A 72,089-nucleotide genomic window follows, 5' to 3' on the forward strand; every position below is an offset into this window, starting at 1 on the left:
TTGATGTAGTTGTATTCCTTTCTAGTTGTAGAGGGAGACTGAGCGTGTCCATTTAAGCCTCCATCTTGGCTAGAAGTCTCTTGATAATTGTTTTTATTGTATGTTCAAACCAAATATATAGTCTAAGTAATGGTTTTGTCTTCTACAAGCATCTGTGTCTTTATCTTTTAAGTTGTTTTTAAGATTCCTCAATAAACTGTTAACTGAAGTGTGTTTGTAGTTTCTAGTCTAGGAGAAATTAATATCACAGAACTTACGTAAAGTCTTTTCCCCATTGGGGAATTGCCAAGAAAAGTTTCAGTAGAGCAATGTGAGCAAAAGCTATTGGAGAGGGATCTAAAGAAATGAGAGAAGAGGTGGTAGAGTCAAGGATTATGCACATCTTTGAAGAGTTTTACATTCAGGAGGAGAAAAAAAAAGTAGAATCAAGGGATTTTGTGGTGTTGATGTTGTTTGTCTTTGCTTTTTAAGATGAAAATATGACAACCTGTTAAGGGACTAAGTGACTACAAGGAACAAAGTCCTTGAATAGATGGGACAGGATGGGTTTCAATGGGCAAGAGGTGGGCTTAATATTCATATAGAAAGTGATATCTCATGAAACAAGACTTTTTAGAACAAGAATTTAATGGACCAGAAATCAGGACAAATTTTAAGAATTAATCAGAAAGTGTAATGTCACTTTTGAAAGATTTAAGTTATAACATAGCTTTTTGGTAATCACAAGTTCCAAATATAATAGTAACAACAATATAACAACAATGGGAGTAGTTGAGAGCAGAAGAAAATGCCTATGAAATGGGGAAATAAAGAAAATGAAAGACCTGGTGCTGGATGGGCCAACCACATGGATGTTGATATTGTTAAGAATGATACTGTCTAAATGCGAAAAGCAGGTTTACAAGACAAAAGCTTATTAATGAATAAAATAACAATGATTATTGGTAGATGACATAAATTGGAAGGTTGAAAGATTAAGAGAGTGGATTAGTATATAAACCTCAATCTAATGAGTATGTTTAAAGATGGGAAAAAATGGAATATTATGGGAGACTCCTCTTGCTCTGAGATGAAGGGTCAATCTTTGAAAAACTAAATCCAGAGCACTGTAGGATAAGACAGTTGTAAACGTGGTGGGCAGATCAGAGTACTTCTGTACCGTAGTCAGAGATCTGAAACAATGGGAGCATATGTTCATAAATGAGACAGAGTCCACAGATCCTTCCAATGCCTGATTTTAATGATTAATATACACAGCAGTAAAAACCAAGTTTTGTGATAGATTGAGCAAAATTGTGGGATTTTTTTTCATTAATGGAAATCTCAAAACAGACACACTTTTTCCCTCTTACTAGAGCAAATAAGATATTTAGTTATTAATCTAAATAAATGAGTAATTCTTTTATATTTCTATAACATGTTAAAACTCTTATGTATAGATATGTACATATAGATTCCCTAAAAACAGCTTCAAGTATCAGTAATCCCTGGCAATTACATGTCTTTGTCAGACAGAAGCATATCGATGCTGTGCCAAGCAAAACTGACAAATATCACCTCATTACCTGTCATGCCATTTATCACCATGTCACTCATTATTTTCATTGTTATCAGTATATCTTAAAGAAATACCCCAATTGATGCTTTTGATTTTATTTCCTCAAGGCTTAGGGATTACTTATTTCAATTTAAGTTATTTGTTACTAAGAATATTTGTCACTTGTACTTTATTATTCATGTTCTCGTGGTACATCTTGGGAAAAATACATTATGCATCTGCTATGAACTGCTGTTCTAATTTCCAGAGAATAACTTTTTTTGCTACATTTTGACACACATATCCCACATACTTTATTTTGGAATATTTTACTATTTTATAATCAGTAACATAGTAGTTCCAAATTGAACATGAGTTTGACATTTACCAAGAATGATATAATTAAATTTAAAATATGACTCCCTCCCCTCCATTAGAGGAACAATGCTATTAATCTTGCTGGCTTCTAATGTGAAAATTTAAAACTGATTTAACAATCTAGTACGGACATCTGTGAAGTATATATAAATTTTCAGCTTTCAAGGAGAATTTTATTTGAGAATTAAAACTTTAGTCAGCATCATCTGATTAGTGGCAAGATAGCAATATAATCAACCAAGAAGACAGAGCTGACAATTTTTAGAGTGCTTTGTTTCATTTATGCAGCAGATTTTGCTTCTGCAAACATATAAAGGTTGGTTTTCATATTTTTAATTTTATTGTTTAAACTCATCTGTCTGATTTTTCTACAGGTCTGGAACAATTTGCACTTTTCAACAAGTTTGTCACTCACTGTAGAAGATGCAGTAAGACACTTCCCCCACCATGTCTTTTTACAATAAATCCTCTTGTTTTGAGTAACTAAAGATTAAGAACCCTACAGAGGGTAGATCAGGATACAGGGACTCAGGAAAGCTGGTGCTCAGCTATTCATATTTTGGAGCCTATTTTCTGACATGCTGCCTTTAACATTTTAAAAGGGCAGAGCCTAGTCTCTGGCCCATGACTCAGAACCCAGATGGGGCTTCTGCTCCTCTCCTGTCAGACAAAATTTATCTCCTATTTTCCTGCTGTTCTATTCCTTAGAATCATGTGTGACATTATCCAGTCTTCCTCTCTGGCTCACCCATTTGGATATAATCTATTGCTCTGACAGTTTAGATCCTCAAATTCTCCCAGTTCCCCTAGAGTTTGCCTTCCTTGGCAATAACTCAGTTGGAACAATACTGACTTCACTCTTGGCCTCTGTGCTTGGCAAACTTGAGTTTCCTGCTTTCTATAGATGGCTTTTCTGAAATGTATTCCTGGCTTGAGGTGCAGACTTTGTGTTTGTAATTGTCTGAAGAGTTTGTTCTCAGTAAGGTACGCTACTGACAAACCATGCAGCAGTCCAGTGCTTTTCTCCAGCTGACATGGTCCTTTCTTCTGGGCCAAACCAATCAGGATATGATCTGATGCCTGCCATCTAGAGGGTGTGAAGAACAACTTTACAAGATTTATTTTGTGTGTGAACTTAATTCAGAATTTATATGCTGCTTGATGGACAAGTCAGAAATTCTTTTTAAACATTTAACATTGTATATGTGCTCACACCAGTTTGTAACATCTATATCCTTCTGTTTTTTTTTTCTTTCTCTCCACTTCACCCTTCCAACTCTGCAGTCCATGCCATTTCAATGAAACTGTTCTACAGGCTAAAAATACTGGCTTCTCAAAAAATATAATTAATTGATGGCTTGTAGTTCATACTTGACTGTTCAGAGGTATTTACTAACACTGGCCACTCTCTGCTATGATCTGAAGTTTGTGTCTCCCCAAATCCATATATTGAAATCTCAATGCCCAATGTGATGGTATTAGGCGGTGGAGGTTTTTGGAAGGTAATAATGGAATAAGGTGGGAACTTTCACTAATGGAATTAGTGCTTTTATAAAAGAAACCCCAGAGACCACCCCAGACCCTTCTGCCACTTGAGATACCACAAGTCTGTAACCAAGATGAGCACTCTCAACGGACCATGCTGACACCCTGCTATCAGATTTTCAGTCTCCAGAATTGTGAAAATGTTTGTCATTTATAAGCCACTCAGTCTGTGGTATTTTGTTATAGTAGCCAAAACAGACTATGATCCCCTTTTTTTTTGTTTTTATTTATTTATTTTTAGAGAGAGGGGAAGGGAGGGAGAAAAAGAGGGAGAGATATATCAATGTGTGATTGCCTCCCACATTCCCCCAACTGGGGACCTGGCCTGCAACCTAGGCATGTGCCCTGACTGGGAAATTGAACTGGTGACCCTTTGGTTCACAGGCTGGTTCTCAATCCATTGAGCCATGCCAGCCAGGGCTGCCCTGTTTTAAAAAAATACTTTTTCTTCCTTTTTTAAAGTTACCACACTCTCTTAGTTTTCTTCAGATTTCTCTGACATCTCTGTAAAGGTACTTTTTTCTTCTTTGTACTCCTCAATTATTGGATTCTTAAGTGTTCCACTTGAGATTCCCTTGTGCTCAAATTTTATACACACTGAGGAATCTCATCTATTCCTATGTCTCAGACATTTTCCATAAGAAATCCGTACATTCGACTGCATTCTAGCCATTACCACTGAATGTATACAAAATCTTGATTAAGCTTCTCTTCACAAAAATGCTTTTCCCCTAGAATTTCTGGAAGTATTATTGGTGAAATCACGGCAATTATCTTTCTTCTTTACTACCCTGTCAACTAATAAATCAACAAGTATTGTAAATTTTGTTTCCTCAATGCCTGAAATCTCTCCACATTTTCTTGGCTTTTGTTCACTGCCAAATCCAGGCCTCCATTACATTTTACCCTAGTTACTCAAAAGATGATAATTTCTTCCACTTTTAACCACTTCTGTAACTAAGTTGATCTTTCAAAATAAAAATTATAAAAAACCTTTTCGGTTTGCTGGTAACATCAGGATACAATTTTTAGGGAAATAAATGCTCTTTCTACACAATTTCAGTTTCGATTTATCACTCTCTACCCTCCTCGAAACTCCAAAACACCCTACCTTGACTTCTTGAATATGTACAGTATCACATGTAAACTTTCCAACATCACACACTCTCTCACTGCCACTCCTCCCTTTACGATCAGATCTCTTAGACACACACACACACACACACGCGCGCGCGCGCACACACACACACACACACACACACACACACACATGGGCTCTCTTCCTCCTTCTCACTGTGCTAACTTCTACTTTCTCATGTCTCAACTTGCATATGACTTCCCTTGAGAAAACATTCCTTGATTCATTAGAGACCCCTCCTATGTGCTAATAAAATAGTCTGTAAAGCCTTCGATCATAGAACATAACTAAATATTTGTGCTTGTTTTAAAGGACTGTTTTCCAACCAGATTGTCAGCTCGGTGAGGGAAGGTTCAGTGTCTTTTTTTCACTCTCACATTTCTGGTTTCTAAACGCTGAATAAAGCGACTTTTTTTTAGTAAATGGAAAAATTATATACTTTCCCAAATAATTAAGATTTATATGAAACCCCATAAAAGTCTTTACTTCTTACTGAAGGAAAAAAAGCCAGAGTCCTTAAATTAGAACACCCTACAAATCTATCTTTCGCTCATTTCCAGAGCATTCTCCTTGCCTTTCTTAAATACACCAGCCATTGTTTTTATGGTGGTCTGATGGTGTTCCCTCTGACTGAAATGCTCTTCCCTTAGATGTCCACATAACTTTCTCCTCAACAACTTCAGGTCTCTATATCTCAGCTTTTCAAGGAGGCATTTTATTACCCAGTATTTAAAATTTCAATTTGTCCCCACCAAAACCCTACACTAATTTATACAATGTGCCTGGTTTATTTTCTTCTCTAATGATTATAAACCTCTAATTTATTATGTATTTGTTTTGTAAACCTTGCTTATTTTATATATTCCCCTACCTCATAAAATATGAGCTCCGTGAGGGCAATGGATTTTGTCTTTTTTGTTTACTGCTGTATCCTTGGTGAACTATCATATGTCTACGTAAAAAGATACTCACCATCACTAATCATCAGGGACATGCAAATCAAAACTACAATAAGATATCACCTCACACCTTTCAGAATGGCTATTATAAAAACAACAGCAAATACAAGTGTTGGCAAGAATATGAAGGAAAGGAAACCCTAATGCACTGTTGGTGGGATTGTAAATTGGTGCACCACCATTGAAAATAGTATACAGATTCTTCAGAAAACTATAAATATAACTACTATATGACCCAGCTATTCTACTTCTGGATATTTATCTGAAGAAAGTGAAAACACTATTCAAAAGATATATACACTTCTACCTTCATTGCAACATTCTTCACAATAGCCAAGATATGGAATGAGTTTAAGGGTTTATGGATAGATAAATGGATAACTAAGATGTGCTATATATAAGATGTGGTAATAATGAAATATTACTTATCCATAACAAAGAATGGAAACTTGCCATTGTGTATCCATGTATAGACCTAGAGGGTAATGTTAAATGAAATATGTCAGACAGAGAAAGACAAATACCATATGATTTCATTTATATGTAGATTCTAAAACTAAACCAAACCAAACAAATCAGAAACAAACTCATAGATATAGACAACAAACTAATGGTTGCCAGAACCAAGGGGAATGGGGTGATGGGCAAAAGAAGTGAAGGGGAATAAGAGGTACTAACTTCCAGTTATAAAATGAAGAAATCATGGGCATATAATGTACAATATAAAGAATATGGTCAATAACTTGCACAGTGATAATTGGTTACGAGATTTATCAGGGTGATCACTTCAAAAGTATATAAATGTTGAATAACTATGTTGTATACCTGAAACACATATAATATTGTAGGTCAACTATACCTTAATAAAAAAAATTTATATCTGTATTGCCTGAAATATGCTTGCCCTTGTTGAATAAATAAGTTAACTATATATATATATATATATATATATATATATATATATATATATATGCTAGTAAAATAAGTAACAAGTTGGTAAAACTTTAGATAAATAATTATAGAGTAGTTTTAGCCTGTATATAAATATGTTCTTTAATGATTCTAATACTGTTATAAATACAATTTGTGCTATTTTTCTGTTTTCTATTATCCATAGGTTACTCTAAGATACAAGAAATAATTTTATTCACTGTTTACTTAACACCACATCAAAATGCATTCTTAGTGAGTATCACCGTCTGAGATTTATTCATGATATTGCTGCTCTTATTTTTGAAAATATGTCTGCTTGATACATGTTCCTCTAATTAAAAGATGTTTTATCAATATGTCTTTCTTAAAAGCAAAAGAAATGATTTATGCAGATACTGTATCATAATTTTTCATTTATCTGAAGGTCATCAACTTCCAATAAATTTGGCCACTCATTAATTTGGTTATTTTTAATATAATTTGACATGCTTAGAATATGTCTGTTAATGCAGTTAACAGAATAAAGACTGATCAGCTTTCTTTTCTTCCTCATAATGAACATATGGAGTCCATCTTTTGCCTAGGACCTGCTATATATATCCACAGAGCATCATGGTGAGGCCAAAGGAGCCCAATATATTTCACTAGTACTAATCTTGCTCTTTACTATGTTCCACAAAAGGTAAGTAAACAAAGCAATGTGGTTTCTCAGTCTTATTGCAACATGATTTAGTTGAGTAATAGCTTGTTTGAATTCATGTTTACAACATATGACACACAGAATTGATAGCAAAATACATCCATATCCCAACTAACACTGATTTCCTTAGAAATAAGAAATAATAATGTAGTGTTTCAAAGATTATGAATGCTCCAGGGCATCTGATTCGGTCTAATGATTTTAATACGCAGTTGCAGTTTGCAACTGTGGATTTCTTGGACTGTTGCAGCGAGTGCCACTCTCCTGCCACATCTGCTTAGCTGTTGTTGCCCTCAGCATTCCATTGGAGTCCATGCAACCTCAGGATGGAATTTTCTGGGTGCAGCACAGCAGGTGTGTTCCACTTGACAGCTACTATAAATTTATCAAGAGATGAATGGTTAATGAGTGAACTCCCAAATGGCTTTATATATGTGTTTTAAGTACATTTGACTCTTATCTTTGGTTCTGGCACCTCACAGACTTAAAATCTGTTTAATTAACATGCATCAAAAGAAGCTTGAACATCCATTGGTCCATATGAAATGTACTTAAGGTCAATATAACTTACTTCCTGTTTAGTATTGAAGCATATAACATATGCATATCCCCTCATTAGCCAAAATCATGCCAACAAATGTTAACGTCTGTAACGCAAGAAGTAACTTTTTAGAATTTCTGTCTACTTGGCAGACTCTACACAGGAATTCATATTTTTCAGAACTATTTAGTTACTTATATTGGAGAAAAATTATGAAATTCAAATTACAGCATTGTACTCTTTTTCTTTAAGTGTGATCCATGGGCCAAGTGCATTAAAATCACACAGTGTACATCATAAAATTTTAGTTTTCTGGAACCTGCTCAATAATTACTGAATCCCTAAGGTTTGAGTTGAAGAATCAACATTTCTACCCATGCCAGATTATTTTAAAGTATACAGCAGTGTGAGGGCCCCTGGCTTAGAAAAGCTTGCTGAAGACTCTCCATCAGTTTTTTCCACCAGGTATATAAGTTTACATTGTAACTTTTATTTTTGCAATCATTTCAAAGTACAGCAAAAGGCCCTCAAACAAATTGCTCTATACTTCAACAAGAAACTATTCAAATATTATCTTGAAGATTCAAAAAACATTTTACCAAGGAAGGAAGGTTATCTCATGGCTCATAAAATGTGATAAATATAATTGTTGATATTTTTTAATAGTCTTCCTTAAGTGTTTCCAATGGCTACAATGAGTCATTTGGTTGCTATTATTAAAACCATAATTTCTCTGGCTCAAGTTCATGTGTACACATCATTTGAAAACATAGACATGCATGTACATCTATACCCTTGTATACCTAAACATGTGCATGCATAAGAAATACAATGTACATGTAGATGTGTTGACACCTTTTACATATACATGTGTGCATATGTATAAACCCATATGCACACACTTGTACAAATGCATGCACACACATAAATTAAAACATGCACAAAGTGCACATGTGTGAACATGCATATATATAACACTTGTAATGCCCATACTATACACTGGAAACACTGTAGAACATTATGAAACCCTGTTTACTTATCATTCACAGTTTCCTATTATCATCTGAGTTCCCTCAAGTCTAAAAGACTTGATAGTGTTAGAAATATGTTTATATCTTCTTCATTCAGCTAAGACCTCTGATGACCAAATAGACTATATATTCTACTTTGAACAGGGTGATAGCTAATACTCTAGCACATGTATCAATAGTAGGAAAAAGAAAGTAAGGCAAAGAACAGAATAAAGAGACTCAGTAAATTGGGGCAATAAACAGAGAAGGAAATAAGGATAAGGAACATCAACATTTACACATTTAAAGCCAAAAGCAACATATTTATGGTGGAGAATTCCTTTAAGAAGAAATTTGAAAAGTGTAGAATTGAACAATTGCACATAAACGTGATTATTCTTGGAATTAGTTTTCTTTACTTGGGATAATAATTTTTTTGAAATCTGACATTTTTACAAAACAATACTTCAAAAAAGATATCATTAATTCTCTTCCTTTAAGCATATCCTTGTTGATTCATTAAAATAAATATTTTATGGGTATATCGCTTTGTGTGAATTTATTTATTTATTTTAAATTTATTTATTTATTTAAAATAAATTTATTGATTGATTTTTGAGAGAGAGGAAGAAGTGGGAGGGAGAAAGATTCATTTGTTGCCCCACTTATTTAGACATTCATTTATTGATTTCTGTATGTGCTCTCACTCTGATGAGGATCAAAGCTGCAACCTTGGTATATTCAGATGATGCTCTAACCAACTGAGCTACCGGGTCAGGGAGTGAATTTATTTTTCTTTCTTTTGATTTTTCTCAACCTAGGGCAGAAATAAATTAACAGCTTTCTATTCCATCTACTCTTGCTTTACTTTGATGAGTTGTTGAAAATATTTAGGTATATTTCTACAAAAATGTTTAAATTCCTAAGATTTGTTATTTTTCTATAATATCATAATATGTAAAATTTGGCCAAAACATTAAGGGAAATTATAAACATTAATAAAACTTCAGTTAATGCAGTGAAAATTGCTGCTGTTTCTAAAAATTAAAATAATCTTTCCTTACTTACATGTAATTTTCTTACTGCAGTATTCTAATATATTGAAAGAAAGCCCATCAACATAAAATATTACAGGAAATTTAAAAATAATTAACAAGAATGAGAAAAACCTGTTGGTATCAAGGATGTTTTCAAATCTACTTCATTGATTAATATAATTTTGACATGTCACTAGTCCTATTTAATTAAATTAAGGTAGTCTAAAATAAACCTATTCTTGCCAGATTTGTGACACTTTTAAAATGAGAAGAGTACTCACTTACAAAATACTGTAAATGTAATTTTCATGCAATTTATTTGTTGACGAACACTCTATTTTCATATTTGGATATTTTAAGACCTTCATACTGGTAATTCCAGAATTAAATTTCACACTTTATTTGCCAAGCTTGGTAGATATATTTTTATCTGTTTCTGTTTTCCTGCCTCAGGTAATTTGTCCAACAAATAGTAACAATAATAGAACCAGATTATAGATTTTCTTCTTTTCATTTTATATTTCTGTTATTGTTTCCTCAAGTATTTAACAGAGTTATTTATTTGTCATGCAGTATACATATTAAGTACCACAGAGTCATATTTTTTTTAATACATTTACATCTAGTAATAAATTCAATCCTCTCAGTAAAGAGAACTCTTTCAATGAGAAATCTGGAACTCAGTTAAGTAACTTTACACAGGTTATATAGCAAATAATTGGAATAGCCAGGATAGATATTACAGCAGTCTGACTTGAGAGACTTCTCTCCTTCTCCTGCTCTATAAGCTATTCACTGTGATTTATAAAATCTACAGTACATGTCATTGTTTTGTTTTAAACTGTAATTTAACATTTTAACTTTATATTTTGAAATACAAAAGAGTTGTACATATAATATGGAGAGTTCTCTTATACCTTTCACCTAGCGTCCCCTAACATTAATATCTTGCCTAATCACTGTACAGTTATTAGAAGTAAGAATGTAACTTTGGTATAATATTATTAACTAAACTACAGATTTTGCTTTTCACATTTCACCAGTTTTTTCACTAATAACCTTTTTCTGAGATCCAATTCAGGATCCAAGAATGCACTTAGTTTTCCTGTTGTCTTAATCTCCTTCAATCAGTGATAGTTCTTCAGTCTTTCTTTATCCCTAATGACCTTACCACTTATAAAGAATAAAGGCCATGTATGGGTATGTTATAGAATATCTTTCAATATGCATTTTTAATATTTTCTCATTATTATACTGAAGTTGTAGATTTTTGAAAATAATACTACAGAGGTGATGTTGCTTCTTAGGCATCAATAGGGGGTACATGATGTGTATATGACTTATTACTGGTTATATTAACATTTACCACTTGGTTAAGGTAGCACCTGCCCATTTCTTCACTTTCAAGTTAGTATTTTTGTAATTAATAAATATTTTGGGTGATATATTTGAATTTTTAAAATTCCTTGTTTAACCTAAGCTTTTGTCCTCTCATTTTAGCATGCATTGGTAGATCTTGCCTACAACAATTACTGTAGAGCTTTGATGATGATATTATAGATACTATATTTTCCATATTCCTTTTATATTTATTAATTGGAATTTTTGGTAAGAGTAGTTTCTTACCTTTCCCTATTATATTTAAATAAATTCAACAATACAAAAATCCCACATAAATTTTTATTGGTATTGGCACTTTTATAGATCCATGTTTCCATTTGGAATAGCTTTCCTTCTGCTTGAAGGAAATCCTTTATCATCTATTACAGTACAGTTCTGTAGAAAACCAAGTATTTTATCTTCATTGTTCTGAAGGAGTTTTTAAAGTTCTAAGCTTTATTTTATGAAAGAGATTTTCACTGTGCAAAGAATTTTTGGTTGACAGATTTATTTATTTTTTTAGCTCTTTTGCTTTTCCCATTATCTTTCTGACTTGCATAATTTCTAAAGAACATAGTCTACAGTAGTACTTATTTTTCTTTCTTCATACCAGGAGTAAATATTTTAGGTTTTGTGGGCCACATACTATTTCTGTTGGATATTCTCGCAATCTCTGTTTTTGAGCTATTCTGCAACTGTTTGAGGCCAGGCAGGTTCACTTGGGATTTGGGCAGATGGAAGAAAATACGCGGAGCTGTAGAGATATCTGACATGCTTTTATTCCATGTTCTGGAGCTATCTGCATGCTGCAACCCGCGTGCCACAATCCATGCTGGCGGAAAGTCCCGACTTCCTTATACTAAGCTACTAAGTGTAGACAAAGCAGGCTGTGTGCCAGAGTATGACATCATTGGTTATATAATAGCGAGTGCTCTGCCCACGTGGGTTTCTAGCTAGTACTGCTGAGCCACTTCTACCCAAACATCCAGGTGAGGGAGCCTGTCTGACTTCATTTTCCCTAAATGAGCCATACAAAAACAGGCCACAGGCCAGGTTTGACACATGGGCCACAGTTTCCTTTGCATTATTTTATATGACTTTTCTCTTGTTGATTTTTTAGGCCTCCTCCTCCTCCTCTCCCTCATCCTCTTCCCCCTCCTCCCATTCCCCCTCCTCTTTCTGCCTCCTTCTCCTTCTCTCTCCCCCTCCTCCCTCTTCCCCTTCTTTTTCTCTTCTTCTTCTTCTTCTTATTATTTTTTAGTAATTTAATTAGGAATTGCCTTGGTATAGTTTCATTCATGTTTTTTTATTGTTGTTTGTTGACCTTCTTGGGTTTGTTGGGTAATATTTATCAAATTTGGAAAAATTTGGTCATAATTTAATTTTTTCTTATCTTACCCCATTTTTGGATCCCAGTTTAATAGATATTAGACTATACACTGCTTAACCTAGCCCCATAAGTCTCTTTCTCCTCTGTATTTTTTTCAGCCATTTATATATTTATGCTTTATTTTGGATAGTATTTGATACTATGTTTTCTAGTGACCTAATATGGTCTTTCTGCATGGTCTAATCTGATACTAATCTTATCCAGTAAAATTTTCATTTCAGATATTTATATTTGTTGTCAGAGATTCCACTTGGTTGTTCCATTTGTCCTCTCCTTATGTTCATATTTTTCTTTAAAATTTCTGTGCATGTTTAAAGTTGACATTAAAGGCCTTATTGACAAATTTTCCCATTCCTATAATTTTTGAGAATGTTTACAATGAAGGTTATATTTCCTTGTTATAAGCCTCATTTTCCCAATTCTTTACATGTATAATTACAGGTTTAATTGCTTGTGCATATTAAGTTCTAACATTAGTTCTTTGTTTTAAAGAGTAATAGACATTGTTTTGGTAGGCATTTAAATTATTTGTTGATTAGTGTAAACTCTTCTAAATTTTTAAACCCTTTTTAAAATTTTATGTTATTTATGTATTTTTTTAGGACAAGTCTAGAACAGCATTAATGCTAACTTAGCCCTAGTATCATCTAACTCTGGGTGATTATTAAGACTTGAGTAATCCAAGTTTTGTGTGATTTTTGAGAGCTACTTGGCATACTACTCTTTTTGTTGTTTGTTTATTATCACTCTATATCTAATGTTTAATTAATTATTATTCTTTACTGTAAGTGTTGGGGATTATTTCTATTAAAATTAAGACAGCAATAGGGCCTTTATTAAGATTCTAATTTTCCAGTACAGAGCTAGCGAGCCATTATGTTATTGTATACAAAACATGTAATGTCCAACACCTATGTACTTCTTCAAGTACCTGGAAAAAAAGGAGTGTGTAATCTCAGAAGATAATACATTTATACAAAAAAAAAAAAGAAAAGAAAAATTAAACTGACAGTAGAACCCAATGCATGAAAAGTTAGTGTGATTGAAGTTTTGTGCAGAACTGATGCAGGCATTGTGAGATTATGATTTAGATGTTTTCAACAGTGCCTAGACAACTTGGAAGAATCCAAAGAAATTAGGTCAAGATATAGGTAATGACTGAATGACTGACTATATCAGGCACAACATGTTTTGGGTGATATGTACAGACCTAGACTTATTTGAGAGAAAGAGAGAAACAAAGAGAAAAAATTAATCTTTATAACAGCCCCATGAGGCATATACTATTTTGTTTGTACTAGTTTGCAAAAATACTTGTTTTGTCATTCTCTTTTTTTTAAAGTATATTTTGTTCATTATATTGTTACGATAGTTCCAATTTTTTCACCTTCGCTCCCCTCTGCCAAGCCCTACTCCTCCCCCAATAATCCCCCCTTCCCCAGACCATGCCCATGGGTCGTACATACAAGTTATCTGGCTTCACCCTTTCCTATATTATTCTTTTAAAAAAATTAATTAATTTTTTTAACAATAAAAAATAACAATCCCTCCCTCTCAGACTTAAGACCCTTTATAGTGTTATAAAGGACAATGGGCAAAGGTCTCAAGCTCCTCTAGCTGCTTCAAGCTGGACATGGTCGTCATCCTACCTACCGTTGGGTACAGAAATCCCTAATAAGAGTGGATGTGTGGAGGGGAGGGTGGCCTTTCCACATGGGGAAGGATCATGCAGACTCCAGGTCAGTCGGCTGTCACTGGACAATGGCGTGCTTGTTTTAACAGGCTGGCACCCTTGTTGTATTTTGGGGCAACAGATTTGGCAACAGGGTTAGAAGTCATCATTCCATCCATAACCAATAGATGATAAAAGGCAGGTATTAATTTTTCAATGTCCCACATTAGGCAAAGGAAGGCTTCTTTGGAGGAAGGTGTTCCAGGCACGTCTCACCTGTCCAAAACCCTTTTGCCCATTATACTTCGTTTGGGCTGAGGGAAATATTTTAAGTTTCCCTCCTCTCAGACCTCTGGGCCCTTTCTGTCCAAGCCATTAGGATAGAAAAGAGAAACCAATTCTAAAGTGAAGCCCACAGACCACCCCATTCTTCACCAACCCAGCCACTTAGTTCAACCACACCATTGAGCCTCGGGAGGCAGTGATGCAGACAGGATTAAGTGAGGCCTATACGTACAGACAATCACTCAGGTAATGAGATCATAGGCTTATGCCCTTTGGAAAGAGAAAACACATGTTAATTTATGCAACATAACCCACAAACAAGTCTCTAAATCTGTAAGACTATCTTATTGGAAAGACATCCAGTTGCAAGGCATTTGACATTCTTCTTGCCTGTAAATTAAACATCTTTGATAATACCACAGACATAGTTTAATTTTTAAATCAAAACAAACTTTAAATGAAGATGAACTCTAAAGATGGTTAGCTGCACTAATTTATAGTCTACCACTGAGCATTGTGATTTTCCTTGAATCACAATTTTTCTCCTTAAGGTTACCCTCCTTGTCATTAAAGGGACTGCATTAAGTCCATTTTTAATTTATCCTGTTCATCTGTATAAACACAACAAGAGCAGCAAATGATCACTTATGATCTTTAGTTCTGCTTTGCTGGAACTTACACAAGGAACATTTAGGGTGACCTTTAGTCTGCCCTTCAGGGCACAGAAGCTGAGCCACATACCTGCCATTCAGCCTTGCCTGTAAACACCTGCCTTTTCCAAGTCCTTCAGGTTTTCCACTGTGCCTTAAGGTCCCTTCTAGCCATCTTTCAGGAAAACAACCTTCATTCCTTTCCTGGAAAGATTGCCGTGGACCACACAACCAACCAAGGTACCAGGACTTTTTTTCTCATGGGCTTTTATTACCTTTGAAAGTCAATCCTAGTTCCTCAGGGCTTTTTGGTAACAACCAGAGCCCAAGCATGTCTCCTTTAGACATGACATTCCAGTCAAAATCTTGGTCAAAAAAAACCTCTATTAACAACTGGTCTTATTAGTTTTATGCAAAGAACCTTATGTTATTACTTACTTCTTCAGAATGGCATACTACTCTTGGTAATTGTTTTTTCTTTAGAAGAAGTTCTTTGCCTGTGCTTTCGGGTTTTATGCTTAATGTATGTACACTGGAATGCCACTAAAAACTCAGAACAACCCTTATTCAGATTACTAGAGCTATTTCTCTGTGTATCTGTCTCATCTTATGTTTTCTACCTTGTACGTCCTAGATATCTCAGCATCCTAAAAGTCCAGTCCTAATATTGTCAGCACAGCAAAGCCACTGATCTCTGTTTGGGCTTCCCTCTCTGTAATGCATTCCAGAAATTTTCTCTAAACAGAAAGTTACTGTGATTTGTTTTTATAATTCCAGGTGTAATAGTCCTGCATGCCTTCTGTCTAACATCTAAAATGTTTGTTTCACATAATCTGTCCCATTTCTAGATGTTTATGGAAGGAGGACAACATCTTATCATAGGCCCTGTTACACTCTTGTATCCTAAACATGGAAAAGTGTTGAGCAGAATAGTGATTCAGTTAATAAAACATGACCCTTATTCTGCAAAAGTGTCCTCCCTCCACTCAAGTCAGTTAAATTCAGCACTGTCTGCTCTGTTTATGTCCAGGTGTTCTCCTGTGACCTTTTTTTCTGTAGTCTCTTCATTGCAACTATCATCCATAATATTACTTTTTGTGTTAAAGAAAGCTGTCAGACACTTTGCTCTATATTTTTTCATCCTCCTGTGGCAAATACATTTGAATATAAAACAAGAACTGTGTATGACTTACTGAGTTTTTATAGCATCCCATATTGATGTATGCATTTCAAGGCTGAGCCTGGTAGAACTTAGCTGAAAAGAATTAACACCATTGTGCAATGGAATTGTTTCTGGCATTCAGTGACTCAGTATTTATCTCTAGGATATATAAGTGAGCAAGTGCCGGTAGTCACTTGCAGGTGTTGAACTACTGCCTATTAGTTACAAACCATAATTCTTCCTGATTTAAAAGTCACCTATATGTTTTTTTCAAGTCACATTCCCTTTCTCAGGTCCGGTTGTAGAATGAACTGGAGCTATAAAACTCTTGGTATATAACCTAGAAGTTATTTGCCCATTAAAGCATTCCATCTTGGTGTAGTGTAGTGTACCTGCTAGCCCAAGTGAATTATAAAACTAGATTGCTAGGAAAAGGAAGAAAAAAGAGGAAGGCAACGAAGAAGGGGAGTGAGGACATAGAACATTCTTTGGTAGATAAAGTTACAAGTTTAGATAAAATATGTAAAACATAAATTGTGTCATACAACCCATCCCTCTTTAAAACTTTCATTTTTCTGAGTTCTGATGAACGTGTTTTTTTTTCCACTTGAAAGCCTCAGGAAGCCATAATCTCTATAGTCTCGGAGTCAAGCTTTTAAATACCAACATCTGTCTTTTTGAGTTGAGGTGTTCATGAAATTGCAGTAAGACTCATAAATGAATAGAGGCACTCACACTTTCCACCCATAAAGATTAAAGGCAACTTGGTATTCATTATACTCCTTTATTTACCTGAAAATCTCAGGACTGTTCCAATTACAAGTTTTAGATCTTAAAATGGTATGCATGCTCAGCAAAACATGATTAACTTCTGATATCAGTTTCTAGTCTTTCTTAATTATTTAACACATGCCACATTTTTGTCCAAAAATATTCTTTTGCCTCTATTGAATCAAAAATCAAAAATTAATGATAAATTTACAGAAAAAGTTTGAGTTTATTCTTTGTTCAGTTGCCAATCGATAAATAATGTCTGCTAATCAATAAAGACAGTTATGAAACAGATTACTTAAAAACATTTTTGAGAGAATTCTGGCCACAAATCCACAAATCTACGCTACTATACTACTTAATTATTTAGCAGGATATTTAATTATTTTGCTATACTATTGACTCTCAAACTTAACAGTAAAATAAATGTCTTACTGTCACAAAAAAGTGAATTTTCATTTTAATAACCTTTAATTTTTGGTTGGTATGAATTTCATATACCACAAACTTAGATGTCAAATAAATGGGTGTAAATGCATATGGAATTATATTTATACATAAACATGCATATATATCTTAATTTATAATACTACCTGGTTGCAGAAACCTGAACTTTTATCAAAAAGTCCCTTTAAAATTTTCCAGTAAATTTAAGGTTCTTTCCTGTCCCTGCTCCAAACCCCAACTGGGTATATGTTCTAAATTACAGAGACTGTAAGAAATCTAAGGCAATGTTGTGAAGTGGGATATAAGAATGTGGTCTCACAGTGCATCTGTCATAGCTGGCATCTGCTGAGAATAACAGTAAAAAATAAAAATAGCTAACATTTATGGAACATTTATATAGCCCTATACTTGACCACATAAACATAACCTTCAGAAAAGCTTTATTGATATTTTATAAATATAAAAATTAATGCATAAACATGAGCTCTGTGTCTTAATTGCTACATAAACTTGACCTATCTTTTTGAATACTTCAAAGTATTTTTCCATCATGATGTCAAAGCTCTAATTTTAAAGCATTTGAGAATAATCTCTATAGTTATCTCCAAACATCTTATAAAAAAGCCACTTAGTAGTCAATTCCTTTTAAAAGAGCTTGGGGCTCCTGGTGTCCTTGGTGGAAATAGAGATCTTGTGGTGTCTAAAGGAAAGGAATTTCCTGAGAACTGCATGGGAGGATGCAGCTCTGTGCTATGGGTATTGTTTGCTGACTAAGGGGGTTCTACTCCTGAATTCCCAATGCCCATCTCTGTTCATCTCACCATGGAAAAAAGTCAATCCTGTCTTCAGTAAGGCCAGGATGAAGGCCACTGCCCAGAGTTTATGCTCCATATTAAAGTACAATCCAGTCCAGCATTGACTAGCTTAGTGTGTGTTTCTAGCTTCAGTCCATCACTGTACTGTGGTATTCAGCCTCTTTTCTGGAGCCTGGACATGGAGTCCCCATGGCAATGGGCCACATGGCTGCTAAGGCCCCATGGCTATAGAAAAAAGATGCACAAATGCACATGGGAGAGAGTGTGGGGCACCCAGGTGGCAGAGAGAGCTTCTTTGTTCCCCCAGGGTTATAACCAAGAGCTTGGGTTTGGGACAGACAAGGCATTTTTCTCAAAATGACCAATCAACTTCCCAAACTTTTAAGGGATTTGGATGGGTCCACACCCCCTGTTAGACTGACAGGCCTTTATGATCAGCACATCCCATTGTGCCCTCCAACAATCCAGTACCAGAGTGTAAGAGGCAAGAGTGTTAATTTCTTGACAGAGTACAGTGCCGTGGTTCCCTGGGATATCAAGTTGTAACCTCTTGACTGAGCATGTGGGCTGCTGCTTCCCAGTTTATCTAGCTCAATGTCTAAGTTCCTTTTGCTCTCCTTTTCACTATCTAGGTAAACACTGACCATAACATAGGTGCGATTTCTAAGAAACCTTAAGAATCTTGTCTGCCTTGTAAACTGTAGGAGTGTAACTATGTAGAAATAGCATCTCTTTACTATGATCTTTTTCCTCTTTCCTTTTGATTCAAACTGGCCTCCTCCAGCACCCTGACTCACCTGCCTCCTTCTCCCTTGCAGGACCACTCCCTTCATCATTAAGCCCTCAGGACAAAGAGGTTCTGATCAGTATTAAATAATCTGAGAAAAAAAGCCTTGGGTATGCTGACCACAATGAAACTAAAGACAACATCTTGGCCTCAGTTGTGTTTCAGCTCTAGACCCAGAAAAGTGACAAAACCACATGAAGTAACTCTGTGCTGACATCAGGACCAGATGCACTGATCAGCTACCCCTACGCTAGCACTGACCAATCACTAGACACCACAACCCTAACTCCCTTAGTCACCATGATTAATTATTTTCCCCTATATAACCTATCCCCTGGAAGCCATCAGGGAGTCAGGTCTTTAGCATTAGCTCATCTGTGTTCAGGCCTGGACCACTTCCTGAAAATAAACCTTTACTTTCCTTGCTGCAAACTCCTGTTTGTGTGTTACTGCACTGTGATGTGCGCAGCAAATGGACCCCTTACTTGTGATAACAAGAGGAAAAGTAAAAATATTTGAAAGGAACCAGAAGCCTATGGTTCTGGTCTCAATTCTGTCAATGGCTAGCTGTGCTGCTAAGGACTAATTACTGAAATCTCAGACTGTGAATTACCCAGCTAACATTTCTGGAGCATCACCTAAGGATTAGAAACTTAATATATGCTATTGGTTAGTTATCACAATTTTAGCACAGTCAGAAAATGTAAATAACTCATCTAAGATCTTAGAGGAATTAACTGTTAAAATTTTTATTGAAGGAAGCTATGCATTATTCCTCTAAGATATTTCCTGATATCTAAAATCTCACCCAAGTCAAAATATTCTATAATCCTAAGTGGGAGATGGCAGAAAAGACTCAGTAAAAGAAAAGATTTTGTTGGGAAGCTTTAATGTTGTATATGTGTGTGTGTGTGTGTGTGTGTGTGTATAAAATTAAAATTTTTTCCTTTTTTTTTTTTACTGTGCCCTGTTGGAAAATATTACCTTTGGATAACAAAACTGGATACTTGCTGGCTAATACAATTTATCAAAGGTCTTCTCTCTTCTTTGCATATCTCATTTGTTATACAATATATACAATACCTGTACTCTATCAAGTTTTTAAAAAATTCTTACACACACAATGCTTACTAACTTCTCCAAAATTTGTTAATCATATCCATTTTCCTAGCAGTGGTTGTCATGGACCCAGAAGGGCGGAATTTATCATTAGCTATCTCCTCGAGGGCTAGCATTCACGTTAGGGAATGAGTAATGTTTTCTCACAATGCATGTTGTCAGGCTGACATCAATAGTGAAATATGTGGATTAATTCTTACACAAGCTAACATGATTTTTGCATTATAAAATGTCATTTTTAAAAAGACAGTATACAATGATAAACAATGTGTGAGCCTACTTTGGCAAGAAAACAATGTAAAGGCTTTTCTAGTTCCCTTGGAGTATATATTGATTAAGTAAATTATATTATATTTGTTTTTGCACTGAAATAGTAGGCTGATTTGCAAATGTTAGTTAATTCTTTTCCAGAACTCATGAATAGTCACTACCTTTTGGCTAATTGATCGCTGAAAAGATATTACACATAATTTAATTTTCTTAAACTCAGAGCTTAGAAGTTTAGTAGTTTGCATCTATAAACTGGTATTCTTTCTTATTTAAGTGATAGAAATAAAAAGTTTAGTTGTGAGTTCTGTCAAAAATAATTCTTAAGATCCATGAATATGCAACATTTTGATTTAATTTTTCAGGTCCATTTTCTTTATTTAACCAAGTTTTTCTCATTTCTCAGTCCTCATTAGTACAGTCTAGGAAATTATATGGGAAGGTATCATGGGTCTTGAGGAATATTGGAGAAACTTAGCAAAGGTCTCTTCCTCCCACTAGACACAAACTTTAGAGAAATACTATCAGGAATAACAGCTTAAAGTTTGCAAGGAGATTGTGTCCACGTGGAAAATAGATTACAACAGCTTAATAGCCCCTATTTTCACAAAAGATGACTTCCAGTCTACTTCTAGTTTTCTTCTTCTCGTGCAGTGGTTCTCAAACTTGGCTGCACATTGGAATCACTTAGGGAATTTTAAAAATATAAGTCCCATAACCAGAGATTCCGATATAACAAGGCATTGCCTGGGCACCTGGATCATTAAAAACTCCCCCACATGATTCTAATGTGGAGCCAAGGCTAAGAATCCCAGAATACTAACTCTTGGTAAATTCTTAAGTGTTGCTCACTCATGTGTTTTAACTGCTGACCCTACCGCCCCTCCCCGCTGACTGCCTTACTATCCTTTTGTTTTAGGCAATAAAACAGATGTTATTCTCAAGGCAATGGTGCTCTGTTCTGAGTCTGTTGCACCTGATTTTATGTTGAAGATATGGTTTATGCATCATTGGTCTACAGAGTTACTTTGCCTTGGACATTCCTATAATAGGCCCACAATGTCTGTGGGTGCGTATACTTTATTCATGACCCTGGTTTCAGTGAAACCTCTATCCAGGCCAGGATAAGACTGGTACTTGGTCTCTTGGCAAGTCAGTAGAAAATATTCACTAACTATTTCCCCCTTATTGATCATATCAAACACAAGCTTGAAGAACCCATCTCCTAGAGTTTATTCATAGAGTAAAGGGAATATCTAAGTTCATTTAAAGCTTACATAGAGTCAGAAAGAAGGATTTAACATAGTAAAAGGTACCCCTTCCCTAGAACTAGGGGATGATTGAAATAGAAAGCAAAAAGTGTAAGAGGAAAATGAATCTGATAATGTTTTCTGAGTCTTTGACACATTTTACTGGGGAAATTTGTTAAATGAGTGAGGATATTATTTATTGCAAAGCAAAAGGACTTCAATCTATTTCTATATTCTGGGGGAAAAAAAGTTACCTCTTTACCAACCTGACACATAGTAACTTAGTAAGCTTGTCCAGATCTAAAAATAAAAACAAGAAAAAAGATGTGGAGCTGGTAACCTTGCCTAAGCCACTTTTAGTTTCTCGGTGGCATGAACTCTGGAGACTGAAGAACTGCTCTCAAGCCTCTAAGAGACTAGGTGATGACCTCACACAGAAGGCAGAGATAGGAAGGTAGGTGACTAAGCCCAGGTGCATAGATGGCAAGAACTAAGTGGAAACTAAATCAACAGAGAGATGCCCAGTACTTGTTAGTACCATTGCTTGAGCAAATGAATAAACCAGGAGTTCATCCACCATGGACTTCTGCATCAGAGGCCAACATTGCTTGAAGGAATGGACTAATGAATAATAAACAGCTCAGATCCAACTATCAGCATGACAGTCACTTTCCCTAACTCCACAAAGAGAGGAAGTCTCTATACTCCCGCAGAAGCTCATTGAGGTGTCATTTAAGATCAAAAGCATGGAAAAGGTGGAGTAATTTTATATAAAATAAATGGAAGGGTTGCTTAAATTTTGTGATTCTGACAGAATTAGGTAATTAGTTTATTTTTTCAGTTAATAGTATATGAACTAAGAAGGATCAGACTTGATAGGAGTTATTTTCCTTAAAAATGCATGATACTTTCTCTATACACAATCATATTGTATTAAGATGGAGCCATCAAGCAGGGACAGCCTATTAACTGCCCCTCCTATCTTTATCCATGTCATTTTTACAATGAAAGAAACATCCTACATCTTATCCTTGAATCTTATTCCTCAGATGATTTCATCGTATCCTTTTCTATTGACTCTCTCACAATAACTTTTAAACATGTACAAACATCTCTCACCATAAAAACATTAAGCAAAATACATAAGAAAATTAAACACATAGCCCTCCTCAACTCTACATATTCTCAGCTACTACTCTATTTCCACTAATAGCTAAGCTAACCGCATTAATTCATAGTCATTGTTTCTCCTTCATCACTCTGAAAATATTTTTGCCAAAACCTCTAATGATTGATTTATTCCTAAATCTAAAGACCCTCTGCAGTCTTTTTTATTTACCCTCTGCAACATTCTCTTAACTTTTTGCATTCTGTGATTGTCTTCGTGTTGGTGGCAAAATGGTACCAGATGTTAGATGGGTGGAGTCATTCTGGACCTTGGTTCAGCAACCTTGGTTCTTGGATTCTGGCTAAGAATGAATTTAGAGCCAGGACTCAAAATATAAGGGAAAGTTTATTTAGAGGTAGAAGAAGTTAGCCATAGAAGAAATGAGCTCAGAAAACAAGTCACAGAAGCAAAATAAGACTCCCTTGGAGCTTAGGAGAAAGAACAAGAGAAGGAAAATAAGCCTGGGGGAAGAGAGTGGGGAAAGGCAAGGGGTGGGGGGAGGAAGGGAGAGAGATAGATAGATAAGAGAGAGAGAGAGATAGAGAGAGAGAGAGAGACATGAGCATTCGCTGTGTCCTCCAGTCCTGCATCTTAAGGACTTTGTTGGGAATTTTATGGGAGGTCCCAGGGAAGGATCCAATAGAATACTCATCAGCTTTCCTGGTGTGTCCTTTCAGGGTCCTGGTCTCCACTGATTGGTTGGTGCCAGGAAAGGGGTGATTAGTTATCAGAGCTGGTCCTGATATCGGCCATGGCTTCATTTGTCTGGTTTTGCTGATTTTCTGGGTCTGGAGCTGAAACACAACTGAGGCCTACATGAATTTGATGCAGGTCAGAACCTCGTTGTCCTGGGGACTTAATGCTTAAGGGCAGTTCTCTGGCTCCCTTTTTTGTTCCCCATCTAAGAAAGTCTAACCCTCATGACTAGCAACATGCCAGGAGAGGAAAAGTCAGGGGAGGGTATGAACTGCATGGCCAGCAATATGAAAGGTCAGGGGATCTGAACTGCATGACCAGTGATATGTTAAGGGAGGAAGGGTCACCCTGGGGGCATGATCCTTGTTTTCCCCGTTTTGCTGGTTGCTAGATACCCAGGGCTTTCTGCCCTGGTGACCTTCTGTACCTGGTCTGTCCTCCTTGCTAAGTTCATGTCTCTTTAACTGCCTACCACATTTTCACACCTGGTTCCTTCTATCTCTCTAGTCACTTTGTTTTACTCCCCTTTATTATCTTTTCTTCTTTAGCCACTCTTTGTAAATTCTAATTGAATGACCTCATTCATTTACATGACTTGGACTATATCTTGTATATTTTAATGACTCAAATTAATATCATCAGCCTTATTCATATTCCTGAGTGCCAGAAATATTTCCTCAAATATGTAATGACTATCTTCATCAGTCAAGTTCAGTGTACTTAAAAATAAACCTTATAAGATTCCACATCTATTACTGGAAGCCCTAATGATACCTGCATCTTCTTGGTTAGCCTTTAATTTGGAGTCCTGTTTTATTTCTTTCTCAGTGCCCTCCTCACTCACTCAGTCCATTTGTTCAGAAGCTATCTTATTCGAGCCACCAACATTTTTACATTAAGTGCCATGAGTAACTTTTTAATTAGTATCATTTTACCTGCTATTAATTCCCTATAGAAAACTTCTACTCTTATCAGTGTGACTGTTTTTAAATGCAGATATACTACTGCACTAAATAGTATTCAGATTAAAGAACAATTTCCTTAGTATATTATACAAGTTGTGTCATCTTCTATTCTCAGCCATGATGAACTATTTCTACTCTCTTGTCCCACTACACATGTGTTTTATCAACCGGAGAGCTCTTCCTGCCTTCTTGGCTAATTCCACCTTAGCCCACAGAATCCATTTCAGGTGGTTCTTCCTCCAAAAAGCCTTTTAAGAGATCAAGTGATAAAGGCCAATTCTGTGTGTTTTTAAAGCACACTATTTCTGTTTCTAAACCATGTATGTAAGATGAACTGGGTGTTTAAGCGTTTTCATTCCTCCCACTAAACCATAAGGCAAAACACTGTCTTTTGCATATTTGTATTTGTATTTTTCTGGCAAATTTTCTAAAATGAGCAAGAACAAGTAGATATTTTTAAATAAAGAATAAACAAATACATTTATTTCAGGATTCTGTCATCAGTTTCATATACCTGTTATACACTAGTTGTAAAACATTGAGTGTATTAGAGTATCTAAGGGTCTTAACTTATGTTTCTATGAGGAGTAATATTCCCTCAAATCCAACATAAACTCTTACTGAAATATGATCCCTACATATTTTTAAGAATGTCAAAGGCAACTGTGGAACCCTGACTTATGTAGAAGAAAGTCTGGGATTGATATTTCTGTTTTTAAATGTAGTCAGTATACAATATTATATTACTTACATTAATTTCAGGTGTACAATATAATAATTCAACTTCTGTTCCTTTTTCTTTCTTTCTTCCTTTTGTTCTTTTCCTTTCTTCTTTTCCTCCTTATTCCCTTCTGAAAAAAAAATTTCTGAGTTCTACATTAAATTACAGGGGCCAGATAATAATAGAAAGACAGAGCAGTTAGTCTAGCCTAAGAGCTGGGGGCCATCTGACAAGACTGATCACATTCATGAATATCCATTGGAGTGTCTGCTACCAGATCGCTAGATGGGCCATTGTTTCCTGCATATGCATGGACTTTCAGAAATGTTGCCTGTAACCAATCAAAGGTAGTAAATATTTCTTCCTTATCAACAGTGCTTCTATCATAGAACTGCCCCCAGTTCACCTTTTGCCACCCCTCATGTCTGTAGCCAATTAAATTGTTTCAAAACAACTTACATATTTCTTCCCTGAATTGATGTATTAAAAAAACAAAACCTGTCAACTCTAGGATGATGGTAATGCTGCCTTTTCCACCTAGTGCTGCTGTTGATAGGTTAAACTTCATGCCCCATGACCTGGTCTTCTATGTTTCAATAAATGCTTTCTTTCAAAAAGAATGTCAGCCATGGAAGTGAAGTTTTTTGTTTAACATATCTTCATTCTCTCCATTTTCTCTCACCTTGTTTCTTTTCTCCTTCCTTCTCCTCTTGTCCTCTCCTTTTTTCTTTTCTTTCCCTCTCCCATTTCACCTTTTTTTTTTTTTTTTTTTTTACTTTTGGTCTATTGTAAATCCTCTCCCACCTAAGAATTATCTGCAAATATGTAGGGCAAGAATATTCTACCATAGAATTAGACATATTTATGAGGTCTCACTTAATCTGTCAATTAGGTATAAAGGAACAGACTGCAGAAGACTGAGATAGTTCAATAGTTCAGAAGGGCATGAAAGGAATCAATTATGTCTAGAAGTCACCTGCAGATGCAATTTTTACTATAAAGGAAGCATGTTTTGAGCTATATTAAGTAATTATATATCCTGCTGGTTTATTCTTTGAAAGACCAAACTGTTCTACACACTATACAAACTTTCACTCTTCATATAAAACTGAACATCTTAATAAATTAATTTTTAGCTATCCATCTAGTGTCTACTTTGTTTTCTTTTTTCTTCCTTAATTTTATATTTGTTTTAGGTGTGCAGCACAATATTTAGACCATTATATAATTTATGAAATGACTCCCTGATAATTCTAATACTCACCTGCCCTCATACATAGTTATTACAGTATTATTGACTATATTTCTTATGCTGTACTTTATACCCCCATGAATATTAATATTTTGTGACTTCTTAGTTCCTTTACCATTTTCTTTTTCTTTTTTGGAGGGGAATGTCTAGGTTTATTATATTAGCCTTGCAGTTTTCTTTTTGTTAATTTTTAATTTCCAAATAATGTATTTTATTTTTTTAATATTTGTTTTCCCCCATTACCATTTAGTCTCCTTATATCTCCTCCCCCCAGCAATCATCACACTGTTGTCCATGTTCATGAGTCCTTTTTCCTTTTTGGTCAATTCCTCCACCCCTTAACCACTCCGCCCACCAATAGCTGTCATCCTTTACCTTTTTCACCTATTCCCCACACCTCCCTCTCATCTGGCAACCCTATTTGTTGACTGTATCTGTGAGTCTGTTTCTCTTCTGTTTGTTTGTTTATTTTGTTCTTTAGATTTCATGTATAAGTATTTGTCTTTATCAAATCATACAGCATTTGTCTTTTTCTGCTTGACTTATTTCACTTAGCATAATACCTTCTAAGTTCATCCACCTTGTCACAAATGTTAAAATTTAATTATTTTTTATAGCACAGTAATATTCCTTTATCTATGTACCACATCTTATTTATCCAATCATCTGTTGATGGACTATTGTAAATAACATTGCAATGTCCATCGAGGTGCATATATCTTTTCAAATTAGTGTTTTAGATTGCTTCAGATATACTCCCAGAAGTGGAATCCTAAGGAAGTTCCTATTTTTAGACCTTTAAGGAACCTCCACACAGTGTTCCTTAGATGCATGAATTTGCAATCCCACAACAGTGCATGAGGGTTTAGAGCCTACTTTATATTCAGCATTGTAAAATGGGTGGTAGATTTAATGAATGAGTTAAGTTTATAAATATTTACTAACTGTTAATATATTCAAGATGCTGCACTAAATGATATGTAGCTGAGAAAGGCTCAAAAAAGGATTTAATCATAATTGGGAAGCAATAGAAGACAGTTAAAATGAAGTTGCTATCTTAAAAATAATGTATATAATATTTACATAGATAGGTGTAAATTCATTTAAAAAGGAGTTTTCCATCTTGCTGAACACGTAATTATAATAGGTGTATACAGACATAAGCTTATAGAAGGAAACAGCCTGGCTTTACTAATATGTATTTCTCAAATGAACAGTTATGTGAATTCAGATAATGGTAAAATCAGGAAGCTGAAATTTTGTTTCCAATTCCTTTATGAATCCCAGGGGAAAAAAAAAAGATGCCATTTGCTAATCTTTTTTTTAAAGTATGTTTTATTGATTATACTGTTACAGTTGTCCCAGTTTCCCTTCATTCTGCTCTCCTCCACCCGGTGGCCCCCCCTCCCTCCAATTGTCCCCCCCTTTTAGTCCATGTCCATTGGTTGTGCATATAGTTCTTCTCAACCTCTTCCTGTCTACTCCATTCCCTCCTACCATGATCCTTAATTCCTGTACCATCTCCCTCTCTTACCCCCTTCCCCCTCCCTGCTGACCTCCCCCTAATATGTTCCCCATACCTATAGTTCTTTTTCCACTCTCGTTGCCTACTTAGTTTGCCTTTGTTTCAATTCCCTAGCTTCTGTTGTTGGTTCTTGTGATGCAGTTTTCATTTTAATGTTCAAAGTTTTGATCCTCCTTTTTCTAAACCAGTCCCTTTAACATCTCATATAATAGTGGTTTGGATCTAATGAACTCTTTCAGTTTTATTTTGTCCTGGAAGCACTTTCTCTCCCCTTCTATTCTGAATGACAATTTCTCTGGATAGAGTATTCGTGGTTGTAGGTTTTGGATTTTCATTACTTTGAATATTTCTTGCCAGTCCCTTCTTGCCTGCAGGGTCTCCCTTGAGAAGTCAGCTGATAGTCTAATTGGGACCCCTTTGTATATGATTCTTTTCTTCTCTCTTGCTGCTTTTAAGATTTTCTCTTTATATTTAACTTTTGACAATTTGATTATAATGTGTCTTGGAGTGGTTCTCTCTGGGTCCAGATTTTCTGGAACTCTCTGTGCTTCCTAGACCTGTAAGTCTGTTTCCTTTCCCAAGTTTGGGAAGTTCTGCTTTATTATATTTTCACTTAATTTTTTAATTTCTATTTCTTCTTCTTCGCCCTCTGGCAATCCTATAATTTGTATGTTCGATCTCTTATAGCTTTCCCAGAGGTTTCTGATCCTCTTCTCACTTTCCTTGCTTTCTGTTTCCTCTTTCCTCACTGGTTGACTGTTCCTTCCCTATGTTCTAGTTTGTTGATTTGATCTCTGGATTTCATTTCCTCACCAGTTGCCTCATCTGTGTTTTTGTTCTTTTCAATATGAGTGGTTTTCAATCTTTTTTCGTCTTTTTCCAAATCTTTTGTTAATTTTGTAAGCCACCTTATAACAGTAGCTCTGAACTGAGCCTCTGACAGGTTTCTTATTTGTTCGTCTGTCAGATTCTTCATCTGTTGCCTGGTGAGCTGCGTCACTGGGATTTCTATAGTTGTCTGCCTCATTTTGACAGATTTGCATTTTGCTTTACTTCTTGGGCAGGCTATAGGGGGTGGAGCCTGTGTATTCATCACAACCAAGTGACCGGTGGTGATCTGCAAACCTTTTTTGTGGCGCTGTGGTGCTTTGTGTGGGAGTGGCGGTCCAAGATGGATTCCTCTCATTATTCTCTGCTGGGAGACTGGGATCCATCCTCCTGCCCTCAGAGCCTCACCATCCGAGGCAATGCAGTGGCCGCTTTTCCCAGCGTTGAGGTCGGGAGCTGCTAGGGCTCGACTGTAGCCAGGACTGCTCTCCCTGTCGCTGTCCCTGGTGCTACCGCCAACAGCACCGCCCACTTTCGCTCTTTCTACCTGTCCGACGAGCGCCTCTGGTTTATAACTTTGTATGTTGGGCTTCCGTGTAGTTTTATTTTTTGGAATTTCTAGCTATCTTTTGTTTTGAGGTAGTTGTATTCCTTTCTAGTTGTAGAGGGAGACCGAGCGTGTCAGCTAAGCCTTCATCTTGGCCGGAAGTCCCCATTTGCTAATTTTAATCAGCTTTCATTTAAGGACTATATGGTCTTAATTGCTCAGGAACAGAGCTATTTTAAAGAAAAGGTATGAAACTTTAAAAAAATATAATTAGAATGAGGCCTCCTTTGTGATTTTACTTATCAGTTTATGCACAATATCATCAAAACTGCTATTCCCATTTGAGCATATATAACTATATAAAATTACTACTTTCAGTTTATTTCTCAAAAGAAGTATTGCTAGGTAAAGCTATTATTACATTTTTAATTTTAGAAATTTACATAAAGTGCTCAGAACAAAATCTAGGTGATCATCCTGTATGGCCTAATATGTGAATTTAAAAACTAAAGTGAATGCATCTAGAAATGGTGGTCATATATATATATATATAATCCTTATAAAAATTGGTTAAAGTAAAAAATATATGATTTCTATACACATTAGAATTGAAAGTAAGGATATTGTATATGATGTGAGTCTATATAAATTAAATAATGTTATTGACATTAAAGCTGTGGTAAAATATTATTCTAATTTTAAACATTTAAGATATATTAACACAAGGTTTGAATGAGCAATTGTACATGGTTTAATATATACTATGTTTTTGATGACCAGAAATGAGTTTATAATAAGATTATGATACATAGATACTATTTTGCAAACATAACATGGATATTTAGCTGAATTTGAAGAGCAGCTATTCTGGGCTAGAGATGGTTTATTCAATAAATGATGTTGGGAAAATTGGACCGATACATGCAGAAACATGAAACTAGAGTACCTTCTTATACAACACACAAGAATAAATTCAAAATGGATTAAAGACTTAAATATTAGACCTGAAACCACAAAAATCCTAGAAGACAACATAGGCAGCAAAATCTCAGACACTGCTCATAGAAAATTTTTATCAGATATATCTTCCCAAGCAAGGGAAACAAAAGAAAAAAAATAAACAAATGGGACTATATCAAACTAAAAAGCTTTTGCACAGCAAAAAACACCATTAACAAACTAAAAACACAACCCACAGAATGGGAGCACATATTCACAGTTACATCTGATAAGGGGTTAAAACCAAAATTTATAAAGTACTTACAAAACTTAGCACCCAAAACACAAACAACCCGATTAAAAAAATGGGCAAAGGACCTGAATAGACACTTCTCCAAAGAGGACATACAGATGGCCAATAGACACATGAAAAGATGCTCACAAGAAATGTAAATGAAAACCATAATGAGATACCATTTCACACCTGTCAGAATGGCTATCATCAATAAACAAATAAAAAACAAGGGCTGGTGATGTGGAGAAAGGGGAATCCTTTTGCACTGTTGGTGGGAATGCAGACTTGTGCAACCACTGTGGAAAGCGGTATGCAGATAATTCAAAAAATTAAAAATGAATCTGCCTTTTGACCCAGTGATCCCACTTCTGGGAATGTATCTGAAGGAACCCACAACATTAATTCAAAACTACACAAGCACCCCAATGTTCACTGCAGCTTCATTTACAATCACAAAGGTATGGAAGCAGCCCAAGTGTCCATCAACAGATGAAGGCATAAAACAAGTATGGGACATTTACACAATGGAACACTACTCAGTTGTAAAAAAGAAATTTAGACTTTGTGACAGCATCGATGGACCTGGAGAACATTATACTAAGTGAAATAAGCCAGTCAGAGGAAGACAAATACCATATGGTTTCACTCATATGTAGAATCTAACGAATAAACTGAACTAACAAGCAAAGTAGATACAGACTTATAAAGAGCAGAATGACAGCTCTCTATTAGGGAATGAAGAAATTGAGCAAAAAGTAAAAAGGACCCATGGACATGGATAACAGTGTGATGATTGCTGTGAAGAGGAAGGTATGAGGGGACTAAATGGTAATGGAAAAAATACAATAAAGAGTAAATAAAAAAATCAAAATAAAAAAAGATAGAAATGGAAAGTGAAAAAAAATAAAATTGTAGATTTAATTATTCTTTTTCCATAAGCATTCTCTATACATAGCCCAATTTATAAAATAAACTCATAGTAACTGAATGAAGACATAATAGTTGGGGACAAACTTCTCTCTCTAGTAAACCTGGCTTAACCACTCACTGACTGCATACCATTGAGCAAGTTAAGTAACTTTTCTGTTTTATTTTCCTCATCTGTATTATGGGAATCATAATAGAACCTAATTTATACTGTTGTTGAAGAATACCCATAATAAAATGTGTAAATGACCCAGTGGCTAGCAGAGAGTTGATCCTCAACAAATACTACCTATGGATACCCAACCATATCAAAATTGTATTAATTATTATGGAGATAAAGCTTAATTAGATGACTACAGAAACTGAAAGAGGGACCAATTTATGCAAGCTGACTTTAGGATTTAATTTGTGCTGTTTCTAACTTCAATCCTGTTTTTCTACCCACAATAAATTAAACAAAAATATATTTTCAATATTAATATAAATGAATCAAAATGATATAGCATAAAAAATATAATCTTTGCAGACCTACTGGGCCATAATCCTAATTATAATACCAATTTTAATGCTGAAAAAGTCATTTAAAATTTCTGAAGTCACTTGAGATTTTAACTACTTTCTCATAAAGTAGAGTGAAAAGAGACGTTTTGTTTTGCAGTGATATTTAAGGTTTAAATAAGAAATATATATGAGGATACATGTCATTAGTGTTATTACTTCTAGTTTCCCATTAAAATGAAAGCTAAGTAAATAGATACTACACAAAATAAACACCAATTTTAATGTCCTTGAAGTACATTTATGAATTTTGTTTTTAGGTAACTTATAATTTTGTATGCATTTAATTAATCTCCACAAATAATATTTTATTTGTGCGGTTTGTATAGCAAATTATTAAAGAAAAAGTCTATAGTTAAAAATTTTACCAAAACATTCAGAATTGTGTAGTGTTTAAAAATGATGTAGGGCTGCCCTGGCTGGTGTGGCTCAGTGGACTGGGCACCAGCCTGAGAACCAACAGGTTGCCGGTTTGATTCCCAGTCGGGGCACATGCGTGGGTTGCGGGCCAGGTCCCCAGTTGGTGGCGCACAAGAGGCAACCACAAACTGATGTTTCTCTCCCTCCCTTCACCTCTCTCTAAAAAATAAATAAACATTTAAATAAATAAATAAATAAAAATGATGTAGGGTGTGTATAACTATGATACTTTGAAACTAAGTTTTGCCTAAATACAGATGTCATTTTCAGTTTAGATTTTTAAAAATATCATTATTTTAATAAATAACTAAAATGTGATAAAGGTTTATATAAGGATACATCAAAGAAATATGTTTAAAGGAGCCACTTTATATGTGTGTCATAGATAGTCACTAGTTTATTAGCTGTAATTTACTGGATGGAAAAATCTATTAAAGAACAGTTTTATTCCAAATTTGTATTAGAAACATATGCTACTCAATGAAATTACATTAAAATTATACAAGTATGTAGAAAATTAATATTTATTATTTATTTAAGCAAAAGCTTTTTAAAAATAAAACTGTTCCATTCAAAATTGAGAATCTTAAATGAGTATTTAGTATCATTTTTAGAAGATTAATTTATTCTCTCTTTTAAAATCTTTTTTGCTAAAATGTTCACAAATGCTGTTTTTTGCATGCATTTTTTAAGCCAATACTCTTTTAGTCAATGGCTAGAGCTAGATACATGAAAATATGCTTTCAGTAAAGTAAATGCCAACAATTTTTAACCTGGAAAGAAAGGAGTGTTCCAGAGGATTTGTATTATTTAAGAGACTTAAAAACTCAAATGTGAGTTGTTTTGAGAAACAGAAATCATTCCTCCATGACATCCCTATGTGCTTTTAACATCTTCAACCTTGATATCTTAAGGAAAGTGGAAAGGTTAAACTAAAACAAGTGAGCTCCATAGTTGAGTCATGAACCTTAATGGACTTCATATTTCTTTAATCCAAACAATTTTTGTTGTAGGAATTGTCGCTATGAACTCAATTATTTCCAAGAGCAAGGTCAATACTTCCCTAAGGCATTTATTTGATTATTTGTGTGCTCAAGATATTGAGTTTTTCTTTCTTTTTTTAAATTTCACATATTCATTAATCCATCCATCCATCCATCCATTTATTCATTCAATAAGTACTTTTTGAGCATTAACATATGTGAGAAAGTGTTCTGGATTCTGAGGATACAAATATATATAAGACACAAACTTTAACATTAACTCAAGGATTTAAAGAATATTTATAATTGTGTTACAATATTATGATATAAGAGAATTATATTACAAAATAGTATATGCAGTACCATACCTAATGGCGATAAAGGCTGAGGTGACACTTAAAGGTAGGACAATCTTTAATTCATCATCCAACTGGAACAGCTATTCCAGAACAACTGCTTGCTCCAAGACTGTCTGGAGCTAACCAAGATTTATGACCACCCTATTTAAAAAAGAATAAGACTGTGGGGAACAGCAAAAGAGGGGTAGCTAAGAATGACTGTGGAATGAACCTCAAAAATATTAAGACCATTTCCTAATGGAACAATTCTAGTGGCTACCAAAAAACAGAGAGATTGATATTTGTGGCATTATTTACAGATATGACATAAGAACCTCTAGAGTAGAATTGTTTCACCTTTGAATGAACCTATGAGGGAAAATCACTTGATAGTGTCTTTGAGGACTCCCAGTCTGTGTCACACATACTGTCTATGACCATACTGCCTAATGCTCTGCTTCCAAGTTGTGATACTGAACATTTATTAGTTTGCATTTAGACAACACAATACAAGCTAACTTTACCCAGGGCTGCTATCACATATTTGGGAAATCACATCCTGAAAACATTGTGTTTTTTATTTGTTTCCCTCCCAGAAATAATCCTACGCTACTGTGGAGAAAGAAAAAAGAAAAATGTATACTGAATCAAAAAATGGAAACTACTTGGAATCTAGGAAACAAAATAAATGGTCATGTTATTTATCCTGTTAACATCAGCTTTTTGCATCAACGCTGATTTTTAATGACATGATAGTGTTTGCTCTATGTATATATAATATAGAGAATTCTTTGGGAAAAGAAATCTTAAGTTGATAAACATACATTCAATGAAATAATTAAAATGAGTTACTATTGACTCCATGATGGAGTCTTATAATTCAAAGTTGTGTTTGTTAAACAAATTTTTCCCATCTCCGTGCATCTACACACTATAACAAAGCACAACAAGAATGTCAGTGTAAGTGGTGCATGTTACTTCCCTTTATATTACACTAGCTAGTAGCACACCTGGCCATTAAAGGCATTTGAGAAAAGAACTTATGCCTGTATGCCCAGGAAGAAGAGGAAAGAGTGCTACAGGAGGCTATTTTAGAAATCCAGGAGAAACAAACTTGGACCAAGATGGAAAGGAAAATGGGTGGAGTATATGGAATATATTAGAAAAGATTACAGTAATTGGTAGAACTTGGTAATTGACTCAATATGAGGGTCAAAATGGAAGGAAAGACATTCAGATTTAGAGCTTTTAAATATGGCTCAATGTTAAAATAAGAATGATGTTAATTAATAACATGAACTGAAAAGAAGTTCTAAGTCCACTTCGGGGAGAAGTAAAACACACACACACATACACATACAGGTACATATATGTTTATATAATGTGCATGTGTGTTCTGTTTTAAAAGGAAAATTATTTTATTTCACAAATATTAAAGAAATAGTTGTATCAATAACACATTTTTAATGAAGTTAACAATGTTCCTAAAGTTATTTCATTTAAATCCCTTTAACCCAATGCAAAGGTTAAACTTAATCCCTTGTTGTCTAGGTTGGTATGCAGTGAATAAATCAAAACAGAACCTTGAATTTTGAATTTCAAAGTTTATATACCTCTTTGAATCTTCAGTGAAACACACCTAAACTTTAACTCGAAAATCATTTTTACAAAGCTACTTTCAGCAATACGATCTCTGGCAAACCACACTTAATTCCAAACTTACAGACTTTGGCAACAAAGACTCAGCTAACTGCTTAACCTTGAGAGACTTAATCTCTGGTAGTGTTCATGCAGTATAAACTTTGTCACTCCATCTTTAACAAATGGGTGTTTAAGACTCATGAAAATTGTTTACTGAACCAGTAAAAAGTAACAGAAGTGGAAGTAAGCCTACACTTTTATTCAGCTTTAATTTAGCCTTTTTAACTGATAATTGTCTCAATGTCTAAAGAAAGCAGCGATAACAAAACAAAACAAAACAAAAACTAGAGGGGAAATAAATCCGATTTCAGTAGATTGGAGAACTAGTTACAGCGAAATTGTTTTACTAATGATATTAATTTATGAAGCAGCGATTAAATGAACATTATAATGTTAAGAATACATTTCTGTTAATTGAAAAGAAACAGCAATATTGTCTTAGAAATTCATTTGTCAGGTCTGACTGTGCAGCTGCTCCTTGATGTTGTCTTCACATGGCTATTTATGCTAAATTTCTTGGATGAAGGATGTCTTCAGTAAAACCCAAAGTCATTTTTGAATTGTGGACTCTATTCCAAAGCATAATGAGCACAGTTGCCAAAAATGCAAAGAAATTAAACACAAATTTTTTGAAAAGTCATATTGTGGATTTAATTAATCCTTTCCTATTTCTGGTCTCATTATTATTATTAAGTGAGGATCTGTCATTAATTTTTTTAAAAGGCTTGCCTGAAGATTATCACTGGCATGCAAAATTAGTTGACAGCAAGTTACAATTTTGCTTAAATTTTTAAAAGTCATCCAAAATGCCTACTTCTGTTCAGGGTGATATTTAAGTAAATTGCTGCTACCTGCATTGCTGCTGAGAATATACACTATAGCAAGCTATTGGGGAAATAACCTGTCTCTGCCAGCTGCACAAATAACATTTATTCTTATTTCACTGAGAAAATGTAAATGTTCAAACAAAAATAGCTCATACCATAATATATAAACTTATCTGCATCTCTTCCTGTATTTTGCCTTTAATTATTGCCAAAACAAATAAACTCAGTTTCTATATAAAATCTTTTCTAATCTATTTAATTTTTCTTAATTTATTTAATTCTTCTTTTGCTTGTATTATCAATTTTCTTTCTCTAATTTATTATTATAACCAGCCTACTATCATTCTGAAATTTCTCTATCTTAAAATAATACAGTCCCCTAGATCCACAGTTACTTTATTTAAAACCATAATTAAAACTGCATTAGGACAGAACTCTTAATGCAGTTGTCTATAGTTCTTATTTTCAATTTCTCACCTCCAAATTTCTTCTCTAAAGTTTTATTTTACTAAAACTGGTCTCAACAAGTTTGTTAACGACCTTTTTCTGGACATATTGGATTGTCAATTCTCAGTTCCTATTTAATTTATCACCACATTTGATACTGTTGATAACTTTTACCTTTGTTGTATGATTTTATATATGATTTCTACAATTCCAGTCTACTAAGTTGTCTTGCACATCAGTTTTTACTTTTTCTCTCCTTTGTTCATGGAACTCTCTTTTCTACTTGAAAATGCTGAATTTCCCTCTGTTGTAGTCTATTCTTTATCCACTCGTTGTTATGCCAGTCCAATGACTATACAACACTCCCAAACTTAGAAATCCCTAAGCCATCTCCTTGGGTCCAGATATGATTGTGACTTTCTACTTGGTTAACTTGGAAGGGTTCAAGAATGGGGAGAAGAGAGGTGTGAAAGAGAAAAGAGAGACAGAAGCTGGTTAGATCACATGAGGTAGCCAGTGAGGGGGGAAAAAGTTCCTATTACTGTGGACAAGGATGCTCAATCCTCATTACAAAGTTGTTTCCATTTCCGGAATCTAACACCTCCTCTTTCCTGTCCCTCTACTAAATCATGTATAAGCCTATGCACAAACATTGTTTTTACTGAAAGAGGTTATCTTTGTCAACATTAAGAAAATGGACCAAGTTCCACATCTGGGTCAATCTGAGGCTGAAGATGATCTGCATATGGGGAAAAGTGTGGGGGCACGCCCCAGGTCAGTGGAAAAACTCTGGCCAGCAGAGGTTTCAGGATCGTGGATGAGGAGAAGTGAGTTGATCTGGACACTGATTTCTGTCTGGGAAGAAGAGAGGTGGCGATTCTCTCTAGAGGAGAAAAGCCCAAACTCTCTTTTCCCATGCCTTTTATTGAGAAAGGTATGTACAGGAGCATACATTCAGGATATGTAAATCACCAATCAGCTTCAACCACTTGGATTACTATCAACAACTACTGATTATAGATAACAATGCAAGGAACACAGTAAACATTCTAGAGCAGGGTTCAGTGAATGTTCTGGCATCAGATGACTATGAGTACAGGATTTCATATGTTTTCTGGGCTTTGATCTTGGACATCCTATTTCTGTTAAGCAACTGCTAAGAAAAGCAGAGCAAGCTTCAAAGCATAGTATACTTTCTTTAAGTCCAATTCCCATGAGAAACCTCAGAGTAGTTATCAGGTCATGCCTGCCTTCTAGGATTCCCAGTTTTCTGGTCAAGACTTATAGGCCTCTTTCAAGGCCTGGCTTGTAGTAAGGCTACAGTTCCCGATACCACACAAAGTGGTCCCCCACAGAAAAGCAAGATAATCCATAAATTAAGCTAATTATGTAAATGTAGAAAAATAGAGCCAAGACACTTCCGGCCAAGATGGAGGCATAGACAGACATGCTGTTTCTCCCTCCACAATTAAGAAGGAATACAACTACCTCAAAACTAGAAACAACCAGAAGTTTCAGAAAATCAAAGTGCATGGAAGTCCAGCAAACAAGGATATAAAGAAGAAATACTCATCCAGACAGGTAGGAGGGGCGGAGCCCAGGCAGAGAGGACACAGTGTAATGGCGGCAGCAGTGGCAACAGCAGAAGGCCAGCAGAAAGTGCAGTTACACATTTTAAAAAGTCAGGAGGGACACCTGGGGAGTGTTCCCACGTCCTCACCAGAGCAGCTCACTGTCCCAGCTCCAGGGAAAATCAAGCCTCATTGCTTTTGACTGTGCAAACCACTGGGGGTTGAGACAGAGGCAGAAACTGCTGGTCTCTCAGCAGAGTCTGCTTGTTTAAAGGGCCCCCACAGACCTAGAACATCCACAGTCCCACCCACTCTGGGAACAACAGCCAGGACAGCAGCTAGAGGGGTGCCAATCTGGTGCGGAAGTGTGAGAGGTGCCTGGAAAAGGGGTGAGTGCTGGGCAAGCCACATTATTCCCTCTCAGAACCCTCCCCCACATACAGCACCACAACATGGTGAAACAGTTTGCCTGTTACTGACAAATACCTAAGGCTCTGCCCCTTAAACGTAGTAGGACCGACAGCTCTGCCTGGGACATGGAAGCAAACAAACACAGGAGACTTCTGGCCAAGATAGAGGCCTAGATTGACATGCCCCATCTCTCTCCACAACTAAGAAGGAATATAACTACTGCAAAACCAGCAATAACCAGAAGTTACAGAAAATAAATGAAAGTCCAACGTATAAAGTTATAAAGAAGTGGTGCTCATCAGGACAGGTAGGAGGGGCGAAGCTGGGGAGGAGAGGTCAAGCTGTGTTGTCGATGGCAGCAGCAATGATGATGGCAGGACAGTGGTAAGCACAGACACCCGTATTTAAGGGGAGGCGAGAAACGCTTGGGGAGCACCCCCAGCTAGAGACCAGACCTGTCAGCTTGCAATTCCAAAGCCAGGGAAGGAAGACTCCCATTGCCTTGGACTGTGAGGCCCAGTGGGGGTGGGGGTGGAGGAGGAGACTCCTGGTCTCTCAGCAGAGATTGAATTGCAGGAACCCATCTTGGACCCCCACCCCCAGAGAAAATGCCCAATAGTGATGAGTGCACAGAGCTCCACCCCCTATAACATAGGAGGTGTGGCAGCCCTGCCCAGGAAGCAAAGGTAAGCACAAAACTGTCAGGATGGCACAGATCATGATAGAGATCCCAGTGATGCAGCTGACCAGACAGCAAATTTCTAATCTAACGAAGCAGCAGATAGGAAATCTTTCTGAGGCACAGTTTAGAGCTTTACTCATAAAAGTGCTTATAGATCTAACAGCAGATCTTAAACAACACAGGGAAGGAATGAAGGCTAGTCCTGCTGAAATGAACAAAAACACATACGAAACTAGTGGTGAGGGAAAGAAAACCAGGCATCAAATCAACAAATTGGAACATAGGGAAGAAACAAACAGTCAACCAGTGCAGAAAGAGGAAACAAAACAAAAAGTGAGGAAAATGAGGAGAGGCTCAGAAACTTATCAAACAGCTATAAGCGGGCCAACATCTAAATCATAGGGTTGCCAAAGATGAAGAAGAAGAACTAGAAATTGAAAAATTATGTGAAAAAATAATGAAGCAGAACTTCCCTAACTTTGGGAAGGAAATAGACTTACAGGTCCAGGAAGCACAGAGAGTTCCAAAACAACTGGACCCGGGGAGAACCACACCAAGACACATTATCATCAAAATGTCAAAAATTAAGGATAAAGAGAGAATCTTAAAAGCAGCAAGAGAGAAGAAGAGAATTACATACAAAGGGGTTCCAATAAGACTGTCAGCTGATTTCTCAAAAGAAACTTTGCAGGTAAGAAGGGACTGGCAAGAAATATTCAAAGTAATGAAAAGCAAAAACCTATAGCCATGATTACTCTGTCCAGTGAAGCTGTCATTCAGAACAGAAGGGCAGAGAAAGTGCTGTCAGGACAAAGTAAAACTGAAGGAGTTCATCAGATCCAAATCACTGTTATGTGAAATGTTAAAGGGACTTGTTTAGGAGAAAGAGGATCAAAACTTTGAACATTAAAATGAAAACCGTATCACAACAACCAACAACAGAAGCTAGGGAACCAGAACAAAGGCAAACTAAGTAGGCAATGAGAGCATGAAAAGAATCATAGGTATGGGGAACATATTGGGGGGAGGTCAGCAGGGAAGGGGAAGGGGGAAAGGGAGGGAGATGGTACAGGAATCAAGAAACATAGTAGGAGGTAGTGGATTAGATAGGAAGATGTTGAGAAGAACTATATGCACAGCCAATGGGCATGGACTAAGGGGGTGGGGGACAACTGGAGGGAGGGATGTCACTGGATGGAGGGGAACAAAGGGAAAAGAAATTGGGACAACTGTAACAGCATAATCAATAAAGCATATTAAAAAAAAAAAAAGCCAGAAAGGACCATGATGATACAAGGTCCTCTTGGGATTTTTCAGAGATGTGGAGAAAGAAATACATGCAATGTGGTTTAAGCCTTTAAGGGTAGTGATGATAGCTAATTTCCAGATTACACATGTGCATTCCCATCTGGAGACTATTGTCAACAAGGAGGATGCATAATATGAAAATCTGATGTGAAATAAAATATTTAAATACTTTAATCATTATTTTATTCAATACCTGTGCAAACAAATGGAATCTGAGTATAAAAAAATCCATAGGGACAAGTGGACATAATTGAATTTTTTCATTGTGTATCATTTATTTGGTACATATAAAAATAAAGTATGTTACACAGGATTGAGTGCCAAAAATAGCCATCAAAATAAAAATACATGGCCTCAATCACACTTTATGCACACCTGATGTACATAAATAAGGTACTTCAGTTAAACTTTGAAAAGAATATAAAAGTATAAAAGAACTTTCATATGTGAAAAAATTTTAGGATTGAGTATATCCATAAATTAACCAAATTAACTACCTTAGAGTTTGCTTCATGAATTTTTCATAAGGTAAATGAATGCCAAGTTAATAAAGTGGCCTGTAACTTTTCTTTCCTAAAATTCTTTATCACAATCACATTTTGTATGCAATGTATTAAAGTAATGTGGATATAAAATAGGAAAAATAAGTTTTTATATTTCAATATACCTGTCATCCAGAGGACAGTGACCACATCTTGCATTCCTTAGATAATGAACTACTTAGAGTTGCTGATGTTTACCAATAACAGACTTCAATTCTTAAAGCCAGCAGCACTCTAGAGGCTATTACTTCATAGCTGTACTGATACAGATTTTGGGTTGTAGCCAAAAAATGTATAGGGATGTCTTGGCTTTAGTTTCAGGTTTCAAACCTTTCCACATCATTTGGACTCTTCCTACACAAATGGGATTTTATAATATAACAGCAAATTAAAACAATCAAAGTAGACTATCTAGTCACTTATTTAAAGATTAATTAAACTATTTAGAACTAAGTATAAACTAGCTAAAGTTAGACTCCACTCTTTTTTTCAACTAGTTGTAATCTCTGTAATTTAATTTTGAGATCCTTTCAGGCTTGAGCAAAATTGACTCTCAAAATCATTGTTAAAGTCAAGAAAGGATGGTCATTTCTAGCACAGGTTAGTTTCCACAGTGCTTTCTCCAGAAATGCTGGCATTGCTTGGAGATAAAGAGCGTTGACTTCCCTTTTAGCTAAAAGTGGTGTTAATCTCCTGAACAGATTCAACCATGCATTCCCCACAGGTAGAAGAAAAGCCACCCTAGCATGATGGTTTTGCCATTATAGAATCCTTTTAAATTTCATTGAAAAATTTTACTACTTAATGTTATTGTCAAAATTATTATAAGCAAATTGATTGCAGAAACATTGGACAAAATAGAGATGTTTATGGAGAAAAATTAAAATCTACTTAGAAACAAGCATTACATTAGTTTCCTGAGGCCGATGGAACAAATTACCACACATTGATGGCTTAAAATGACAGGAATTTATTCTCCCAGTTTTGGAGGCTAGAGACAGCAATTCAGTAAGACCATACATTCTCCAGAGGATGTAAGGGTTCATTCATTTTCTTCCTTTTCTAGCTTCTGGTGGCTCTTGATATTTCTTGGTTTATGACTGTTTCACTCCAGACCTTAGTGGTTGCATATCCTCCTCTTCTGTGTCTGTGTAGTCTCCCTCTTTTTCACTCTCATAAAGACTCTTGGCATTGGATTTAGGGCTCACCTGACCATCTAGGATTACCTCGTCATCTCAGGATCCTTAGTTACATCTTCAAATATTCACTTTCCAAATAATGTATCATTTATAGTTCTGAAAATTAAGATGTGGATATATCTTTTGGGTGTCCACCATTTAATCTACTATAGTAGATTTAAAAAAATCTAAAATTTTAATACATTTCCTCCATTTTTCTTTCTGTTAATGTATTTTGTGTGCATTTGAGAAGAATGTGCACTCTGTTTGAAATGGAGGTTCTATAATTGCCAATTAATTCAAGTTAGTTAATAGTGTTTCTCAAGTCTCCATAGCCTTACTGATTATTTCTTTACTTGTTCAATCAACCATTAAGATCAGGTTGTTCATATCTTCAACATTATTATTGTTTATTTGCCCATTACTCCTTGTGGTTGTATCAGATTTTGCGTAGTATGTTTTGCAGTTTTGTTATTAGATACATAGACATTTGAAATTATGTTTTTAAAAACTGACCTGTTTATCATTAAAAAGGAACCCTTTAATCTGCAGTATTATTTTTGCTATGAAATCTACTTTGTCTGACACTATTACATTTTTAATAGTGTTAAGCTAATAAATTTGTCTTCAATTTTTACTTTGAATTTATTAGTGTCATTTGAAGTAGATTTATTGTAAGTAGAATAAGGTCTGATATTTTTACCCAGCCTACAATATCTGACTTTGAACAGTATTTACACTACAAATAAAATGAAACTATTGATATAATATGTTTTAAGTCTGCTATTTTACTATTTATTTTCTACTTATCTCATATTGTTTTTTGTACTCTAGTCCCTTTTTTCCCTGTTTTCTTTTGGATTAATAAATATTTTAATAAATTTAATTTATGTTCATTGTTTATCTATTAACACTAATGTTTTAATATGTTTGTGATTGATTTAGGGTTTATAGTTTAAAGTTTTATAATTTAATGTATTACAATCTAATACATACAGAAGATAGCATATCACTTCCAAACAGTATTAGAGGTTTACAAAAGTATACTTCCATCTTCCATCCTAACCACATTTTCATTTTTCATATATTAAAACAGCAGTGCCTTGTTATTATTTTTACTTAGTGCATTTTATTTTTAAAATGTTTATGTAATAAGAAAGTTTATTATATTTACCCAGGTAGCTAGAGTTCTTTATTTCTTTTTTTTTTTTTTTTTTTTTTTTTTTTTTTTTTTTTTCAGATTTAATGTGTTTTATTGATTAAAATATTACATTTGTGCCAATTTCCCTTCCCTCTGCTCCCCTCCACCCGGTGGCCCCCTCCCTCCAGTTGTCCCCCCCTTTTAGATTATGTCCATTAGTTGTGCATACAGTTCCTCCCAACCTCTGTCTATTCCATTCCCTCCTACCATGATCCCCAATTCCTATATCATCTCCCTCCCTCTCCCCACTCCCCCTCCCTGTTGACCTCCCCCCACTATGCTTCCCTTACCCACAGTTCCTTTTCCACTCTCGTTGCCTGTTTCGTTTGCCTTTGTTTCATCTCCCTATCTTCTGTTATTTAAACCAGTCCCTTTAACTTCTCATATAACAGTGGTTTGGATCTAATGAACTCTTTCAGTTTTATTTTGTCCTGGAAACACTTTCTCTGTCCTTCTATTCTGAATGACAATTTCGCTGGATAGAGTATTCGTGGTTGTAGGTTTTGGATTTTCATTACTTTGAATATTTCTTGCCAGTTCCTTCTTGCTTGTAGGGTTTCCCTTGAGAAGTCAGCTGATAGTCTAATTGGGACCCCTTTGTACATAATTCTTTTCTTCTCTCTTGCTGCTTTTAAGATTCTCTCTTTATCTTTAATTTTTGACATTTTGATTATAATGTGTCTTGGGGTGGTTCTCCCTGGGTCCAGTCTCTTGGGAACTCTCCTTGCTTCCTGGACCTGCAGGTCTATTCCCTTCCCCAAGTCTGGGAAGTTCTCCTTTATTATGTTTTCACTCAATTTTTCAAGTTCTAGTTCATCTTCCTCATTCTCTGGCAAACCAATGATTCTTATGTTGGGCCTTTTATAGCTGTCCCAGAGGTTTCTGATCGTCTCATTGTTGCTTCCTATTTCCTCTCGCTGCATTGGTTGACTGCTTCTTCCTTCTCCATATTCCAGTTTGTTGAAATGAACTCTGGATTCCTCACCATCTGTCTCGTACATGGTTTTGTTCCTTTCGTTATGAAAGTTTTTCGCTTCTTTCATATCTTTTTCCTGCTCTTTTGTGAATTCTGTAAGCCACCTGATAACAATGGCCCAGAACTGAGCCTCTGACAGGTTTCTTATCTGTTCATCTGTCAGGTTCTCTATCTGCTGCCTGGTGAGCTGCACCACCGGGATCTCTATAGTTGTCTGCCTCATTTTGACAGATGCGTTTTGTTTTCCTGGGCTGGCTGTCGGGGGCGGTGCCTGTGTACTCGTAATGACCCAGCGACCGGCGCCCTTTGGCGTCACAAGTCAGCGCCCGGCGCCTGTCTGCGACCTATTTCGCAGCCCTGTGGTGCTTTCTTTCTTTGGGGGCGGGGGTCCAAAATGGATACACACAGTTATTCCGCTAGGAGACCGGGATCCGTCCTCCCGCGCCCCTGGGCCTCACTGTTCAAGGCGATGCTGCGACTGCTCTCCCCAGCGCCCGGAGTCGCGCACCGGCAGGGGCTTGATTGGAGTCGCGCCAAGCCTCCGGGCTTTTTCGCCGCCCCGCCCCCGCCGCCGCTCCGCAGACAGCTTTGCCTTCTTTAACTCTTACCTGCCCAAATGGCACCGCTGGTTTATAACTTCATGTGTTGGGCTTCCGTGTAGCTTTATTTTCTGGAATTTCTAGTTATCCTTTGTTTTGAAGTAGTTGTATTCCTATCTGGTTGTAGAGGGAGACCTAGCGTGTCCGTCTAAGCCTCCATCTTGGCCGGAAGTCCGAGTTCTTTATTTCTTTGTGTAGACTCATATTGTCATCAGGTGCCATTTTTTTATGCCTAACAAACTTTCTTTAACATTGATGTTAGTTTATGTCTCCTGGTGATAAATTATTTTACCTTTTAGATAACCGCATTTTTTATCCTAGAATTCTTCATTGATGTTTTTTGTTTCAGTACATTAAAAATATTGGTCCACTGTCTTCTGGTTTGCATTGATTTCAGCAAGATATGTGCTGTAATCCTTTATTCCTTCAAATATAATATCTTTTTTGTTTTTTGTATTTAAGCCTTTTCTCTTTATCACTGATTTTAAACTGATTCATTATTATGAGTCTTGGTGAAGATTTATTTATTTATCTTGAGATTGAGATTGAGGATCTTGAATCTGTGAGTTTATAAGACTTGAAAAAAGTTTACAGCTATTTTTATTTTGTTTTTCTCTATCTCTCATTTATCTTTTAGGAATTCAAGTTACATATACATTAGAATGCTTGAATTGTTCCCAGTTCACCAATACACTTTTTAAAAAAATCACTTTTCTCCTTGTGTTTTAATTTTGATAGTTTTTACTGATATTATTTCAAGAACACTAACATTTTCTTTTATATGTCTCATATGTTCCAACTTGCCATTTATCACATCCGTAATTAAAAAATTTCAGAGATTGTAATTTCATGTAATAATTTTATTTATGTCTTCTATATATCTTCCATGTATATATTTATCTATTAAACAAGTTCAATATTTCCTATAGGCTCTAGAAAGTGTGAATATACTTATAACTGTCATTGTGTTCACATATACTTGTTTTTTCATCTGTTGTACTTAGAGATAAGTTTCAAATACATAACTAATTTTTCTCCTCATCATGGGTCATATTTTTCTTCTTCTCTGAATGCCTGATAATTTTTTATTGGATGTTAGACATTGTGAGTTTTACTTTGTCAGGTGTTAATTTTATTGTATGCCTATAAATATTCTTAGGTGTTGTTCAGTAACACAGTACATTACGTTGAAATAGCTTGATCTTTTTAGGTCTTGTTTTTAATTTTTTTTAAATCTGAAATGCAGTTATTTAGCATGTGGCTAACTTTCCCTATTCCTGAGACAAAATCTTCTGGGTACTCCACACAATACCCGATGAATTACAAGATTTTTGCACTCTGGCTGCTTAGAATAGGAATATTCTTAATCCTGTAAGGTGCTCAGAGACTGCTCCCTCTAATCTTCTCAAGTAGTTCTCTTCTGAGCCTTTTCTAAGCTTCCTCACATGTATGTATTGATCAATATCATTTCTTTCAAACATTTTTTCTGGTATTTATTTGTTGTAGTCTAGGTGGAAACTTCTGTACCTGTTAATATATTTTATCAAGAAGAATACATGTCTGAACTGTATTTTTATGGGAAATTATGATTCAAATCTGATTTATTTATTTTGCTCTGATGCAAAACCAAAAATTCAACTATGCACTAAGAGCAATATGTTTAAAGGTCATGAAAAGTAGAGTGTATGATGTACAAACTGGAGAACTGGGTCATTTCCTTTATGATGTGACACTGCACTACCATTGGGATACACATTCATTTTTTTTCTATTTTTTAAGTCTATTTTATTGATTATATTGTTACAATAGTTCCATTTTTCCCCTTTGCTCCCCTACACCCAGCACCCCACCTCCCCCAACAATCCTCCCCCCAAGTCCATGCCCATGGGTTGTACATACAAGATCTCCTCCCTCACCCTTTCATATATTCTTCTTCTTTTTTAAAATAAATAAATAAATAATTAATTATTTTAACAATAAAAAATAACAATCCCTCCCTCTCAGACTTAAGACCCTTTATAATCTTATAAAGGACAATGGGCAAAAGTCTCAAGCTCCTCTAGCTGCTTCAAGCTGGACATGGTCATCGTCCTACCTACCCTTGGGTCCAGAAATCCCCAATAAGAGTGGATGTGTGGAGGGGAGGGTGGCCTTCCCACATGTGAAAGGACCGTGCTGACTCCAGGTTGGTTGTCTGTCCCCTGACAATGGCATGCTAGAGTTAACAGGCTGGCATCCTTGTTGTATTCTGAAGGCAACAGATTTGGCAGCAGGGTTAAAAGACATCATTCAATCCATAACCACTAGATGACAAAAGACAGGTATTAATTTTTTAATGTCCCACATTAGGGAAAAGAAGGGCTTCTTTGGAGGAAGGTGTGCCAGGTACATCTCACCTGTCCAAAACCCTTTTGCCCATTATACTTAGTTTGGGCTGAGGGAAATATTTTAGATTTCCCTCCTCTCAGAACTCTGGGCCCTTTCTGTCCAAGCCATTAGGATAGAAAAAAGAAACCAGTTTTAAAGTGAAGCCCACAGACCACCCCAATTCCTCACTAACCCAGCCACTTAGTTCAGCCAAACCATTGAGTCTCAGGAGGCAGTGATGCAGACAGGATTAAGTGAGGCCTATATGTACAGACAATCACTCAGGTAATAAGATCATAGGCTTATGCCCTTTGAAAACAAAAAAGCACATGTTAATTTATGTAACATAACCCACATACAAGTCTCTAAATCTGTAGGACTGTCTTATTGGAAAGACATCCAGTTGCAAGGCATTTGACATTCTTCTTGCCTGTAAATTAAACATCTTTGATAATACCACAGACATAGTTTAATTTTTAAATCAAAACAAACTTTAAATGAAGATAAACTCTAAAGATGGTTAACTGCACTAATTTATAGTCTACCACTGAGCATTGTGATTTTCCTTGAATCATGATTTTTCTCCCTAAGATTACCCTCCTTGTCATTAAAGGGACTGAATTAAGTCCATTTTTAATTTATCCTGTTCATTTGCATAAACACAACAAGAGTGGAAAATGATCACTTATGATCTTTAGTTCTGCTTTGTTGGAACTTATGCAAGGAACATTTAGGGTGACCTTCAGTTTGCCCTTCAGGGCACAGAAGCAGAACCACATACCTGGCATTCAGCCTTGCCTGTAAACACCTGTCTTTTCCAAGTCCTTCTGGTTTTCCATTGTACCTTAAGGTCCCTTCTAGCCATCTTTCAGGAAAACAACCTTCATTCCTTCCCTGGAAAGATTGCCATGGACCGCACATCCAACCAAGGTACCAGGCCTTTTATCTCGTGGGCTTTTATTACCTTTGAAAGTCAATCCCAGTTCCTCAGGGCTTTTTGGTAACAACCAGAGCCCAAGCAGGTCTTCTTTAGGCATGACATTCCAGTCAAAGTCTTAGTCAAAAAAACCTCTATTAACAACTGGTCTTATTAGTTTTATGCAAAGAAAGTTATGTTATTACTTACTTCTTTAGAATGCCAAACTCTGGAAGAATCAGATAGGGAGAAAAATATACAGTGTGAAGGAAAATCCTTGTCCTTCTAATATTCACTGAACTGCATTTCCATTCTTTATATTTTCATTTTTTCCCCCACTAAAAATTTTTTTTTCCATTACAGTTGTCCCATTTTTCCCCCTCTTGCTTCTCTGCACCCTGCCCCCCACTTCTCCCACATTCAGTCCCCATCCATTTGTCCATGTCCCTGGGTCATTTAAACATGTTCTTTGACTAGACCCTTCTCCTTCTTACCTCCTTCTCTCCCTCCCATCTCCCCCTTTGCTACTGTTAGTTTATTCCTTGTTTACATACTTCTGGTTCAATTTCGCTCATTTGTTGTGTTGTTCATTAGTTTCCCGTGACAAGTGATAGCATAAGGTATTTTTCTTTTGTTGCCTGGTTTATTTCACTAAGCATAATTCTCTCTAGTTCCATCCATGTTGTTGCAAGTGGTAGAAGTTCCTTCTTCCTTTCAGTACTTATTCATTGTCATTTTCCCCCTTTGTACTCGTGTTCCTCTCTATCTCTCTCTGTTTCTTCATCTTCTTAAAGCAGACCCTTTAGCATCTCTTGCAATGCTGGTTTGGTGGAGATATATTCTTTTAGCCTTCTTTTGTCTTGGAAACTCCTTATTTCACCTTCCATTTTGAATGAGACCCTTGCTGGGTAGAATATTCTCGGTTGTAGGCCTTTGTTTTTCATTGCTTGGAATATTTTTTGCCATTCCCTTGTGGCTTGTAGTGTTCCTGCTGAGAAATCTGATGATAGCCTTATTGGAGCTCCTTGTATGTTATTAGTTGTTTCTCTCTTGCTGCTTTTAGGATTCTCTCTTTGTCTTTGAATGTTGCCATTTTAATTATGATATTTCTTGAAGTGGGCCTGTTGGTGTTCATCTTCACTGGGACCCTTTGTGCTTCCTGGACTTACATGACTCTTTCTCTCCTCATGTTGGTGAAGTTTTCTGCCATGAGCTTTTCAAAGAGGTTTTCTATCCCTTGCTCTTCCTCTTCTCCTTCTGGAATTCCTATGATATGGATGTTATTACGTTTCATGTTGTCGTGCAGCTGTCTTAGAGCCTCTTCAGTCTTGTTCAGTCTTTTTTCATTTTGTTCACTGTCTGAGAGTTTTTGTCTACATTGTCTTCCAGCTTGCTGATCTGATGTTCTGTTTCCTCTAGTTTGCTTTTAATTCCTTCTATTGTGTTCTTCAATTCAGAGATCATATTCTTCATTTTCTCCTGGCTCTTATTGATAGCTTCTATGTCCTTTTTCATGCTGGTGTAATTCTCAGTAAGTTCCTTGTAGTTTTTCTGGAGTTTCTTGTAGTTTCTGCTGAGCTCATTGAGCTTCTCCATAATCCATGTTTTGAATTCCATATCTGATAGTTTGCTCCCCTCTATTTCGTTTAGTACTCTTTCTGGGGATTCTACCTTTCCTTTCGATGGGGGGGGTTGTTTCTCTGTCTCCCCATTTTTGTGACTCCTATTGTTTATTGGTGCTTCTTAGAATGATCTGCACTTCCTGGATCTGCCACTGGTGGCATCAGATCCTGTATCAGTCTGGTCCTAGGCAGCCTGTTGGAGACTTCCAGGGATCTACTGCCTTTGTCTGACTTCTTTAGTTGTTAATCTATTCAGTCTGTGATTAGCTGGTAGGCTTAAAGACCGTGGGTGTGACAGCTTAATTCCTCTGGGCAGGGCTTTTGCTTCCCCTCAGACTGATGCCACTTGTGTGGGGGGGGATGGTGTTCCTGCAGTGCTGGGGATGAGTCAGCACTAGGACCCGGTCGGCTGCTTCCCCAGTTCTCCTCTCAAAGCCACCACACCAAACTCTCCCCAAGCGTCTCTAGTCTTCTCTGCCTTCCCTCTGCTTGAGCCCAGCATAAGTGGGGGCCAAAATATTTTCGTATGTGATCTCCTTAAGAGCTCATTTTCTCCAACTGTTTCTCTCTGGCTAGCAAAAAACCCTGTGGCTTTTTGCTTTTCACAGCTGGATACTATTTTACTTTCCACTCTGTTGCTATAGGCTGGGAAGCTCAGCTGGAGGTTTAGACCCTCCCCTTCTCAGGGGGAACTCCCAGCTGCTGAGCTGTTTCTCAGTCCCTTCAGCTGCCACCTGCGTGAGCCCAGCCAGCCCTTCCCCGTCTCCGCACTCCCTACCAGTCACATTGTGATGTAGCGGCCTTTTCTGTCTCTCCATGGTTATACAACTTCTCTCCAGCTAGTGTTTAGTTGGTTATTCCAGATGATTTCTCCAAAATTAAGTTGTAAATCCAGACTAGTTCTGGGAGGAGGTTAGTGTAACTTCCACTTACTCTTCTGCCATCTTGTTTCTCTCTGGGATACACATTTAAAATAACATTGACAACCTTGCAAGTAGTTCATTTGGTTAGAGCGTCATCTCATACATCAAAATGGTCATGTTTCAATCTCAAGTCAGGGCACATACCTAGGTTGTGGATTTGATCCCTGGTCATGGTGGCATACAAGAGGCCACTTATTAATTTTCTCTCTTTTTCACTCTTTGTGCCCCTACCTTCCTTTCTCTCTAAAATCAATAAATATATCCTTAGCTGAGAATTAAAATATTGACACTGAAATGTGTCACAAATATAACGATAGTCATGTAGGCCTTCAAATGCTTCCCTTTAAATTGACTCACCATTACTAGAATTGTATGAGGACAATTACAATTCTATTAAAGAATTAAAAATTCATACTTTTAAACTTTCTCAGAAAAACTTAAGGTTAAAGCATCGTAGATTTTTTTCTCTTAATCTCTATGCTCAAATACTATGTTTTCCTCAAAATCACATTAAGCCTTTAATTTAAATCCCAACCCAACCTGATGCCCTTCTGGCTGCAATTCTTCCCATCATTTTAAGCTGACTGGATTAGTTTGAATCTTGATTTAAGGGTCTGAGTTGGCCTTAGGTACTTTACCAAATGTGGAAGTTCTACAATCCTACTTGTATTTATTAGTAATGCTAATTGGGTGTTGTCACTAACCAGATGTCCAAAAAAAATTTATTGAAGTTTCATTTTTCTCATTAACCTTCTTATAGAAAAAATTTCCAAAATTTGTTACCATCAATCACATGCATGTGAATGTAAAAATCTGCAGATTTGTGACTGAGGGTGAAATTACTGACAGTTTGAATTTGACTGCTTCAGAACTCCTCTGGTAGCCGTAAAGGCAGTGTTCAAAGGCCAGCCAAGCCCAGCTATAAATTGTTTGTCTAGAACAATCTTTAACAGTATCACTCCATGACTGATAAAATCCTGTTTATAGTAAGCCTTCAATTTTCTGTGTTTTGTACAAAGACCATTTCAAGAGTCACTTGCAACCCTTAGTCAATTCTTTCATTAAAGTGATTTCTGTCCCATAACTATTCTCTGTATTTCATTTGTGGATGCAGGTACATACCTTCTACCAGTGATAGATAGGCTATTCAGCAGCATTAAGCTGGATCATCCTTGGTGAGAAGAAGCCTACATAATTGGGCCAGCATAGTACTCATCCTTGTCTCTGTATACGGAATCATTGCTCAAGCATTGAGGTGGCTGAAACTGGCAGATATCTAACAGATGAGTCCTTTTTACCTCCTGTTGCCAAGTACCTCCTCTATAAATAATCCTTTCTAGTGCATACTGATATGAGACAAAAATCCACAGACTTTGTGCCTGATATCACTTTGTCTCTGCTTCTCCTAACTTCTTCTTTCTAGGCCCCTGCAAAACCAGCCAATACGTTAAATACTTTTTTGGAGTCTGTATCTATATTTATGTGAAGTTAATTTTTTTTATGTAAAGTTGATAAACAATGAGTTGTTCATTATCAACTGATGGCATTTCCTTTAAGCATTTTTCTTTGGAGACAAAGAGTACCATCTTCTAGGGACTCCCATGAGTGGCTATAGCGCAGCAGCACTTAGTGTATCAGCCTGATTCACACATTAAATAAAAGTTGAGATTATTCCTTCTCTGACACCTGTTAAAGAGACTCATTCACCAAGATTATTGATATTATCTGAGTGAGAGGTGAAGATGAAACAAATGGAGGTGACTTGAGGCTTTGGTTCACCTATTCATATAATTTATTATACCCTCTACCAAACAACTCGAGCCTAATCTTAGATGAATTATTTCCATCATGAAATTTATTCCTGCTCCTTATAACTTGGTTGATGTGACAAAATCTAAGTTATGATACTTTGCTCTGTTTTCATAGTCACTTAATGTCAGATGGTCAGGCACTTTGTGTCTAGTGGAGCTCAATAGCATAAAAGTGGCTAATTTCAATAGATTACAGTACTTCTCTAGAACAGAAAGCCTGTCCTTGCTCCAGAGCACTAGAGGTCCATATTGCCATTTTCTATACTGTTTTGTCATAGAGCCTTATAGGAATCGTATGTACCTATCTTTATCTACAAAGAAGACCTCTAATTCTGTTAGTTCTGTCAAGTAACAGGGTAGTTTACACTGTAGCCTGGACCTGGTGCAGATCCCTATCTTGATTGGTTTCACTCAAAATTATTAGCCTTTGGAATCCTACAATAAATAGTTCACAGAAGAATTCTCAATAAGAGAATATGATTCTCTAAAAACCAAAGAAGTCCAAAAAGAGCTGTCTCTTTTTTAATGGTAGGATATTCAAGGTACAATAACTTGTCTTTTACCTTGATATGCTTTTGATCATTTGATCCCTAAAAAAAATGTTCATTGATGTGACAGGTCTGGGATCTTTGAAGGGTTTATTTCTTACACTCTGGCATTTATCTTATTAGCATACTCAGAGTTCCTGGCATTTCTTGTCTACCAAATTAAATTAGCCTATCATCATCAATATACTTGATCAGCATAATATTCTGCAAAAAATTTTTTTCTAGACTATATATAGTGACAGAGAAGAGCATTATTAACACAACATGTGGAAAGAGACAAAAATGTATATTGCTGCCTTTCTCAAATAAAAGCAAACAACTTCTGATCATTTTTTTTCTGATTAGATCAAGTAAACCAAGTGAAAGGTGCTATGTTGATATAACCCGGAAAAGCTATTTACATCTGGTACAGCATTAATTAGAGCTAACACTTTATTAATTTTAGGATAATCTATTATCATATTTCATATCCATCTCTTGACAGGTGAATTGGCCATTAATACTTTAAGAACAACCACTCTGGTAATTCTTTGAAGATGGCAACAATCTCTAAATTTTTTCCTGGTTATTGCTTCTGATTTACAATCTTGAATCAGAAAAACTTACAATCTTGAAGGAGAAAAACTTAACAGGCTTTCAGATGTATTGTTTTATCCAATACTATCTTTCGTTTTGTTTTGTTTTTTAAGTATATTTTATTGATTATGTTGTTACAGTAGTTCCAATTTTTCCCCTTTGCTCCCCTCTGCCCAGTACGCCCCTTTCCTCCAGCAATCCCACCCCCCTTACTTCATGTCCATGGGTCGTGCATATAAGTTCTTTCACTTCACACTTTCCTATATTATTCTTAACTTCCCCTTGTCTATTTTGTACCAACCAATTACGCTTCTTAGTCCCTGCACCATTTCCCCATTTCTCCCCCTCCCTCCTCACAGCTGATAACCCTCCAAATGACGCCCATATCTATGATTCTGTTCCTATTCTGGTTTGCTTAGTTGGATTTTGTTCTTATTTTTTAGATTCAGTTGCTGATAATTGTGAGTTTGTTGTCATTTTAGTGTTCGTAAGTTTGATCTTCTTTTTCTTAAGTAAGTCCCCTTGACATTTCATGTAATAATGGCTTGGTGATGATGAACTCCTTTAGCTTCACCTTGTCTGGGAAGCACTTCATCTGCCCTGCCATTCCAAATGATAGATTTGCTGGATAGAGTAGTCCTAGTTGCAGGTTGCCTTTCATCACATTGAATACTGCTTGCCATTCCTTTCCTGCCTGCAAAGTGTCCTTTGAGAAATCAGCTGATAGTCCAATAGACACCCCCCTGTAGGTGACACTCTCTTGCTGCCCCCAGAACTCTGTCTTTATCTTTCACCCAGGACCCTCCATGCTTCCCGGACCTGTATGTCCATCTCCTTCGCAAAATTTGGTAAGTTTTCCTCATTTATTTCAATTCTTGCTTCCTCATTCTGCGCTGGGTGACTGTTTTTTTCTTCCTTATGTTCCAAATCATAGATTTGAACCCCGGTTTTGTTCCCTTCACCATTGGTTTTGTGTGGACTTTCCTTTGTTTTACTTAGCATAGCCTTCACTTCTTCTCTTATCTGTATGCCATACTCAAGCATATCAGTCAAGCCTGTGAGCATCTTTATCACCAGTGTTTTGAATTCTGTGTCTATTAGGTTGTCTATCTCCTTATCTGTTAGGTTGGCTATCTCCTCATCACTTAGTTCTCCCACTGAAACCTTGATCCATTTCCCCTTTTGGGCCATACTTCTCTGTCTCCTCTTTTTGTTTTTTAATTACAGCTTTTTAAAAAATAACTTGTTTATTTATTTATTTTTAGGGAGAGGGGTAAGGAGAAAGAGAGAGAGAGAGAAACATCACTGTGTGGTTGCCTCTCACTCACGCCCCCAACTGGGGACCTGACATGTAACCTAGTCATGTGCCCTGACTGGGAATTGAACCAGTGACACTTGGTTCTCAGGCTGATGCTCAACCCACTGAGCCACAGCAGCCACGGTTCTGTCTCCTCATCTTGACAGGCTCCTGTTTTTGATTGCCTCCGCATCCCAGGTAGAGCTGTCCCTCCTTTTATGTTGTTAGAGGTGGAGTCTTAGGGATTCATCAGCACAGGACAACCTGTTTCATCATGTTGTGACATTGTTTGTGGGGGAGTGGTCTGAGAGGAAACAATGCCACCTGCCCAGCACTTGTCCCTTTTCCAAGCACCTCTCCCACTTCTGCACTGGACTGGCATCCCTCTAGCTGCTGCCCTGGCCATTGTTCCCATAGTGGATGGGTCTGCAGACATTCTAGGACCATGGGAGCCCTTTAAACATGTGGACTCTGCTGAGACTAGCAATTTCTTCCTCCACCCCAGTCCTCACTGGTCTGCACAGTCAGAAGCAATGAGGCTTGATTTTCCCCGGTGCTGGGACTGTGAGCTGCAAGGTACAGTGAGGAGCTGGGAACTCTCCCTAGGTGTCCCTCCTAACTTTTTTCAAATGTGTGACTGTGCTTTCTGCTGGCCTGCCACTGCCGCCACTGCCGCCGCCACCATACCACATCCTCTCCACCCTGGCTCCGCCCCTCCTACCTGTCTGGATGAGTATTTCTTCTTTATATCTTTGTTTGCTGGACTTGCATGCAGTTTGATTTTCTGGAACTTCTGGTTGTTTCTAGTTTTGAGGTAGTTGTATTCCTTCTTAGTTGTGGAAGGGGACACATTGTGTCTGTCTATGCCTCCATCTTGGCCGGAAGTCTCAATACTATCATAATGGCTCCTATTCTAGAGGCTAGAAGATGCAAAGTGAATGTTTTTTTTCGCTCCTTAATATAACCTTCCCATTTACACACTTGTGGTTTGGGTAAATGATTACAGGATGGTCTACCATTACACTGAAACCACGATGAAATGAAATTAGAACAGAACTCCATTTATCACCTGGCCTTTATAATACTTGATTGGAATTAAGGAGTATAATAGCAAGTCAGGTCCTTGGGTAGTGATCGCTCAAACTTTGTACATCATGCCCCTCAGAAGAGCTGAATTTACATTCCTAAGACACCTTTACTCCAGTATCTTTGGGAAGGTTTGGGGAGAATAGTGTATATGTTTACAGTTTTGAACTTAAATTGTAAGGTCCTTCATCAAAGAAATTCACATTCCTATGAGAATAATACAGTTTGAGTTTGTTACCTGGATCAAATGTAAGGGAAAAGATTATGAGAGAGTATGATTTTCCTCTATGGCAGTAAATATAGGCTATTTATTTATTTATTTATTGATATTTTTCTGGTTTTTTTTCTGGTTGCACAAGTCAAAGAATACTCTAGTTGGAAGCCTAACTGCCCATTGCAAGAAATAACATGTTCTAGTAGTCATCACTATAGATTGAAGTGGATTAAAGTCCCAGAACTGCCACTCCTTTCTTAACATTATGGCAATCATATTCACTTTGTCTCTGATGATAATGCATCATAATTCCTATCAGGGGAAGCTACCAGCTCTATTGTTAATAAGAAAGATAATATTTCTTACTATCAACTGTATACTATAGATGACAACTAACTTTGAGCTTTTCAAAGATGCTGATATCCCCTCACTAGTATATTTCAAATGGATAACAGTTTCTGATCCCTTCTAATGTGCCCACTTTTCAGAGTCTTCTGACATCTATCTTAACACTTTGACAAGTCAGTCTCAGCACCTCTATTTCATTTTTACTAGTTCGTCATCATGTCCAGATTTCAAAGAACCATTCCAGTAGAATTATGGTTCTTGTTCCTCAGCATGCCATCAACAACACAGAGGAGGCTTCTTAAATTACTGATGTCTGGACTTACTCCATCCCCCAAACTTGTTTCAAAAGTTTGGGACACGACATAATAATTTGTGTTTCTAAGAGGTTCCCAAGGAATGTTAATGTTGCCGGCCCAGGGATCACACTTTAAGAAGCATTGGTTTAATTGGTACTGCTTTTTCTGCCTGTGTCTCATTCCAACACAATACAAGTGAGAGTTATAGGAAATGTAAAGCTGAAACATGCCAGGGTTTATCACCACCTCACTTTACGAGTATGTTATTCTTACTGCCATATGACTGGTGGGTGATCCAATTCCAAAATCCAGATTCAAAGGGTAGCTTACTAGGTTCTAAAGAACCAGCTGTCCTGGTATAGATTGCTTCTGAAAGCAAAACTTGAGACAAGGACTTGGAAGTATATAATTTATTGAAAAGGTTATCTCAAAAATAGAAGGACATGGGAAAAGTAAGATGAAAAGAGTTAACTGACAATAGAGACTATGTAACCAAGTTGGTTAATATTATGAACAACAGAGAGACTGAAGTATAATGTAGAACTTGCCAAAAAATTAAACCACCAAAGGATGGGGAGGCTGAGACACCTAAGTCCCCACCCTCATCATTAATTGTATTTGCAGGTTGTTCCAAAGACATTTTCTGCACTTTAAGATTAAGCAAGCACATGCATGAATGACATTTGTTGTGTGGAAGCAGATTAGTTAGATGTGAAACACTGGCAAACATGCGTAGAAAAATCCATCAGGTAGGCTAAGAAGATGTGAAATAGTGCTTCACAAGTGCTACTAGAGTGTATTACTTAGATGTATGGAAGTAAAGATCAGAAAAAACAACTAAAAGAGTTTGAAATACTTACCGGGGGAGTAACACACACAGAGTTGAGCCCTGAGAATAAAATGGAGGCATTAAGGGACCTCAGTTTTTTACATTATATTTCAGAGCAATTTGACTTTTAAAATTATACATATGCATGATTTTAATAAAAAATTAAACGGCATAGTTGACAAATGCATGAACTATGAACAAAAACAGGGTTTGATATTCCTTAAAAGTGTAGTGCAGCCTCTATTTCTTAAATTTTCCTTTAATATAATTAGTTTTTTGTTCTGTTTTCCCCCATTGCTTCAGCTAAGACATAATAATCCTGAAAGAACAGGTTCTTTCTTATTTCTTTTCAACAGATGGCTCTGGGTTGATTTGCCAAAGACCCACCCAAGAATCTTGACTCAGTGAAGAACCGTCAAGATTTTCTAAGCTAAGGGAGATTGTTTTCTCTTCCACTTCTCCTGAGGCAACTCTTGCAGCCAAATCTTAAGGCCAGAACCAAATAATAGGAATTCAAAATCTGACTTCACTCTGAGTTATAAGGTCCAAGGCCTCCAGGATCTGCCAGTTTCACTGAGTTACTAACAGTCTAGAAGGTAAATAATGTTTTTCAGTTTTGCTTTAATGAAGATTAAATGAGAATTATTATCACATTATAAAATTTATTTTCAAATATGAAGTACATAGTTAGTCCTGAAAATTTTTAGTTGGTGGCAAACATCCAAATACTGAATCCAAAAGCAATTTACCATATTATTGTATTCCTCTGTAATATTCTACACATCCTTCTCTGTGTGTAGCTAAGACTATATACTTCCTGGGAACAGGCACACCACCTCTTACATCTCTGTACACCATTTTATAGCCACCGAACTTGGGGCATTATAATTATTGATAATTAATGTCTAATAATATTGGCACCTAGTAATTTTGCTGGAATAGTAATGTTAATCAAGTGCCATATTTTAAAGACAGGGACTCCAAATTTTTGTATTCATTCTTATATAGGATTCCAAACTGCATTTTAACAATACCCATTCTTGGTAAAGGTTACCTTTTAAAAATGTGTTTATTACTATTATTTTTATTGTGAAAGTTTTAATGCAGCAGTGCAGTTGGTCAGATGGAGAGAAGATACTTATCTCAGTCAAGTGAAAGTATTCGGCTCCACACAAATCACACTACAATGAGTATGCCCTAGTTTGTCCACACTGATAATCAATGATCACTGCTCTCTAATAAGATCACTTCTTTGTAATTATGTGCATATGTATGTGTATTTCTGTATCATCAATTTCAATATAGGTTCTTTAAATAAGATACTAAAATCTGAAATAGTTGTTTTGTTAAACAACTGCTACATATATGTCATATTCATAAAATTTCTAAATTGAGAGGAAATTTAAGGACTAGTAAATCCAACCATTTATAAATTAAATGATAATAGCCCACTCAGAGAATAAGTTTCCCAAGTAAACAGGTGCAGAGTTGATATTTGAAATGGATCACCCATTGACATTTTTGTCTGGATTTAACTGAAATGCATTTGCTGGCTGATGAACTTAACATCTAGGCAAATTAAATGATCTGTGAATTATATTATTTTATTTATAGTGTTAACATAAAATGTCAATTCTGGATGCTGTAAAAAAGAAGGCAAGATGCTGGAACTTTAATAACGGATGATTTCTAAAGAGAAATTAGTAATTATCTCATTCAAGAAATGGCAATGACATAATAAGTAACTGCTTTTCATGAGGATAAAAACAGCAGTGTTTCTATTCAAAAGATTAGAAACTTTGAAAATAATAATTTTAAGACAATGTGTGAAATGCATTATTAGGGGAAGACTGGATTCAATCAAAGATTCACAATAGCAGTAACATATTTGTGAAACTATTAACGTTACAACACCCATTCAAGAATACTACCTTAGTTAATCTTTAAATGCCTGGGGGAGCTGCTATAATTTCTGTGTTTTTATCATGTAAATAACCAGATTCAAAGGCAGAAGGTGGTTTCACCAAGGCAAACAACTGCTAAGAGTCAACTAAAAGCTTAAAGTCAAGATTGCTGACCACAAAATTTTTGTCTTGTGTGTTCGTTTACTAATTTGTTTCATTTAGTGACTTCTCAGCAGTTAAATTATATTGTTTCATAACCATTTCTTAATTAGAAAAAACGATTATGAAGAAAAAATAAAAATATAAAAATTACTTAAAAATCTAAATTTTCCAATAATGTTTTTAAAGTTTTTCAAGCAGTCACGACTTCTGCAAAATATGATAAATATTTAAAATGTAACACAAAAACGTGTTTAGAAATACTCGACTAAATACCTCTTCTAGTTCCATTCATTTATTTTCAGTTTGAATGATTTCCCATTTTTTCCCTAATGGTCATCGTGCTGTTTATTTCCAAACATGTAACTATTTTAAAGTGTACGTTGTAACTAAATAACTAAATGACTAACTTATATTTGATTTTTCCAAAGTACTGATTTCATTCAGTGAATGATATATAATGTATGCTTTACCTTTGGAAGATAATTACAGCTCTCATTAGTCACCTAGTCAAGAATATCTTAAGGACTTAAAACAATCATAGAGTAGATAATAAGGAAAACACATGGGATGTAATCATTAACAAGGTAAGAATTTGTTTTACATGTTGCATTAAGAAGTCAGCAAATAGATACATGCATATAGGAGTCTATGCATTATGGATCAGGCAGGAATCCTGTTGTGAGGAATAGAAATTGATACCCACAAAGGAAAAAATTATACAGTGGCACTCGGTACTCATCGTTAATTTGTTCATGAAGATGTCAAGGAGAGTAGTTATATTATTGAAGCCATTAAATACTACATCTGTATAAGTGAAAAACAGCAATAGTCATAGATATGTGTGTGTATATATATATTTTTTATGTATATATACATATATTAGCACCTTTATATGTAGCACTTCCTACATATTCATAGCATATATATAGTATTTTGGAATTTCAAGGAGAGTTTATATATATTATACAGGGGTGGACAAAAATAGGTTTACAGTTGTGAGTATGTAAAACAGAGTTTATTCTTGTATTATTATTTATTAATTATTGTATTATTTTCCATATGAATAATTGTAAATCTACTTTACCCCAACCTGTATGTTTTCATCATTGAAACAAATCAGAGAGGAATTTGAATCTCAAGGACATGGCACAGTTTTAACATCAGAGCTTAGGCAAGAAACATTTTATTGCATTGTTTGGAACACTTTGCTATATGCTTTGGAAGCAGAGATCCATCAGATGCAATATGATCTACCTTACACAAGTTATACCTTTATTTTCTAAGCCTGTAGTTCTTTTTCAGAGGAGTCTAAATGGGTAATCAGGAGCAACACCAATATGGCCCACTTCCAGGTTGTTTTTTTCTTTTTTCCAAGAATTTAGAGGCATTATTCAGCTGTGAATTTTTGCCCTGTCTCCAGAAGAACTGAGATCTGTTCATCCCATGAAGTGATATCCTCTCCCTCAATCCTCAGTCTCTGCCCCTTCAGCTGTTCCTTTTCATCAGGGAGTATATGGGCTTATTAAAAACAAAAACAAAACAAAACAAAACCACTATGTTGTAGCAATGGAGGTTCTTTTCTTTTTTCTTATTCTTCTTTTATTTTATTTTAGTTTTAGTTTTTTAATTTTTATAATTCCTCTAATTTGAATGACCAACATTTTTTCAGTCATATCATGAAGTTAGCCTTGAAAGCCTTCTGACGGTCATCACTAGTCTAGATAGGAACATATTTGACCTTCTTCCTATGCCAATTCAATTCAGAATTGAGTCTATGACAGATGATGTGGGTTGGCCGAACCTATTAATATCCCAATTCAGCTCCACACTTTTTCTCAAACTCTATCTCTCTGCTGCCCCCCACCCCAGGCATGGATATTGTTTTATATATTTTATTGCTTATGCACTTACAGTTGTTCACATTTTCCCCCATTGTCCCCCTCCACCCAGTCCTACCACCCCACCTTCTCAGGCATTCCCTACACTATTGTCCAAACAACAAACACACTTCTTTCTCAAACTCTCTTGCAACCAGGAACAGCTTTATGATATGTTCTCCGATCAGACATCAATTGGAGTATGGCTAGGAAGCTGTGAAACTAGTCATTTTCCTAACAGTGAAGAATGTATGGCATATATAAGGAAGAGGTAATTTAGATTTTCCTTTAACATTTGAAACAAAGTCTTCCTCAAGCTAATTCTTTTTTAGCTGAAATTGATGACATACTCCTTGATGTGAGCAAACAATCTCAAAGAATCAGGAGTGACTGGTACAATTTGAAATGGAGATGGGGTCTAAAAGCCAACATCATGTAAATTATATAAAAACCTCTTGCTGATATTTTTATTATTGTTACCTGGTTCAGTCAGGAATCTTGGGCTGCTATAAGGATCAAATCTCTGAATGTATTTGAAAGTTCTTGGGGAACTATAAACCTTTAAATAAAAGGTATAATTCTGTTACTATCTTTTCTTCTTTCTTTTAATGACCCTTAACCTTTCACACTTCAACACTTCACTCTACTTTCACTACTGAGTAAACATGGACAGTTGTTGAATTTCCATGTTCTCTAAGAATAAATAGCATATCAGTGGCTCTGTCTACCTGCATCCAGACCAATGTGGTCAATTGCGCAGAGTTTGCTATGTGAGCTCCCCACTATCTGCAATCCTATATTTTATTCCCCATTAAGCCATTAACAGAAAAAATTAAAAGCTTATTTAATAAGGGCTTAAACTATAAACTTTTAGAGGCAACATTCAGGACAATGACAAATGATGATAGTTGGGTACTAGACAGTTAGAAGCTTCAGAAAACTCACCATGTAAGCAACCAGCCACTGCATTGTCTGTTCCCACAGCCAGCTCTGCCTCTCGGGCAACGTTGCTGAGACTTGTTTTTGATATTCATTGAAAACTCCCACAACCACTTCTTCATTCTTTACATTTGCCCCAGGGAGGACACAGCCTGTGGACTCCTGAGATTTAAATACGCCATTAAAATTAGATTTTTCTTTTTCCCACCCTTGCTGCTGATTATTTCATGGTGGCCTGCTCTGCAACATTTGCCAGCTCCACAAAGCATACAAATGGGTTCTCCATGGAGATAAAATTCTTCATGGTTGTCGTTCCAAAAATGTGTGCTTTGAAAAGAATGTGCTATGTTCTGTAAATACCTCTCCTAACAATACAAGTTTATATCTTACCTACTGGAGTTTGAACATATTTTTGTTACTGGAGACACATATAAAGTAACCTTTCATAGTGTGTCTACATCTGACACGTCTGCTAGCAGACACAGCTGAACTGACCTTGATTTTTTTTGCCTTTAATGACTCATCAACAGCTGGTCTCCTAAAGGGATGGGTGAACCCAGTCATATTTTAAGCCAGATAACTTTTCAAAAAAATTGTCAAGTATTTTGCCAAATGCTCATACTTCTATTTCTTTAAACCCTTGTGTATTTGAAGAAAAAAATTAACCCACATATTTCTGAATGACTTTAATTCATCGAAATATTTTATCAGAGAAAAAAAGCTATCATCCATAAAAGCATATGTTCAATTAACTTGTTTGTAAAATAAATTGATATATTATCTTATAATATTTGGTTTGAGGCTCAAATTGCACTTAGTTCAAGGAACTTCTAGACTGAAAATAATACGTTGATCTGAATGGCTTTTATTCTGAGGGGAAGAAGCGGTACTATGATGCACGTATACACAATTTAGAGCTTTCTCAGTGCTTCCTCCTTTCCTCCCTCCCCTACTCCTTCCTTTTTTTCCTTATTTCCATCCCTCCTTCTTTTCTTTTCTCTTTTTCAATCCATGAAAGTGACATTTGTGTGCTTCTTTAGTTACTTGTTTCTGGGGGGGCATTCACATTCCATCTGGTTCACATACCAGTATGTCACACCCCCTGGAGCTGTGCGCAGCATAACCTGATCTCCACACCCAGGAGAAGCTACTCATATTCAAAGTATAAACTAGTGATGAGTTTTAGTTCATATGGAAGTTACATTTCTAATAAATAATAACATAGCTAAATCAATAATAAATGAATAACAAATTATAACAGATACTATTATAGATCTGAGTCTATTTCAAAGGAAGTAAAATGTATAAGTGCAAAAGACAATGTAGCTTTTCTGACTATTTGCCTCTTGGGAAGAATGTGGAGGAAAAGAATAACAGACACATTACTGACTTCATGTAGGAACTCTCTTTGTTTCAGGAAAATAAGGAGTTTTAATTACTGTTCAAACGTGGTGAAATAAAAGCCAATAAATGACACAGAAAATCCTTTTAGGCTAGACTGATCTTTGACCAATGCACTACCTTTGATTATTTGCTAGGAGATGCAGGGATAGAATTTTGAGAGTCAGTTCTAGTTGCACCATAAGAGCAGTCTTGTTCTTGGTGTTTGTTTTCTTTGGCTGGTAGTGCACAGCTTCTTATGGAAAATAAATCCCTTGGTAATGTTTGTCTTGTATGTGTGTGGGACTATTTGGCTCAAAGCAAGTTCAAGCCAAAAGAGAATTCTGGTGTATGTGTGATGAACCCAGGCAGCCTTTACCTTGAACACAAAGAATGTGGTCCATCAATTCAACTGGCTCTTCCAGCATTTCACCAGTGATGCATGCAGAAATCCATCACAGAGGAATGTGTCACTTCATTTGACATGGATCCTTGCCCAGAAACTTGGTAAAACCTCCGTCCAAAAATTCATTCAGGAGTATGTTTGATAAAACATGGGTATTAGTGAATATGAAAGAAAATTAAGGAAGTTAAGCTTACCCAGAACTGTGTTTATCAGCTTTTTCTGTTTATACCTTCCCTACAAATCCCATTATCTTTCTTAAAGTATTAAATGTAAAATTAGCAACAACTAGAGCTAATCATGAATTCAAACAATAATATACAGGCTAACAATGAAATTGGGAGACATGTGAAAGTAAAGAAGACACCAGAGTGTTTACTGGTTTTTTTTTTTTTTTTTGAGATTATTTAAGATTCACAAGCTGTATCTTCATGTAGAAATGAAAGTTCCAACATGACAATGAAATGATGAAAATATCTCAGTACATTATAAGTTAGAAATATGAAAACAAGAACATTTTTAATACTACAAATCTACATATGAATTTTTTGTGGGATCGTGTACATAAGTATGAAACTGGGAAAGGAGAAAAAGCCAAACTATTTTAAGATGACTTTTCCATGATCACACACACAAAAGACTGCATTATTAACTTAATAATATAATAAAAGTTTTTATAGTATATTTCTTTCATTCAGAAAATGTTATTTTTATATGGAGAGTTCATTTATAATATATTTCAAGTCCTACAGGTCAGATGGAAGGCACATTTATGCTCTTCATTATTATACCACATGATGAATTAGCCTAGAACAAAAAACAACTTAGGCGTTATATAGATTGGTTATAAACAGATCATATATATTTATGTCTCTTCTCATAATGTATAAGTTCGAAGGCACCAACAGGTTTCAGTACTTGGCTTTGGATAGTGATAGAAACTTCATGGTAAACTTGCTTCCTCATTTGTAGAAAAAAATGTTTTGATATTTTAGAATATCATCCTTGTTTAAATTTATATTGTCAGTACAATTGGTTTAAAAAGTAATATAGAAAGACTTGAAGAATATGGAAATTTATCAAGATTTTAAAAAGACAGCTCTACGGTCTTTTCATGTAATGGCTGTGTGTTACTTGGTTTGAATATGGTTCTAAAGCAAAACAGAATTCTAATGGGGCTTCATGAAAGCAGAACAACTAAGGTAGGGCTGGTTTTCCAAGAAGTAATTTCTTAATAGCCTTTAAAATCTTCACCCTTTCTTAAATAATAATACCAATGATCTGCTTAAGAGTAAACACTCACTTTATATACCCCTCATTCGCTGTTTTTAATATATGTCAAGTATTCAGAGCAAACACAAAGCTAAAGTATTAAAATGTTTCCTCTAGACTCCCCCTATGTTCAGACATCAGTATAATTATTTCATGTTGTAGAGCATTACTTAAATAGATTATATGTTGGCTGTATTCTACTTTAAATTAAAAGACATCTCAAGCCCTACATAAAATACAGTTAGATTCAGTGGTTTCACTTGTTTGAGTAACATTTAAAAACTATTGCATTTTTACATTTTGGAGGTGGTCAGTGTCCTGGTTCAATTTCTGTACTAGCTTCAGTCATTGAGCACATGGTTTAATCTTTATTCTTAGTTTTTACTTTGCACAGGGAATAGTAATGTTAACCATTTATATAATTTAACAAATGTCAGTTGTGAAGCTAAAATGTGAGAATAACAGTAGCAGGCACAAATAAGTATTTATATAGAAAATTGTTTGTTATAATCTGATTAATCTAGTAAAATATGAGTAAAATAAGTATTGAGGTTTGGGCACAAATAAATTATAATATGAATAATATAATATTCTCAAATATAAAAATAGTTGAGAATATTTTTTATTTAATTTTTATAAAAATGTTTATCGGTAGGATGTAAATATGCTGTAGAACTTAAAATTCTTTTTTTTTAAGTTTTAAAACTTTGGGCTGAAAAACAACTTGATTGAAGACTATACTTACTAATTCAAGCCTAGCTTCTACAATATATAAATTTTGACCTATGATATAGAGAATTATTTCTGTTTGAAATATGACTGTGGTTGTATAAGACATCACTTACCAGTGTTCCTCTCCTCCAAGTTTAGAGGATGACAGGATAGCCAGTAAGGATATGGAAACACTAAAGGAAAATCTGACAATTTGATCTTAGTACAAATAGGAAAGACAGAATTCCTGGATAGTTTTCTGTAAACACAACTATCTGATGACTTCTGACTTAATAACAAATGGTGTATTTTATGATGCCTTAGAAGATTACAAGATCTGTCTGGAAAAAGTCCAGCCATTGTTAATACAATGAGAACTGCTTGTGCAACATTGATGTAACCTGGCAACCAAGGGGAGTGGACTGGAATGTGAATGCATGAACAATGATGACTTCACTGTACTAGTCAGTGGGGGCAGTAGACACAGTTGAGGGAGCATGTGTACTGTGTAGCCATCACATTCAAAATGACTGAGTAAATAGAACAATGAAACTACATCAAATTTTGTATTAAGCTTGAACATTCCTCCACAGAAACTGTTCAGATGATTCAGAAGGCCACAGCTATGGGCAACTGGTGATTGGCAGCTTCATCACAACAATGTGCCTGCTCATGCATCCCCTCTTGTGCAGAGTTTTTTGGTGAAACATCAAATCACCCAGTGACAGCCCCCCTACAGCCCAGATTCGGCACCCTGCGACTTCTGGCTTTTCCCAAAAGTAAAATTACCTTTGAAAAAGAAGAGATTTCAGACTGTTCATGAGATTCAGGAAAACATGATGGGGCAGCTGATGGTGATTGGGATAATTGTGTGAGGTCCCATGGTGGCTACTGTGAAGGGGCCTGAGGCCTCATTGTCCTATGTACAATGTTTCTTGTATCTTGTATTTTCTTCAATTAATACCTCTTTTTCATAGTACATGGCTGAATACCTTCTGGTCAGACATCGTAAAGAAGTTTACTTCGTAGTAGGAACAATTCTTGAACTACTAGCTATTTTGACTGCCGGGTAAGAAAGTATGCTAGAAAAAGCTCCCATAGAAAAGATGGTGTGTCAACTAGATCTGAATTTCAATCTCATGTCTCCATTGGTTATCGTTACCTTGAACAAGTGGTTTAGTCTCAGCCTGTTTTCTGCCTTGTAAAAAGACCAACAATACTAACTCATTGAGTTTTTGTGCAGATCAAATGAGGTAATTACATACACACTAAATATGGACTTTTGTATGCAATATGTATTCAAAATATGTTAGTGATTGTTATTATTTATGTGTTAAATATGCCAACTTGTTTATGTCTTATATTTCCTTTGTAATAAAATATGATGATGATTTCTGACCTCACTTTGTTTACATGAAAATTTATTTTGTATTTGGCTTTCATACATGGCAAAAAGAGAGAAATTGGCCTAAGCCTTATTGTCTGATACAGTGCAAGGCTTGAGTTCTCTTAGCCACTCCCCCCAAACATCAGCAATAATTCTTCCTTTCTCTCTCTTCACTGTATGTTGAAGAGTTACATTTTTTAGGTATATTAGCATATAACATTATATTAGTTTCACTTGTTACAGCATGGATGGAACTGGAGAATATTATGGTAAGTGAAATGAGTCAGTCAGTGAAAGACAAACACCATATTATATCACCTATAAGAGGAATCTAATGAATAAGATAAACTAGCGAATAATATAGAACCACAGGCATAGAAACATGGAACAGATGGAAAGTGACCAGAAGGGAGGGGGATAATGATGGAAAGAAGGGAAAAGGGGTAGGTAAAGAACATGTATGAATGACCCATGGACATGTACAACAGTGTGGGAATTGACTGTGGGAGTTGGAACATGGGGTTGGATGGACAGAGGAGTGCAAAAGGGGAAAAGTTGGGACAACTGTAATAGAATAACAAAAAAATTATTTTATAAAGAGTTCTTCTGATTCATAAAAAAAGCATTACAATAGTTTGATACACAATGTAATGATTTGATATTTGTATATATTGTGAAACGATCATCACAGTAAATCAACATCTGTCTCCAGAGTTATATTCTTAAAGATTAAGAATTAAATAGCTTAGAATGGGAGTCCATCAATCCAGTGTCTACTCCCCTAAGCAGTCATGTCTTTTAATCTCTGAAAGAACAAGATAACGGGTGATGGCAAACTGATAATGCTCATAGCAATAAAAAAAAAAGTTGCATTAAAAATTTTAGCTCACTGAGACTTATTTCTGATGACTTTCTCTGTTTCTCTTTCCTTCTGCTTATTTACATTTATTTCTCACTTTACCTGGCTCCTGATCTCTCTTAGCAACTATAACATAGAACTCCAATGTATTTTAAAATATTTAGTGCATACTTTATTGACATTTCGTTACTTGAAATATCAATTGAATTTAAGATATTTTATTTTATTTATTTTTTATTATTTTAGAAAAAGAGAGAGATTGATCTGTTGTTCCAGCTATTCATGCATTCATTGATTAATTCTTACATATACACTTACTGGAGATTGAACTGTGACCTTGGCATATTGGGACAATGCTGTAATCAACTGAGCTATCCAGCCAGGGCTGAATTTAATACATTTTGAATGAATGATGTGAAAATGTTTTTCTTCCCCTTTGGGCTAGACAATAGAGAAAAAATACCCACCCCTCAACCTAGAAAATAGTTTTAAAATAGTTTTCCAATGATAATGATGAGTACTTCTTTGTGTTTTAAATAAAAATGTGTTTTTAATTAGGAGGCTTCCCATGTTTTTGGAGTGATTCAAAAGAAAAAAGTGTGTACTATTTACCATTTTGCACCATAACTTCATGTTTTAAGGTCATTAAAAAACACAATACTTTAGCTACAATATAAGAGGGGGAATCCCCAAAACCAGAATTTATTTATTTTAAAAATTGTATTTATTTTTATGTGTTTAAACTTCATTCACCTTGAAAGATGCCATACATCTATCAAGGTGTTTTTCCACTGCTCAAAACAGTTTTTGAGCTTGTTGATTTTGATGCCTTTTGGTGCTTCTGTAGTTTTTTTTGTTTGTTTGTTTCACCTCTTCCACATTAAAAAAACGTTTCCCTTTGAGGACTTTTTTCATCCAGGGAAACAAAGAAAAAAGTCATTCAGGGCAAGATTGGATGAATAGGGAGTGTGGGGAATGGGGGTCATGACATTTTTGGTCAAAAATTGCTTAACACAGCATGGTATGGACAAGTGCGCTAATAAATACTCATCATGATATGGCCAAACATGTTGAAAGAGTCTTCAAAAAAAATTCACTGAACCTAAATGCCGCCTCTCACAATGACGTCAGCTGGTACACTGATACCAATAGGTTCCTAGGACACTCACCTAGTAGGTGAAGCCTGTACTACAAGGAGCCTGCTCTCCAGAAGATAATTCCAGTTTTTTTTTTTTTGTTTGTTTTGTTTTTGCAGGGGTCTCCCCCTCAGAGAACTAGAAGTCTTCCAAACAGAAGAAACTACAGAGGATTATTTTTGTTCACTCTTAACCTTCATGCAGATAAATTTCGTTGTTTCAATATTAAAAATGAGGGTGTTGAAAAGTAGTATTCAGTCTATTGACTTTGTGTAGTGTTCAAAAACACAGAGGTCATATTCTGAGAGCCTATTTACTTATGATATCTGATACTTGATCATTCCGTCTGAAGTATTCACAATGTATCAGATGGTTTATTAAACAAAACATCTCTCTTGGGTGAATGCTCTTGTAGTTGAACAAATAATGGTCTTCCTAAAGATATAACTAACAGAACTGTGAGTGTGACCTTATATTTTTTTTTTTAAAAAAAAGGTCTTTGCAGATGTAATTTAGTTAAGGATCTTGAGATGAGGTCATTGAGGTTTATCCAGGTTGGCCCTAAATCTAAGGATAAGTATCTTTATAAGACAGAAAAGAAGAATACACAGAGACAGAACAGAAGTTCAAGTTGGAGATACAGAAGACAATGTATGAAGATACAGAGGATAAGGCCATGTGAAAACAGAGGCATCACTTCCCAATCACCTGCTTCAATCTAGCTTCTATCGCCACAACTTCCTGGAAAGTGTGCATCACGATCATCAGTAGCCTCCATTCTACCCAAACAATGAATAATTCCCTCTTTTATATTCTAGACCTTTTAGTAACCGTTAACATGGAGGCCCACTTCCTCCTTCTTAAAACTCAATTTTCTCTAAATTTCTTTAACATATATCCTATTCATCTTCCTCCTTGCTTTATGGTTCCTCTTTTTCTACTTGAGTTCTTAATTTTGATGCTCTTAGTTTTGAGTGTTTTTCACACACACACACACACAAAACAAATAACAAAAAACTTCCTTTTTAAGTAATGTCACCTAGACTCATATCTTTAAATTACAGAAAAACTAACACAGAGATTTTTAGATCAAGCTCAGAACTAGCATCTGAGCTGTATTCCATCACCTACTTGACTACTAGATATATTTACTTTGAAGACTCACAGAACCCTCCTCCTAAGTTTTCACCCAGTTCTAATTTTTCACATTTTAATAAATAGCACCACTATTCACTCAGCTGTTAAAACTAAACATATAAAAGTCATCATAAATTTCACACTTTCCTTCACCCTCTAATATCCACCCATCATAAAATTTTGTTTATAATATAAGATATATTTCAAATTTGTGTAATTCTCTTCTTCACCATTGCCAACTCCCAAACACAGGCCACCGCTAACTTTTGCAACTGTCTCTTACTAAATCAAAAGCCTGACTGGACTTCCCATTTCTGATCTTTCCTTCTGTCAAGTCATTAAGTCATGTAATTTTTCTGATAAAAGCCTTTCAATTATTTATTCTTATACTTAGAATAATATTTAAATTATTTCCCTTGGCTACAGACCCTCCACTAGGTAGCAATTTTCTATCTAACTTTACCAGATATCCCTTCCCCTTTTCATTCATTGCAGTCTAGCCTCATTGGTCTTTTTTCAGGGTTTGAACACATCAAGATATTCCTTTCAGAGTGTTTCTCACATAAGTTTATTTTTATCCTCAAGTTATCAGCTAACTGTTACCTAATCAGAGATGCTTTACTTAACCACCCTATGTAAGTTATTTCTAATTCTATTACTGTCTATTCTAGTCCCTTATTTTCTTGGTGACATTAATAATTTGTAATTGCT

This window comes from Furipterus horrens, unplaced genomic scaffold, assembly GCF_987537825.1.
Source record: "Furipterus horrens unplaced genomic scaffold, mFurHor1.1.pri manual_scaffold_9, whole genome shotgun sequence".
Classification (NCBI taxonomy): domain Eukaryota; kingdom Metazoa; phylum Chordata; class Mammalia; order Chiroptera; family Furipteridae; genus Furipterus; species Furipterus horrens.